The sequence below is a fragment of the Notamacropus eugenii genome, chromosome 4, assembly GCF_028372415.1.
Source record: "Notamacropus eugenii isolate mMacEug1 chromosome 4, mMacEug1.pri_v2, whole genome shotgun sequence".
NCBI lineage: Eukaryota > Metazoa > Chordata > Mammalia > Diprotodontia > Macropodidae > Notamacropus > Notamacropus eugenii.
In genome coordinates, this window is record NC_092875.1 from 6,029,628 (window position 1) to 6,101,716 (window position 72,089).

Below are 72,089 nucleotides of genomic sequence, written 5' to 3' on the forward strand. Positions count from 1 at the left end.
CTGGAGACATAGTTTCGGGGTAATTAACCATCATTTTATTAATTATGGCTAATGAATTGTTAATAAAATGTGGTCCATGGCGTTCTCCAATAAACCGAAGATGCTCTGTGGAGAACATTCAGTACTCAAAAAGTCTTTAGACAGGGTAGCTGGGTGCCACAATGGATAGAGTATTAGCCATGGAGTCAGGAGGACCTAAGTTCAAATATGGCTTCAGTCACTTGACACTTACTATCTACGTGACCTTGGACAAATCACTTAACCCCAATTGCCTCATCAAAGAAAAGCATTTAGAAAAGAAGGTGTGCTTGCGGGGAGAGGGGATCAACTCTGATTGGTTAACAATTAATGATGGAGTGGACATGTTAATGAAGAAATGGGCAAAAAGACTTCGGCTCCTCCGACTGAGAATGTGACCCAATCATGAGACTCAGTTACCTCCAATCATCTGGACAAAAGAATCCATTTCTATTCAGGGTACTGGTGTGCCTCTTTTTAAACTGGTTTAGATTAAATTCTAACAGAGGGTACCAAGGGCATGGGCTTGTTTCCTAAGGGCAAGATCTCACCTACACCGAATTCTGTCTGTAAGGTTTTCTAGTTGGTTGGGGTCTCATCCAAGCATGTCCCAGGAGACTTCTAATCTATCTTCTCTATCAGTAATGTAATTCAGATTCTGGCTGAATAATATAAAGGGATGGGTTTCTGAATGAAGAAATATTAAAGTTTTCCTTAAAAAACCAAAATTAAACCAAATTAAGGTTTTCCTTAATCTTAATAAATAACTTTTTATTCACATAAGAGAAAAATAATAATTTCTTTCAGCAGGAATCAGGCCTCTTTGCTCCTTCCTACAGCTTCTTCCACTCCTTTCATTGTTTTTTATATCCTCCATTATAATGTAAGCTCTGAAGGCAGAGACTGTCTTGTTTGCTTATGTTTGTATCCCCAGGTCTTAGTCCAGATGTTGGCACATAGTGGCAACTTAATAAATATTCTTTCTTTCTTTTTTTCTTTCCTCCTTTCTTTCCTTCTTTCTTTCCTTTCTTTCTTTCCTTCTTTCTTTCTTTCTTTCCTCCTTTCTTTCCTTCTTTCTTTCTTTCCTTCCTTCTTTCTTTCTTTCCCTCTTTCTTTCCTTCTTTCTTTTCTTCCTTCTTTCTCTCTTTCTGTCTCTCTTTCTTTCTCTCTCTCTTTCTTTGTTTCCTTCTTTCTCTCTTTCTCTCTCTTTCTTTCTCTCTCTTTCTTTCCTTCTCTCTCTTTCATTCCTTCTTTCTCTCTCTTTCTTTCTCTCTCTTTCTTTCTTTCCTTCTTTCTCTCTCTGTTTCTCTCTTTCTTTCCTTCTTTCCTTCCTTCCTTCCTTCTTTCTTTCCTTCCTTCTTTCTCTCTTTCTCTCTCTTTCTTTCTCTCTCTTTCTTTCCTTCTTCCTCTCTCTTTCTTTCCTTCTTCCTCTCTCTTTCTTTCCTTCTTTCTCTCTCTTTCTTTCTTTCCTTCTTTCTTTCCTTCCTTCTTTCCTTCTTTCTCTCTCTCTCTTTCTTTCTTTCCTTCCTTCCTTCCTTCCTTCCTTCCTTCCTTCCTTCCTTCCTTCCTTCCTTCCTTCCTTCCTTCCTTCCTTCCTTCCTTCCTTCTTTCTTTCTTTCTTTCTTTCTTTCTCTCTTTCTTTCTCTCTCTTTCTTTCCTTCTTTCTGTCTCTCTCTTTCTTTCTTTCTCTCTTTCTTTCTTTCTTTCTTTCTCTTTTTTATCTATCTGCCTACCAACCTACATAACCAAGGGTTATCACTCATTGTTCTTTAGCTAGTAAACAGATCACACCAGGTATGGTCATATGTGGAAAGGCCACAGGCTGGAGCCATTGATTCAAATACAGAAATGTGAGGATCACCACCATGTTTACTATGTGTAAGGAGCATATTCTGATGGTGTATTTCCAGGAAAATGGTAAAGCGGTTTTAGACTTCTCACTTACTCAGGCTAAACTGCACTTAACCAGGGAAAACTGTCTCCTACACTGATTGTAAGTGGCAGAGTACACAGCGATTTCACAGTCTAACACCTTTCTCTCCCTCCACCCCATTGCAGACCCACTATCCTGATTGGAGATTGACTCAGATACCCACTGTGTTTAGGCTCACTATCAGCCATGCTACACTTTACTGGCCACGTCCAACTTACTTTCCCATTCTGAAAATAGTATCAAATCAGTTCTCTCGTTACTGCTGGACAGATGCCTCAATCTAGTCACTTGTGTCTCTATTGACTATCCCTTTAATTTTTCATACCAAATTATACTTCTATGGCCACCTCATCCCCATATGTGTTTCTCCTCCTATTAGAAGGTAAGTTTCTCAAGGGCAAAGTCTGGTTTTTTTTGGCATTTCTGTCACAAGCATGTAACACAGTGAGCCATACAATTCTTTTTCATACATTTATTAATCTCTCCAATCATTTATTCATACCACTGTGCCTGTACTTTTTTCCTCAGGGCACACGGGATTCCCATGATCAGTGGCTATATTGAGGTAGTCTGGTCTCCGAAACGGTGACTTTAGGCTATCCCAAGTTTGTATTCCTTCTCCTCTTTTGTTGAATGTAATCCCACATCTTCAAATGCTCATTTACCTCTCTGATGTCTTGTGCTTAATGCCCTCTGAGGTACCTTATATACCTGTTATAATAGATACAGGTTCACTTTCCTTCTGAGTGAATGAGCCAGCCTTGTGCACTTCTCCAGGGGGAAATAATGTCTACTAGAAAGAGTATTAGCTTTGGAGTAAAAAAAAAAAACAGAATTGATCTGCTATACATTGTGCAAATACAAGCATCTGCATACTTTTCTGGACATCAGTTTTCTCATTTGTAAAATAAATATGTAAGATCAGATTTTCTTTAAGTTTTCTACAAGTTCTACATTTTTACTCTCCTCATCAAAAGAGCAAATATACATACATACATACACACACACACACACACACACATATATATCTACAGACTCAGTCATTATAGTCTTACTCAAATAGGGAATATGTTCTTGTATGTGTCTTTAATCTAGTCATTTGAGAGTAAGATTCTGTCATAAACCTCTTGGAATAAGGAGCCTCTGAGGCCAGATTTATGTCTGAGACTGATGTTATGATCCTGTCTAAAGAGTGAGGGGAAGAGTAGGAAGGGGAATTTGTGAGCATGGCATATAATACAAGCAGTCTTCAAAATAGATTACACTGAACTCTGAGTGTGAGATCTGGCTTACATTAACCTAATGCAGGGATGTAGATGGGCAGCAATGTCATCAGTCTTACAGGATATGAAGGAAATTGCCATCTCTGAAGGTCTTTTATAAACTCTTGTGACCTGCAAGGAAATTTTTCCATGAGCTTTAATCACTACAGGCCATTTAGTGAGACCAGGATACAGATATCTTTTTTTCTTCTGGAAAGGTACTTCTGTACTCTAGCCTCTGCTTGGAACAAGGGAATAGAAGTTAAAAATATAATTTTGCATTTATGTTTTCCCTTGGACACAGACACTGAGGTGGAGTGCCCCAGGCACTCTGGTCCCCAGAGTTCTTCATCAACCAAGATTTCTCTGTGGAGGCTGGAGAAGGAGGGATTCCTGTCCCTATCTAACATTAAGGGAGCTGGGAGATAGAGTTCAGTCTTAAAGCTAGTGAAACTATAAAAAATAACAGGCTTCCATTGTTCTTGCACCTTGCACCATTGTCCTTGTCTTGGACATAGGTCTGACTACTGTTCCATTGTGATTCCACAGCTGTTGTAGGGAAGCCAAAGCCTGGACATCTACAGAAAGACAGGTCATATCTGATGCTGGACAGTTCCTCATAAGTCCATGACTGAGGCAGCTGACTTTGCTCTGGTCTGAATGTGGCTCTTTGGTTTCCTCAGAGATGGAATTTTGATTAATTTTCATTAATTATTAATGAATGATTTATATTCATTTTGTGAATATGAGGTGCCTCATATTCACAAAAATACTTTGCAATTGCTTTCCTCCCTCCTCACATCTCTGTTGTTGCAACTCCCAGTCGCTGGGCACAGAACAGAGAAGCCCCATTGCTTCCACTAGATTAACCCCATTGCTTCCCAAGATGGGGACCTGGAGATCTTTTTATCCTTGTTCTCATTTGAAGTCAACAGCATCATAGGAGCAGAACTGTTTGAAAGTCCTCCCAACACAGCTTGGGAGCCTTTTCAGTAAGTGTCTCCCTGTCTGTCTGGGCTCATTTTCACTGTGATGATTAAAAACAAGTCCTCCTAGCTGAGCAGAAAGGGAGGGCCATTTACCATGAGATGATGGGTGCTCTCCCCCTCTTCTTATCTCTGAATTTTTTACTTTCTTGTTAGTTTCCTCTCTGTCTGCTTGACTGTCAAAGTTGAACAGAGAACTCTGCTCTCCCCTGTTTACCCCTCTAAGGGCCCATTCCCAGAAATCTCAGTCCTGAGCAAGCTTCGTCTTTTTATCACCCTGCCTTCCCTGCCACCCTGATTTCATGTTAATACTTAAGCAATGAAAGTCATGAATGTCATTAGGTTCTATGTCCCCTGAAATTAGGTTAATATCTGGAAGTATCAGAATTACCTGAGACCTGTGTCTCTTTTCCATCCTTGGGCAGAGTTATTGCTGTTGAGTATACTGAAATTGAGCAATGAGAAAACTCCCCTTTCCACAGGAATGGAAACTCCCACCTTTCCTCTCTACACTTCGTCTATCAGTGGACTTCTCCCTCTTGTAGGTGTGTGAATTTGCCATTTTCCTCTACTCTTCATGGTATAAATTACATGTTCGTGATAAAGCAGTCCAGGCTAGGGAACCCTAACAATACTGACTAAACCAGCCCTGATAGAGCCTGAAACTGAGGGCTCAGGAACTTCAAGTTTATTTGGCAGAGAGAGAGATATTCCCAGGATGCTCCTGTAACAAATACTGAGATTTAGAAATGTCTTTATGGAATGCCTGTTATGACTCAGTGATGTTTGGAGAGTTCTGATTTTCTCCAGATGATATGTGAGGGAGATGGTTGTTGTTTCTCTAGGTCAGCTTTACTGAACTGGGGGAATCCAAGAGAAGTAGGACTGGATTTACTTTCTGGGACTTGGAAAAATTGAAGTGACATTTGGGCTGGTGACTAGGCTTTAGTTTAGTTTAGTTTTGTACTCTGCTCTGTATCAATTCCCTTTGCAGAAACCCTGATTTACATAGCAGGAATTCTGTGTGCAGCAATGCTACACACCTAGAAGTCTCTGTAAGTTTACACTGTAGAAATGGGATTCAGACCAAAATATATCAATAATTGCATAATTTCCCTTTGTGATAGCTGAGGAGGAGCAGGTTAGCCATTTACTGTCTTCTGCTTGTGGAAGATGGATTATGAGATCCATTGAATGGTTCTTCAGCAGGGAAGAATTCGGATCTCTTCTTTACCGTGTTGTACATCTGTTTTACCTTATGCCACTTTTTAATGCATCTCGTTTCTCTTATTTCCCTTGCTACCTTTCTTGCTACTTTTAAATAAGCTCTCTAAATTATTATTCTTAAATTTTAAATCTCTATATTTGAAATCAATATTTATATTTTTTGTCGAAAAGACAAAAATCATTAAATCACTTTAATCTTTATCTTTGTAACACTTTAATATGCTTCTTTTTCTTTATTATTCACCAACTAGGCAGAATTGGTGGTTTGGCTTAGAGAGAAAAGAAGGTTCAATCATCAATTGCTGAAATGTTAAACAAAAATCCTGTTCTAAGTAAAATGCCCTTCTAAGCGCTGTGCAGCGCATGAGCTTCATCTTGAGAACAGCACTCCATGGCAAAGGCAAGGTCTCTAATGCTGTCTTCTCTGGTGATAAGTAAATGGAAACTGAATGTATGTGAAGTAGCCCGACTTTGGGAGTGTGCTATGCTCAACTTCTGCCACCATTAAAACAGGCCCAGATGGTTTGAGAGGTGGCAATCATTGGAGAATATGTACTGGGTATCTTCAAACGTTGCCAAGAATTATACAGGTATTTTTTCTTCACTACTAGCCTCCTGGTTGGAGATCTGGTATTAAGTCCCACTCTTTGAAATGGGTTTGGCTTTCTACTCTTCTCCATCCCTGTATGAGAAAATGAGGAAGTGAGGAGGAAGAGAAGGCTGAGCCAGAACCTCATCTTTCATTGGATTTATCAGACAGAACTTGAGTAAAATACTGGGGGCCTAAACATGCAGTGCCTCCTAGTCCCCACACTTGTGTAAGCTTGTTTGTATAATTTCCTCTTCCTGGAATGACCTCTTCTCCAAATACCTATATATCAAAAGCGTCCTTAGTATTCATGGGTCATGATGACCTCCATGAAGCCTTCCTTTATTTCTTCCAGGGGATGGGGCCTTCCTATGCTCAGTTTTCTTAGATCTTGGTGACATTTGCCCTTAGCTTATCCTCTGCCACCTTGTATTACAGTTATTGATGTACCTATTCTTGCTCCTGCTATTCTCTAGGACTTCTAGGGTCAAGGAACATCCAAGTCTTCTTGTGGAATGAGTGAGTGACTGAACCAGGAAGAGTTATATGAGAACTTAAAGCCAACAACCCTCCCCATCTCAGGAAACACAGGAAGAAAAGAATATGTGAAGAAGACCCATGGGATGTGTATGTGTGTGTATTTTTAATATAAATGGAATGAGCTGAAGAACTGTTGAAGTCTTTTGTTTTGAGTCACATGGCTGGGGAAATTCACTTTTTTTGTGAAAAACTTTCTGTGTGAAGGTGGTGTTAATGTTCCTTCACCCTTCCCTTCAGGTGGTTGCATGGAAATTATCAGCAGTCTCTGGCTCGAGTGTTGGCTGTAGAGTAGATTAACAGGGATCTCAATCTGCTGCCCAACATTTCCCTGAGATTTGACCTCTACAACACTTACCACAGTGGTTAGAGAACCTTGGAGAACTCCCTCTACTGGCTGTGTGGGCAAGACCACTTTATCCCCAACTATAACTTCAGGGAGAAGGACAAGTCTGTGGCTGTCACTGGAGGAGCCACATCAGCTCTCTCTGTCCAGATGGGGACCCTGCTGGAGCTCTTCCACTTGCCACAGGTGAGTGATATTGAACCTAATCTATTCTATGACTCTATCTACCAAAATAATAATAATAAATACTAATATTACCAAAGCAGCAACAACAATGACTAACATTCATGAATACCTGTAAAGTTTAAAGTATACTTTAAGTATATGTTTCTTTTGATCATCACAGCAAACCCATAGGGCAGGTGCTCTTCTTACTCCCACTTACAGAGGATTATAGTGAGACTGAGGAAAGTTAAGTTACTTGTCCAAGATTATGTAACTCATAAATTTCCATGGTAAGATTTAATCTCAAGATTACTTGATAGAAGTTTAACCCTCCATCCACTGCATCATGCACTTTCCTCCATCTCAGGGAAGGTAAACTTCTCCTGGAGCATCACACGGATTGTCAGCTAAGAGTGGAACTAGTGTCGCTTAGCTTTCTCCTCACAACAAGATCTGAGAGGAAACCTGGCAATATTCGCCCATTATACAGATAAGTTTGCTGATGATTGGAGAAGCTGAAATGTTTACTCGGTATTACACATTTCACTGATGAGAGAGTACCAATTAGAACTTGTGTTATCCTGATTGTATTTCCACAATACTTGAATTGTTTCTTTCTAGCTGCTTGCAATATTTTCTCCTTGACCAGGGAACTCTGGAATTTGGCCACAATGTTCCTAGGAGTTTCTCTTTTTGGATCTCTTTCAGGTGGTGATCTGTGGATTCTTTCAATATTAATTTTGCACCCTGGTTCTAGAATATCAGGGCAGTTTTCTTTGATAATTTCATGAAAGATGATGTCTAGGCTCTTTTTTTGATCATGGCTTTCAGGTAGTCCCATAATTTTTAAATTGTCTCTCCTGGATCTATTTTCCAGGTCAGTTGTTTTTCCAATGAGATATTTCACATTATCTTGCATTTTTTCATTCTTTTGGTTTCGTTTTGTGATTTCTTGGTTTCTCATAAAGTCATTAGCCTCCATCTGTTCCATTCTAATTTTGAAGGAACTATTTTCTTCAGTGAGCTTTTGAACCTCTTTTTCCATTTGGCTAATTCTGCTTTTTAAAGCATTCTTCTCTTCATTGGCTTTTTGAATCTCTTTTGCCAGTTGAATTAGCCTATTTTTCAAGGTGTTATTTTCTTCAGGATTTTTTTGGGTCTCCTTTAGTAAGGTATTGACCTGCTTTTCATGATTTTTTTTGCATCTTTCTCATTTCTCTTCCCAGTTTTTCCTCCACCTCTCTTGCTTGATTTTCAAAATCCTTTTTGAGTTCTTCTATGGCCTGAGACCATTGAATATTTATTTTGGATGTCTGGGATACAGAATCCTTGAGGTTTATATCTTTCCCTGATGGTAAGCATTGTTCTTCCTCATCTGAAAGGATGGGAGAACATATCTATTCACCAAGAAAGTAATCTTCTATAGTCTTAGTTTTTTTTTTTTACCTTTTTGGGGCATTTTTCCAACCAGTTACTTGTCTTTTGGGTCCTTTGTCAAGAGTAGGGTATACTCTGGGGATCTCTAAGATCTCAGTTCCTCCAAGGTGGCACAATCAAATGTGTACACTGGTCTGGGAGCAAAAAGAGATTTTGAGGCCCAGAATCTTAGTAGAGTTTCCTCTTCACAACCACCTCGCCTCCAGTTCTGCCAAGCCAGCACGGGGCATGAGATTCAGATAAGCTGCGGGGGCAGGGCCGCCATTCAGTGTGAGATAAAGATCAGCTGCTGCAGGGCCTCTACACAGGGCTGAGATAAGAATCAGCTGCTCAGTGTCCCTAGGGGTTTTAAGATCCCACAATGGTGAGGGCTGCTGTACAGGCTGCTGTGGAAGCTGCTGCCACCTGCCCAATGTCTCCTCTGCTGCCTGAGGCTGGAACTATGGGAAGGCCCTTCTCCCTTCTTAGCCAGCTGAAAAAAACCCTGTCACTGACCTTTGGTGCCTGTGGGTTGAGGGATCTGTGAACCGCTGCTACTCCAACTGGGGATTCTGCCCCTGAGGCCTGCTCGCATCCTCCTCCCAGAGCTGCACAGTGTGGCCAAGGCTGGGCTGGGCTCCGCTCTGCATCCAGCGCAACAGACATTTCCCTTTGGCCTTTCAGGTCACCCAGGGCTGGAAATTTCCTCCACTCTGTTGTTCTCCCCTTCTGCTGCTCTAGAATTTGTTGAAAATCTTTCTTTACAGGTATTTTATGGACTGTGTGAGAAGAGCTAGTACATATACATTTTTCTACTCCACCATCTTGGCTCCACCCTCTATCTCTTTGTTTCTTGATGATGGAGCAGACCTGTATGGAGATGGGCACTCCTCTCAAGCCACCTTGAGAGACATGCTGTGACTCAAACAATAGAAAAAATTTGTTTTATGTGAAAGTCAGGAAACCTACGAGGACAGCCGTTAAAAGCCAGAAATAATTTCAGAGAACTTGTGGAGGAGAACTCATTTTGGTCCAAGGCTATAGAAAAGAGAAGTAGAGAAGGAAGCCAGGCTCAGAACTCAATAAAGCTATCAGAGGGGTCTTTGACTCTTCTCATCAGAAAGGCCAGATAGGTCTCCCTCTGTTAATACCATAGGAAATCTGGGCTCAGAGAAGGGGCTCCATTTGCTTCTAGAGGAGAAGAATGTTTATTATACTTCCATACAAAAGTTCTGAGCTGCAGGTGCCTTTTTAGAGATTCTGAGAAGAGACTAGCTATTTGGAAAGCAGAATACCCCTTCCTATAGGCATAGAAGTGTACCCCAGGAGCTGGCTTAGCTGATGCCCTGCCCTGCTCCAGGTGCCCAGAAAGACTCGGACACTGACTTCCACTGAATCCAGTAGGGACCTGGAGTAATAAATTCTGACGTAAAAAGGGGCTGGAGGAGGTTGATAGAGGGCAGTCTCCCACAGAACTTTGGACAAGAGGCCCAGGGATGAACAGGGCAACAGTGCTACCATAGAGTGGTTACCACTGGGAATACAAAGGGAATTCTGGGTGCCTGGGCTGAAGGTCAAGGGGGGAGTCCTAAGGAGCTCTCTGGTAGAGTCTCCCTGTTACCCCTCTGATTCTTTGTGCAAAGCTGTGTCAAGGCTTTGGAGAGCTATTTCAGGGAAAGCTAGCCCAGGACCGTACGGGTTTAGGGCTTGTACCCCCAGACCAACAGGTCTTACTCTGACCAGCAGTGCCTGTCAGTCTTGGCAGAGCGAACTGTGAGCAATGAATGGAGTGGGAGACGAGATGGTGAATAACTCCGTTTATTCCAGCTAGCTCATGCACTTTTATGGCCTTAATTACATAAGCAGCTCAAGCAAGTTTTAAGCTAGTTTAAGCAAGTTTTTACTCCTACTTTCCAGGAAGTATCTGGTAGTAAACAGGGGCGGAACCCTTCCTCCCAGAGCCATCTTGTCCATGCCTTACCAATCTCCCCTCAGTTTACCTGAGCCATGACTGGTGTACACCGTCCAAGAGGGCTGAGTGTTGGCAATTCCCTTACAAGGATCTACTTTGGATAATATAGCATTCCAGGGATTCAAGCCTTCTGTCCCCTTTTTTCTGTGTCTAAGTGTCTGGGAGACCAGCACCATTTTCTTGGGACTTGTCTTGACTACAGCAGGTTTCTATTACTCTGCTCTTCTGAGGAAAGAAAGTTTCTGCCGTGTGTTTGCCAAGATCCGTTGTGAAAGGGACTCTGCTCTAGAAGCAGCTGTGGCTCTTCAAGTGCCAGAAGATCTCCAGTCTTCTTGGGAGCTGACACACAAGAGAACACCTGGTTGTGGCAGAAGGTCCTATGGGTGGATGATGGCAATCTCCAGGTTTTGTACCCCAGGATGGACACCACAGAGACATAACATATGGGCCTAGGAAGACTGAGGTGAGGAACCAGCAGCTACATGGAGTGCCATGCCTTACACAGGGACACAATCTGGTTTGTATCTAGCCCCGGGGTCGGCACATAAGAGGTACCCTCTACAAGTTTACAAATAGAAGTGGAGAAGTTTGAGAATTATCTGGATGTGACAGACTTGATCAGTTTCTGCCTTCTTGCTCTATTCTCTGCCTCAAACCCAGACCTCCACTTTCTATCATGCAGTGCATCATTCCTTATTATTGAGAATTGTCCATACTTAACTCAGAGACACATCATACTGAAATCATGGTTATATTTATGCTGGCCCCCAAAGTCAACCCACTGCCCCTTATCTTTAGCTCTCACAATGGTAATCAGATTAACATCTTTCCACAGAAGGATAAGCCTATCAAATGACAAATGTCATCAGTCACTGTCTCTGGAACTTTTCAAATCAAAAAGCTCCATTAAGCCTTCACCCTTCCATATCTGTCATCTTCCTTGGGTAAAATGTACTCGTAAGGACAGGGACTATAATATATTGTGTATTACAAACATTTGGCAAGGTGTCTAGCACACAGTATGAACCAAATTTTCATTCATTCATTTATATGTCAAACAGTTTATTCAGACAAAATATCAACAGAATAAAAGAATTCAATTGTTCATAGAGTGTGGAAAAACAAGGGAAAAAATGATAATGAAAATAAGAGCTTGATGGACATTGGATGAAGACCAAGAAAGAAGATAGAGCATAAGTAACAATATTTCAGAAATTAGCAGAGGAAATTAGCAGTTGAAATTCATATGAACTTGAGAAAATGAAGAGTCTGCCCCAACTTCCCAATTAATTATAAAAAACTAACAGATTTTGGTTTGGAGAGGTCTAAGGGGTGTGCGAGTCCCATGATCAAGGCCATAACTGAGTTGAAGCCTGTTCCCATGGGACTTGTGCTTACACAAACCCTAGCAAAAGCTCTCCACGACCTTGGAACCTGATGTTCTTGCAAAAAGTTGCAAGAAGGGCTGGGAAGTCAGGAAGTAGCTTCTGGAACAGGATAAATTTTGTTACTTACTTCAGGTACAAAGACATGGATGAGTCATGGGACAGTGAAGTAATGCCATGAGATAGTGAAGTAATGGGATGAGCTCAGCCTGCAGGTGATTGCAGTTACAGCCATTAAATACACTGACCCTCAGTTGAATAAACGGATTGCTCTCTTGCATTCTCGCCTGCCCAGGTCTTCCACTGCTGGTCGCCCACAGCATTGGTTGAATAAATGAATTAATCCAATGTAAACTTGCAGGGATAATTCCTTGATCACTTTTAAAGAATCGTTGATTCTTTGCATCATCAGATGACAGCATAAGATCCATAAAGAAGAGATCTTGAATTTGAATGAAGAGAGTAAGTCATACCCTATAGAGTGATGGATAAAACAACAAAGTTCCAGTTCAACCATTTAAGTTGTGGTTGAATCCTATGGTGAAGGAACCCTTAATGAGAACTCACACTGCATGTGGGAAATTTCTTCATAACTCCTGCTCTCCCATTTCCCCATTGTCCAAGGGACGACACTGAGAACCTAAACACTCTGAAAATCTGGTGATCTCATATATGACCCAGTATATTGGTAACATCATCCAATAAAATTAGTAGCAACACCTTCAAAACACCACTGTGAAGATCCAACACAAGTATAGGGGTGAAAATTTCCAAAGCAGGCAGAAAGAATGCCACAATATACTAATTAGGGTTAAAATACCACCTAGTCTGACATATAAGACTATACGAAATAAACATGGGTTAATCTTCAGAACTATTACTCCCAGAATTGTGAGGCTATGATCCAGAAAAAAATATTGCCTCTGGAATCCCAATGATTCTTCATTTGTTTCTGAGTATTTTTGTCTGGCTTCCAGAAAATTATGTAACATTTTGGAATAAAATGTAACCCAGCACTGCAGGCCAACATGGAGAAGATCTCCACAATCACCATGGCCTTCCCTTTGGTGGTCTGATAACTGGGGAGGAAAGAGGCCCAGACACTGGAAGACACCAGCATGCTGAATGTGATGAACTTGGCTTCAATGAAGGTATCTGGCAGGTTCTTGGCCAGGAAAGCCACAGTAAAGCTTCCCAGGGCCAGAACATCCATGTAGCCAAGAACACATAAAAATGCAAACGGAGAGCCCTCATTACATCTAAGGATTAAGTGGCCAGATTCAGAGTGTGCATCTGCTTCTGGAAAGCGAGAAGAGGTTTCCAACCAAATGCCACAGAAAACCACTCAAATCCCTAAGCAGATGAGAACAACATAGTTGGACACTCTAGGATGTATGAAAATCTGGATGCTGACCCCTGGCCTTATAAACCTGAAAGCCAGAACCACTATGATGGTTCTGTCTAAAATGGAGGAAACAGCCACTGTGAACCCAACAAACACTGTTTGTTGGAGGAGACACATGGCAGGGGTAGGCTGGCCTATGAAGGGCAAGGAGCAGAGGAAACAGAAGGCAAGGGAGATGAGCAGAGTGTAGCTGAGAGTCTGCTTATTGGCTTTGACTATGAGGGTGTCTTGGAACTTCACAAAGACCCACAGAACCAGAGCTGTCAGTAAAGAGAAGGAAACAGCTACAAAGGCCAAAGTCATTCCCAAAGGATCTTTCACATTCAGGAAGGTCACAAGCTTGGGGAGGCAGCAAGCTCTCTGCTTATTTGGATATTCATCTTCTGGGCACATCATCCACTGATTTGCATCTGCAGGAGACAAACAAGGACTCAAGGTTTGGATTCAAGAATTATTCCCATGACCAGATGTAGAAAAAAGTCATGAGAGCTATAACAAGTCCTTCTGCCTCCATAGGATGCAAAATTCCCTTCCTTCTTTGCTAGATACCACTGGTAGGTAAGGTGGCACCCAAGGGTAGGCTCACTCTCTTTATGTCCATTGTCACTGATTAAGCTTAGATCACATTGATTCTCTGAATTCCCTTTACTTAAGAGATGCTAAATGTTCCTCTTAATCAATTCGCTTAGTACACTAAACTTAGAAACTGGAGTCCTTTAAGAGCAAATGTCAAGATTTTTTCTGCTTCTGCTGGGTTATGCAACAACCACTTTAGATATGGATTGCCTGTATTCATCTTTCCTCATTCTTCCCAGCTCCCAGTTTGCCCCATTTCACAACTATGTATTTGACACATTTTGTGGATACATAGGGTTTGTACATTCATGTTGTCTCCTCTATTTAAATGGAAGCTCCCTGAATGGAGGAATCACTGCCTTTTTATCCTTTTGTCCCCATTACTTATCACCAAAACTGTCACCTACTAAAAGGTTATTGATTGACTGAGTGATAGATAATTTATTAAATATCTGGCAGGTTTCTCAAACAAAAATGCTTTTTAAAAATTTTGTGTGTTTCCTGTTAATCCAAAAGGAATCAATGTCATTCCATGATATATTCAACTGTGAATTCCATAACCCTTTAATACCTAGGATTAATCAGATTGCTTAAAGAGAAATTCCTATTGTGTCATAGATTGAATTTTCCTCTTGTTTTTGGAATCATGAATTGACTATATTCTAACCATCTCCTTCAGATCCTCGAGATCTTCTTGAACTTAACCCTGGAAATCCCCTTCCATTACCCCCTCCCTGTGGCCTTTCAGACCATCCTTGCTATCAGTAGTCCATCTCTTTCCTAGAAATTCCCTTTCTCCTCTTTGCTTCTGCCTCTTTTTTTCTGAGATCTTCTATAACTTTTGTCTCTCAGGTACTAAACAAAACCTTGACTTGCTTCTGTGACATCAGAGGTGAAAATTCAAGCAGACACGCACTGGGGATGACACAAAGTTCTAGAAAGACTTTTAATTTTACTATATATACTGAGTAAGTAAATGACAACTTGAGTAGGGAAGAAAACTGGAAACTAAGAAGGCAAGAATTTAGATTGTGCCTCAGATGCCTACTTGCCATGTGACCCTGGGCAAATCACCTCACTTCGGTCTGTCTTGGTTTTCCTATCAGTGAAGTGAAGATAGTAATCTCACCTACTTCACAGGATTATTGTGAGTTTCAAGGGATATAGCACATATAAAGCACAAAACTGAATCTCTGCATAATTGATAGACTTCATTATTCCTTTTAATACCATCTTCTTCATCACTGAAATATGAAACTTTCCTCATTACATAGGGGAGACCCATGTCTTCCCACATCACGGCAGTAGAAAAGATGAGAGGGTAGTGGAAACTTTGTATACATCCTAGGATATTCTCAGAGAATCAGTCTTTTCTCTATGTTCTTTTCTCTAACGTCTTGTCTTGAATGGCCAAAGTCAAATGTCATGCCACTGAATGAGTCCTGGCAACATCCAGTCCTCTCCTAAGATGTGATGCTATATTGACTCCACTAGTGCTGCGGTCCAGGTGTATATTTACTCATCCTAAGTATGCCCCACTACTTAATCTGCTGAGTCCATTCGTTTTCTGAAGTCACTACATGTGAGGTGTGGTGGAGGTGATAATTAGCTGATCATCAAGTAAAGAATCCTGGGTTCAAGTTCTGCTTCTGATGCATATGCTCTTGTCATACTCTGGAAGTCACTCAACTCTTCAATGGTCCAGGATACCTGAAAACAAGAAAGCTCAGATAAACTGCGGAACTTCATTGGTAGAGGCAGTTCCTAATCTAAGAGTTCCCTTCAGCAATGAAGTCACAAGTACATTCCCAGCCCTATCACTATCTCCTACGATGCTAATAAATAATAAGTTATTAATTTGTATTAATAAATAAATTAATATGTATTATGAAATAATAAATATAAAAAAATTAATAAGTAAATTCAAAAATAAAAGTTCTGTGGCTTTTAGTGTTCTCTAGCAAGTCTGACTCTTGTGTTATTCTATGGGTTCAAGCATCATATAGAAGTTGAACAATGAGGCAGAGAGAGAGGATGCTGGATCATTGGTCAGTAGATATATGTATCTGTTATCAAATGGCCCATATCGACCTTGTAGAGTCACATCATTATTCTTAGGTTCCAAAGTGAAATAAAGCATATTGGAAAGATGATCTTTGAAGACCCTACCAGGTATTGACACTGGTGTTGATATAAGCAGATTTTATTCTGAAACCAGATGCATAAGTTTAAAAAAGATTAAAAGGTATGATTCAATTAACATGACACTCAAAAGAAGAAAACTGCCCTTCTCCCACCTACATCCTAAACAAAAATTATATATTACATTTCAAGTTAGCATTTGGAATATACATCTTCTTAACTCATTCTCCTTGTTGACCATCAATCTTCCTGACTTGATTGCTTTCAAAGTTCCATCCTCCTGGTCAATTTCACTTCCTGCAATGATTCAATATTCAGAGGCATCAGTGGGTCCATTGATTTGTTTGCCTTCCTTTGCTCAACATCATGGCCATCTCTGAGACTCTTGTTCTTGTCCTCCTGCAATTTTAGGAAACCACAGGATGTCTTTCCATTGTACTGAAAGCCTTTGTCACTAACTCCTGCCATGAGCATACAAAGGGGGCACTCTAACTGACCCCTTCTCATCCTCTATTCTCCTCTTAAGATCATCTCATCTTTTCTTACCGTTTATTGTTTACTCTCATTGGTTACATGGCAAAAATCTGTTCAAACCCCCATGTACATTGCAATTGTTTTGGAAGTACTTAAAATTTTAATTCTTTGGAGACTGTTGTACTCCATATCTCTCTACCAGAATATAGCATTGTTTTAGGTATGGCTTTTAAAGAATCTGCCTGCTTTTCTGCTTTGGCAGTCTGTTAACAATCAGTAAAGTGGAATTTTGATTCATATTTCATTGTTAAGTCAATTGCAAAGCAGGACCATTGTCTTGCTGTTGAGTACCCTTAACCATAGCTTCCTTCCCAGATATAGCTATGTAGTCAGACTGATTTTTCTGTGGGCAAAAGTTCACAAGTTGTGAAATCTCATTATGCTTATTCTTGGAATTGTAGACCTGGAGAGACCATGTTGTTTTCTCCTTGACCTGATGTAGAGATTTGCTTATTTGTTAATGGAGAAACTCAATGGGAAAGAAGCACAGTTGAAGCAACGTACAGTGTCCTATCAGAGATCATTTGTGGAATGGATCATGCAAGGCAATAGCTAAGGTAGAGAGTGGGAGAGAAGGAGCGAGACAAAGAAATGGGGAAAGAGAGAAAGAATGAAAGAGAGGGATAGGGGAAGGAGAGGAGAGAGACAGAGAGACACAGAAAGAGAGACAGAGAGACAGAGAGAGAGATCAATGGGCAAAAGGTATAATGAGGACAGACGGATAGTGGCAGAGAGTTAGACAAGAGAGAGGGAGAATGCAAAAGAAAGAGAAACCTGTTGAAAGTAGCCCTAATCCACAAAGACTGACACATTATTTCCCTTATATTACATCAGAAAGACCCCAGGGAAGATTTAGCTGATCCCCTCCCATTTTATTTCTGTAGCTCATGGCATCTTGTGACTGATTTTACCTTGTTTAAGCTAACCCTCAAAGCCCACAAAACTTGGTCTACTCCAGCACAAGTCAAATTTTCTAGGTGTTCTTGGACTCTCATATCACTGTCCCAGGTGTTGTTATGATGGAGGGAGGAATAACACTAAGAAAACATAAGAATCCAGTTGGAGGAAGGGGGGTCAGCCTGGTTCCTATGTATTTGAACATGAAAGCAATTTGTTCTAATGGCCTTTGCAGATTGATCCCAGACCAAAAATTCTTACCTTAAATCATTGAATCCTGACATTTCTCTACCCTCTCAGACATCCATATGGTTTCATTTCTATATACGCGCACACACATACACATGCATACATTTATATTCATATACATGTGGGAAACAAAAGATGGAATTCTGTTTTCACAAGATTAACCCTACCCCCAGCTTTGTAGAATGATAACAGGATGTAAGTCAGAGGTGATTGGTTCTAATCTGAGCAGTGTCCTGGCAGAACCAGGTTTCTGGTCAAGTAAAGGGTCAGAAGCTTGTAATCATGCTTAACAAGCTGTTTAATATTAGTTGACACCCCCCTCAAGGTGGAGCAAGTTAATTTAAATGCACATGCTATGCATGACAAGGTAGGTGGAACATATTAAGGAGAAAAAACATAGAAGAGGTGGTTCAGGAAGTTTTATCTAGTCAGTGGGGTACAACGGGGCAAATTTAAATCAATAACAGGAAATAAATAGCCTTGCATTTGCCTGAGCAAGTGTGCTCTTTTAGGCATATATTCATTCACAAGAAATGTAAAGTAAATGTGAAATAAAATGAGAGCTTTCCTGGCTTCAACAATGAGTATTGTCCTTTCTAGAGAATGTGTACTTCTCGCAACTTGGAAGCTCATTGTGGGATCTAAGTATAGAAAAGGGGAATGGCCACTATGGAGAACAGGAGGTGCCTCATTGATTTTCAACAGTCTGAACACCCACAGGCAAGCATTTCCCTTCTTCAAACTCCTGACTTCCTGAGACCATTTTTGGAGTCACTGTGAACAAGAAACACAGGTAATGTAATTATGTGTGTGTGTGTGTGTGTGTGTGTGTGTGTGTGTGTGTGTGTTCATAGTAACCAGGATACCCTGTGCACAGGTAAAGGTGAGAAAATAGGCTATTGAGTATCACCTTGATGGTTGGATCATCCTACACATCTTCAAGGGGTTCTGGCAAAAGTTAGCAAATTGAAGGTGGGTGGCTAATCTGGGGTCCCATGAAGAAAACAGAAGGGAGAAGTCACCAAGAAGTTGTGAAATAAAAGTTCTCAGGCCAGGAAGGTAGGATGGGTAGCAAGGAGAGAAAGGTACCAACAAGGGAATTAAAAGCAAGCCCTGTTAGCACTCCTTCAAAAGAGTTCCTTAGCTGAGGGTGTGGAAATATCCCAGCATTTCCATGGAGCTGAGGGAGGCAGAGATTTCTCAGGAAGAATATCCTTTTGAAATTGGCCAGAAATCACTCAGAGTAAATTACAACTCTGAGTTTTTTTCTTACCCATTTTAATTCTAATTCTAATTTGGTTTATTTCTTAAAAAAAAAAAAAAGCCAATGAGGGAAACAGAGCCAAGATGTCAGAGTAAAAATAGGGACTTTCTTGAAATCTCCTCCTAAATCTCCTAAATATCTTCAAAAAATGGTTTTAAACAAATTATGGAGCTGCAGAACTGATGGAATGACAGTGTGAAGTAATCTCCAGCCTAAGACATCCTGGAAGGTCAACAAGAAGCATCTATTGCGCTGGGTTAGGAGAAAAGCACATTCCAGTATAAGCCATGCTGGAGTAGATGGGGCCTAAGCAAGCCTGGGGTGGGGGGAGTACTAAATCACTGGCAGCTATGGTTGTTTCCATACTTCTCAAGCAATGTCAAGGACAACAAGGTCAGTGGAAAAAACCTGTAGGATCTATGTGAGAGAGTATCTTGGTTCCAGCCCAAGCCCCAGGGCAGCAGAGGGGGTGGAGAAACTGGCAACAGCTGTAGCAGCAGCAGCTGCTTTTTCTGGAGGTCTAGGCCCACAGATTGGGGGGGGGGAGCAACTGACAGTACACCCCCTACTCCAACTGGAAGCAGAGAATTACCTTCACAAACAGTTCAATAGTCAAGTAACTGGCAGGTGAAGTGAGCAAAAACTAGAAAAAAAAACTCAGACTATAGAATCTTACTTTGGTCACAAAGAAGATCAAGACAAGAAGAAGACAACAAAGTCAATGCTCCTACATCCAAAGCCTCCAAGAAAAATGTGAATAGGACAGAGGCCATGAAAGAACTCAAAAAGAATTTTGAAAATCAAATACAAGAAGGAGAGTAAAAATTGGGAAGAGAAATGAGAGTGATGTAAGAAAATCATGAAAAATGAGTCAACTGTTTCTAAAGGAGACCCCCAAAATGCAGAAGAAAACAATACTTTAAAAAACACAGTTACCCAAATGGCAAAAGAGTTCCAAAACCCAATGAGAAGAAGAATGCCTGAAAAAGCAGAACTGGCCAGATGGAAAAAGAGGGCCAAAATCTCATTGAAGAAAATAATTCTTTAAAAATTAGAATGAAGCAGATCTAAGCTAATGACTTTATAAGAAATCACGATATTATGAAACAAAACCAAAAGAATGAAAAAAATAGAAGACAATGTGAAGTATCTCACTGGAAAAACAACTGACCTGGAAAATAGATCCAGGAGAGACAATTTAAAAATTGTTGGTATACCTGAAAGCTATGTTCAAAAAAAGAGCCTAGACCTCATCTTCAAAGGAATTATCAAGGAAAGCTGCACTGATATTAAAGAACCAGAGGGTAAAATAGATATCAAAAGTATCCACTGACTGCCTCCTGAAAGAGATCCCAAAAGGATAGAAATATTGTAGCGAAATTCCAGAGTTCCCAGGTCAAGGAGAAAATATTGCAAGCAGCCAGAAAGAAACAATTTAAGTATGGTAGAAATATGATCAGAATAACACAAGATCTAGCAGCTTCTATATTAAGGGATCAGAGAGCTTGAAATATGATATTCCAGAGGTCAAAGGAACTAGGATTAAAACCAAGAATCAACTACCCAGCAAAACTGAGTATAATACTTCCAGGGGGAAAGTGCTCATCTAATCAAATAGAGAACTTTCGAGAATTTTTGATGAAAAGACCAGAGCTGTATAGAAAATTTGACTTTCAAATAGAAGAATGAAGAGAAGCATGAAAAGCTAAAGAGAGAGGAAAAATCATAAAAGACTTACTAAAGTTAAACTGTTTACATTCCTACATGGAAAAATATTTGTAACCTTTAAGGGTTTCTCAGTATTAGCGTAGTTAGAGACCTTGAGGTACTAGGTGGCGGAGGTGATTCAGATGTGAAAGAATTCACTTAGCCCTTCTCTTTAGCCAATGGGGAGCTTTATTGATGCAAAAGCATATGGACCTGAGATTTAGCAAGAAGCTAAACAAAGGCACTGATATAGGAAAAAAGCCAGACTTATATAGACAGAAAGCTTTGCAGCCTATAAGAGGAAGATGTAATTTTTAGAGTTTCTAATGGTGGTTGGATATTTTAGAGATAGGATAAGTATAAAGAAGGTGAGGAAGGTAGTTGCTTGCAAATTATAACACAAGATGAGGAAGATGAATGACAGGATAGGGAACACAGAATAAGGGGGACAAAAGCAATTCTTTTGTACAAGTTGCATGGCATTTCAAGATAAGTGGGAAAAGGCATTAGAATCTCCCCCAAGTTACAGGATGGGCTATAGAATGAACCTCAACCTTGCTCAAAGAGCCTGAGAAAGTGATCCTTTCTGACCTTTAGAGGGCACTGTTTGAATCCACATCATACAGATGTATTACCTATGTTGAATTGCTTGCCTTCTCAAAGGGAGTGAGTGGAGAGGGAGGAAGGGAGAGAAGTTGGAACTCAAAATTTTAAAAATGAATGCAAAAAATTGTTTTTACATGCAACTGGGAATAAGACATAGAGACAATGAGGTATGGAAATCTGTCTTGCCCTAAAAGAAAATGGAGGGGAAAGGGATAAGAGAAGTCAGGGAGCAGGGGGTGATAGAAGAGAGGGCAGATTTGGGAAAAGAGAAATCAGAATGCTTGCTGAAATGGGGTGGGGGAGGGGAGGGATGGGGAGAAAATTTGGAAATCAACATCTTCTGGAAGTGAATGTTGAAAACTAAAAAATTAATTAGGAAGAAAAAGTCAGCAAAAAATTAGATCCACGTTCACTTTGTCTTATCAAATGTCATCTGTGTATTTATGAAATGTTTTATGCTTTGTGGTGAGAGATTTAAAAATGCAGCCAGAAAAACACTTTAAGGAATTTTCAAAGTCTGGAAAAAGCAAGAAGAGATTCTTCAGAAGCTGGAAAGTGGAGCTAAATAACAAATAAAAGACCTCCAGCAGTCAGCCTAGAGTGAAAGGCTGGGAGTTTTGAACTTAGGTTTAAGTAGCTCTCAAAGTCCCTCATAAGGTTTGTACTTTATGTTTAAATTAATTCAATGTATCTGATATCATGTAATGTTCGTGAAACTGAAAAAATAAGGGCTTTTCTAAATTTACAAAAAGGCGTGATTACTTTAGGATTTCAGTGGTCTATTTAAAATTCATTGCAGAAAAGCAGGCCAAAATTGGGATGAGGATGATTTTTTTTTATTTATTGCAAATGTAAAGGAAAGTAGAATTAGTCTTGAGTAAAGATTGGGAAACAGAGATAAAAGCTTGAGCAAAAATATGGAAGGAAGAAAAGAAAAAGAAATGATTTGGAGAAAGAGGGGGTGTGGTAGTGGCAAGCCCATGTGCTCTTGTGTTAAATTGATTATGAGGCCTTGGGGGTTTGGGCCTGGACTGACCACAGGAATTCCTTAGGTCTTTTTACCTGGACTAAACCCTTTGACTAATCTAACTCAAATTGTTTGTAATACTTTCCCAGAAGAATGGGAGTAGGGAGTTGGAAGGAAGAAAGCAGCTCTTTATCTGAAGTCTCCAAAGGGGATCAGATTTCAGTTTTCTACAGAAGTAGCAAAAAGGTTATCCAGAGTCAGGGAATATGCAGTCTTTTAAGGAAATATATGAATTTGTGGGTAGTATTTCCTTTTAAAAGGCCAGGAGTATTAGACTTAAATGTATGCATATGTATATATATATGTATATATATATATATAAAATTAAAATGTTTATGTATTGTTATTTGACATGATTATAAAGTGCTTGGCATAGAACAAATGCTATCTAAATGTTAACTGTTTAAGTTAAATATAATTGCTTCATAATTGATAACTTCATGTGAGTTTTCTTAGACATGAAGCTTATGTCAGCGGTGATGAAATGAAAGATTTTCTGTGTAAAGCAATATTGAAACATATACTAAAAATTAAGATCACCAGATTGATAATTAATTGGGTTTGGTTTTGAATTTAAATACTCAGTAAATATTTATAGCATTGTATTTCAAAAATTTCTTTTATTGTATAATTGGGTAAACAATGGTATCACCTGTACTGTAAAAAAAAAGCAATTTCTCTTCTGCTCTATGTGGTTAGATTAAGAATTTTACTGTCAGAGAAAAATGATGATGAATGGGTTGAGAAGCTATTAAATCATTCTATTTGACCATGTGCTATAATTTAAGAAATCATAAACTTCCAAGTTTTGTTTTTATCTAACAGGAAGTTTCAGTTCAAATTGTTTTGCCATCATTTATGAAATTTGTGAGAGTAAGTTATTATGTTAGCTAAGCTATTTGGAGTTATTGTTTAAATTGGTTCTTTACAAAAGTATGTTTGTGAAAGGAAACTTGGTAATTATGACCAGAGAATTTAGGGATTTTGTAGTATTTAGGAATTAGTAATATCAGGATAAACTGTAAGCTGTTTTTAAGAGAGGGAAATAATTTTTATGAAGAAAATATTTTGTATTATTTTTATAAGGCCTACTAAATTTCTATTCATAAGCTAATTTGTTATGGTAATTTCTTAGTATCTGGGTGAGACCCCAATATTTTCTTATGCAGAGATTTCAGAATGGTGAGGTGATTTTAGGGGAGACAAGGAATTTTGTGGGCCAGAATGGGGGGAGCAGTTCTGTGGTATGTGAAAATACAGGAGAGGAGACTTTAACCCTTCCCCCACTCCCTCTACCTTACTCAAGAGGATTGCAAACAGTTCCAGGTCTATTAACCCCTCTCATCCCAGATCAGATTAAGAAGAGAGAGCTTTACCTTCCCCATCTATCTAAAGGAAGGGGGAGGGGCAGCTCGGTGGTGCAGTGGATAGAGCACCAGTGCAGGAGTCAGGAGGACCTGAGTTCAAATTTCACCTCAGACAATTGACAATCACTATCTCTGTGACCTTGGGCAAGTCACTTAACCCTGCCTCATCCTGGGTCATCTCCAGTCATCCTGATGAATTTCTGGTCACTGGGTTCAGATGGCCCTGGAGGAGAAGTGAGGCTGGTGACCTGCACAGCCCTCCCTCACTCAAAACAAAGTCAAGTGCAAGTCATGTCATCATTTCTCTGATGGCATGCTCTTCTTCAGCAACGAAGGGCAAACACACCAAAGGAAGGGGGAGGGGCAGCTGCTACAGTGAGGGCCCCACAGGTAATAATCCTGGGAAAGTCTGGAAGTATTACCCAAGTGTACAAGGTTAGAAAGCAGCCTGCCTCAAAACTTGGGTAAGTCTTCTCTCTTAAAGTTGTAGTCTTAACATGTTATTCTTGAGATGCTGATTCTCTATGTAAAGTATATTCAATAAAATTGAAGTCACCTGATTGGTAATAGGTTTGTTTCAAGTATCAAATTTGTAGTATTTCGTACATGGAGTTCCTAAACAAGAAACTTGGTTGGCTGAGAATTTGCAAGTATATAGAAAAAATCCCCAGTGACTGGCTTTTAGGACAAATTTAAAATTTAAGATGCAAGTCTGGTAAAGTTTTCATTAGTGCATGGGACTGTTAGGAATTGTGTTCTGAGCTCAATAACCCACCATCTGAAGGAGATGCCATTAGCTACTCAGAGAGAATGTGACTGTTGCAGCTGGAGTTTTGTATCTGGGGAAAACATGAAAGGACAATCCTAACTGAGGCCTAGGATGGGATCCTTCTGGCTCAGTTTCCCCACTGTTTTCCTTTAAAAAGGAATATTTCTCACCTGACTTTCCCTAAGTCTAGCTATGAGGTGGTGTGATAGTGCATGTGGAAGACTGTGATGCTTTATTTAGCCAGCTCCTTGCTTTTCTTTTTTATGGTAGGTTTCTGTAATTATGGTAGGTTTCTGTAATCAAAGTGAGTAGTCAGTGAAAAAATATAATATAATGCAAGGATATATATGCAAATATAACATAATGCAAGTATGTGAAATCTTGCTGTTTTCAATCTGAATGGGCAGTCATCCCATATATTAAAGAATAAAACCCCTGGAATAGAACATTTCTTTCCTCAGTGGTATGGGAATAATTAGATAAAGGGAAAAGACATTTGTGAAATAAAGGTACAAGGACAATGTTGAATCATTATCCCATAGACTAAGGCTGGGATACATTTAAGTTGCTGCAATACGATATGTATATCTGTATGGAATAAGGTCCTCAAATGTTGAAAAATGATGTAAGACTAATTGAGTATTGATACAAATGACTGAAGGACCTAGCTATTATTGTATTAGTTACTGAAACTACATCAGAGACATCTTCAGTTTGGGGAAAGAAATTGAAATTCAGTTTTCTTAGAAAGAAGTAACTTGTGGAATACTTTTGGACTGATGGAAAAGTTAACTTTGTTACTATTGTGAAACTGTGGTACTCAAGACCTGGAATGTTTTATGGGAAGAAATGGGAAATTTTATTTTGTGTTTTTATTTAATCAAGAACTCGACCAAGCATAGAAATACATGCAAGCTACTTAAGCCTTCCTTTAAACATGTTCCCGAACCACAGGAGAGCCATATCTGAAATTGTTTATTGGTACTTGCTATTCAGGGCTTTATGGGACTATTCACTTATTCTGGGTTTGACTCCAAGTATAATTATCAAGAAATGCTGTTGACTCACTGATCAATGATACCAGAAACCCGAGGGGTATGAACTGCAGAAAGTGATCTCATGAGGCAATTGAGAGAGCAACTACTTCACATGAGCTGAGGTAGAATTCTGACTCAATTTACCCACTATGACTCCTGGCAGATTTTAAGCCTGGCTCAATACAGTTGGCACTCTATCCAGCTTTCAGACTGGAATTGACATGAAATTTAGGGAAAAGATGTTACTTTACTTTAATTATGTCCTTACTCTTTTATGGCAAATTTCTATAATCAAAAGTTTTGTAAGCACAATAACAAATCTATAAAATAGTAGATTGGTACTGGAACATCTGAAGTTACTATAATATCGAGCGTTTTTGGCCTAGAATTTTAGCCCAAATAAATACTATATATGTGTGTGTGTGTGTGTGTGTGTGTGTGTGTGAGTGTATACATATATACACATATATATATACATATAATCACTTGCGGTTTATTTGGTAAATGCCTCAAAAGAAGCATAACATGACCAGAAGTTAGAATTATTCTATGACTTGATATGTACTGTATTATAATTGAGTACTGAATGTATTCATGTATGCATTGGAGCCTATTATTAATTCCTTAGTGGAATCTCATCTTCTTTTTTGGGAAATGAATAATGGGTTAATATAAAGTATTAAAAAACTGCATTCTAATTTCTTAAACATGACAATTGACCAAGATTCCAAATTTGATTTTATAAAAATAGAGACATAAGGGTTGAATGGTAATTTAAAATTGTGTAAAGATCAGTTTTGTAGAATGGACACAAGAAAGCAGGTGTTACAAGATGACAAGAAGATGCTGAGATGCTGTACTTGAGACAGTTGGAACAGTATCTAGACCAGAAAACTTCATCAGATGATGACACTCCCCCCCTCCACTGCTATATGAGATGAGACTTCTAAATGAACAGTTCATTGATTTACCTTTTCCCTTGGGTCTCTATTTTTGTACTTACAAAGAGGACTGCCCTCTGATTTGTTAATGCTTCAGATGAACCTCTCCCCTTTCCCCTTCCCATATTTACTATGCCTACTTGAAGGGGAAGTGGAAGAGGGGCAAAATTCACATGAGAAAGAGTGTGAGGAAGCATAACCTAGATATAAGAAAAACGTGGAAACAAAATTTGCATAAAAGAAAAGAGGAGGGATTGGGGGAAGCAAAAGAAGGAATTCTGTTTCCAGAGGATTAACACTATCCCCAGCTTTACAAGAGTGATAACAGGATATAAGTCAGAGATGATTGGTTCTAATTAGAGCTGTGACCTAGAAGAGCCAGACTTCTGATCAAGTAAAAGGTCAGAAGCTTATAGTCCTGCTTAACAAACTGTTCAATATCAGCCAGCACACCCCAGAGTGGAGCAACCTAATTTAAATGCACATGCTATGCATGACAAGGGAGGAGGAAATATATCAAGGAGAAGAACATGGAAGAGATGGTTCAGGAAGTTTTATTTAGCCAAGAGGGAACAAGGAAGAAATTTAAATTAGCAACAGGAAATATATAGCCTTGCATTTATCTGAGCAAGTGTGTTCCTTTATGGAGTTACCCATTCACAAGGAATGTAAAATAAATTAAAATAAAATGAAAGCTTTCCTGGCTTCAATAGTGAGTATTGTTCTTTCTAGAGGGAAAATTATTCTCACAACATATACATGTATGTCTTTACATATATATATATACATATATATATGTATATATATCCAATACCTATATCTATATACACATGCTTTAGACAACAATCATTTTATCCAGGAAACGTCTAAATGATTTCACTTAATCCAAGAAATGAGCGAATTTTTTTTCTTTAGATTACATTTTTCATTGAGTATTGAGATCAAAGGCATCATGTTCTGCATAATTTTTTTCAGAATACCCCTCTGGTCTTCCTTGTCTACATATAAACTCTTACTCAGACCATGATGTTCCTCTTAGTTATTTTCTATATCAAGGGCCATGAGAAGTATGGTCCTTACAGAAACTCACCCATCTGAGTGGAGATCTCCCCTTCTGGACACTGGGATCAGTCAAAGTAGCAGGCAGCCTTCCCCTTTAAAGGGGTCTTCCTGAATCCAGAATGACAGCTATCACTACATACTCCAGAGGGAACCTAAGATAGTGACAAGATAGTGGAATACGTATCTTTAATACAGAGCTACTGACATTTGGGGCAGAAAAAGAAGCTTACTTTTTATGTAACCCCTACTTCTATAGTCACTCTCTCAAAGAAGTGGGAGCATAGATAGAAGACTGAGCTTAGACTCAAGATGAACTGAATTAAAATTCATCATCTCATACTAACTGTGTGGTTTTGGGTGAGTCACTTTACCTCTCTCTCAGTTTGCTTAACTTAAAATGAAAATAATAGAAGGACTTGACTTTAAATAAGTATTTACCAGTTAGGAGGATAAAATGATATATTTATAAACCCCATGAGTTGCTTAATCAGGGCCTCTGCTCTTGCCCTCCCTTTTAAGTATCTTTAAGAAGAATAAGGCTCCTGTGGAGAGTGGCAGTTTACTAACATTTTGGAGAAGCTACCAATTGTCATGCCTGGGGAGAGACCAAGTATCTAGAGAAAAGACCGACAGGACCTTTCTTGCAAAATTGCTTAAGGAAGATCTTTTCTTGACAAGGAACATCTTAAGAATGGACTTTAACATCATAAGAGAGATGAATGGTGGGAAAGTTATTCCAGAGTTGAGAAGTCAGCAGTTATACTTTGCTTTTGTCAGTGACAGTTTATGAGCTTTCAACATTGTGCAAGTATTTACGTGTGTATTAATGTTGTTTATTTTCACGGTAATTAATCATGTAGCCAGTGACATTTATCTACAATGAAGTCTGTGGGAAGGTTAAAGGAGAGAGAAAGAGAGAAAGAAACAGAGGGAGAGAAAGTATATTTTTGAGGAATAGTTGTGATGGGGTACCAACCCTGGGAATTCCCCTCCCTACACACACACACACACACACACACACACACACACACACACACACACACACACACAGACACGCACATGCCTCTCTCCTTTAAACTTTCCCACAATGTCAAGTGTCTGATATTCATCTGATGAGAAGAGAAGAATATTCACCTATTCCAGTAATCCTCTCAGTAGGCCTTCAATTATGGCCTATGTCCAATCTCCCAATTCTCTGTTACCTCAGAATAGTCCCTGCTACTTGAGCTTATCTAGACCTCATTCTTCTTTAGCCTGGTGTTCTGGCCCTTTTTTACTTTTCTGGTCACCCAGACTGCTTGGCCACTCCTAGAACCTTCCCACAGTCTTTCAGATTATATGATCCACCTGACTTCCATTGAGGTGCTCAGATTGACAAAAATTGATTGAAATATTAATAAATTAACTTACTCTGTTTCCATTCAGTTAACAACTCTTTCAGGGATGAAGGACCAAAAGAACGAAGTGATAGTTAAAGGTAGAATAAAAGTTAATATAAAAGTCCTCCAAAAAACAGTAATATAGAGTAAACCAAATAGGGCAAAAATTATTCCTTTGTTCAAAGCATAAAGGTAGCATGTAAAATGTCTCTGACGTTTGAACTGAACCAGCCCCACACTATGGCATCCTCACAGAATGTGAAATCTTGAACAAGTGGTGCCTTGGGGATAAACTGCCCTGCTTTCACCAGAGGTTCATTCTCATCAGGAAAGATCACATAGTTCTTAATGGCATATTGAGCCTCTGATCTTCTATGCTCATCCACAAACACCTTGTCACCAGCACTGTTGTTAAATTGAGTGTTCCTTAGGAGGGAGTGCACCTGAAAGTGAAAGAGAAATCCTAATTACTGACTGGTATCTGAGGGAAGGGCACATTATATGAGGGATACTGAACCTGTTTTGTAGTCTTAGGGAGTTTTGTTGTCTTATTTGGAGGTGGGATCAAATCTGGTTTTATCCTGGGACACACAGAAATGAATCTCTGGAAGTCACAGTGCTGCTTACACCTGCCATGTTTATAATTTCAGTTTTACCCTTAACTCCTTACTCTCACCTCTTTTATCTAACCTATCCCCAAAGTCTATTGGTTTCATTTTTACAACGTCTCTCAAATACACTGCCCCTCCTTCTGATACTGGCACAACCTCACAACCTTATTCCTGAACATAGAAATAGCAGTGAGTCTATGGCCACAGGTGAGTCTCTGGCCACAAGTCTCTCCTCATTCTAGTCCATCCTCCATTCTTCCTTGGAAGTCTTTTTTCTAAAGTACAGGAGTGACAATGTCACTTCCATACTCAATAAACTCTAGTGGCTCTCTGTCATCTCTAGGATAAAATACAAAATCTTCTGCATGACATTCACAGCATTCCATGTACTAGACTCTCTCTCTCTCTCTCTCTCTCTCTCTCTCTCTCTCTCTCTCTCTCTCTCACACACACACGCACACACATGCACACACACATGCACGCACACACATATGCACCCCTCTTTCCACTCTTTTTGTACTTTACACCACCCCTCCCCACCTACTCTTTAATATCCTGATATTGGCCTCCTTGGTGTTCCCTGAACAAGACATTCTATCCCTTGACTCCAGGTGATATCTCCTTTGGCTGTCCTCCATTCCTGGAATGGTTCCCCTTCCTCATCTTCCTTTCCTGCTTCTGTGGCTTCCTTCAATTTCCAACTTGTGGTGCTCAACAACTGGAGAGGGGGTCCATTTCATCACTCAGCTTTGTGGTCACATTGGCATCTTTCTAAATAAGAAAATATGATCCTTGTTGTGCTTGGCTTCACATCCAGTCAAAGCACTCACATGTGCCCAGAGGCAGGCCGGATCATACACATCTCCATATATTTGTGTGTTCCTCCTACAATGTAGGAATGAGTGTGCAGAGCCAGGTGAAAGGTCCTCTTGGAAGAACTGAATACAGGAAGTATGAAGGGAACTAAAACTAACCATATAATTGACCAGCAAGTGTGTGTTTACATATAGACACATGTGTACACACATACACACACACATATACACATACACACTTACCTTTAGTTTCATTTTTAGCAAACTGACCAAGGCCATTTAACATGGCTTTTATTTTCTTGATGTTAAAGGATGCTCCTTTTTTTTACAATAAACTCATGACCATCCAAAGATATCAATTTCACATTCAAAGCATTGGGGCCCTCATACCCACCATATGTTTTCTTGTCTCCGTATATTATCTCCTTATGAAATCATAATTTGTTTCCACAGGAAACAAAACACCCTCTTTCAGTTCTGAAGCAACCTCAACTTGGTTTCAGGTCATGCCACATCCCCTGCTAAAAAACTGTCTGTCCACCCCCACTCTACTCCCTGACTACCCCTGCTCCCCACAGGCTCCCAGTATCAACATACTTAAACTGAGGTTTGTCAAAACTGAACACAAGTTATGAATATGGATTTCTGGTCTTATGGAATCAGGAATCTGACTTTGAGACAGGAGCTTCATGATATGTCAACCAACAAATACAGAAAAGGAATTTTCACTATATTTGAAAGTAGCTGAGAAGTAGCCTACCACTGAAGATTTCCAATGAATATGACCTTACTACCTATAAAGGCAGCTCATTCTTCTTCATGTATGATTGATATCTTTATAATTGTTAGGCAACAAGATATCTTTCTTTTATCTAATCAAAATTTACTTTTTTTTGTACCTTCCATCAATTGTTATTGGAACTACCTTCCCAGATAACATGGCACAAATATAATCACTCCTCCCCATGATAGACTTTCAAATACTGAAAAACAGCTACCATCATGCTTTGAGCAATTGCCTCTCATGTCTACAGTTTCTTTTCCAATTCAATCAACCAGTCCTCATATGGCAAAGACTTAAGGCTCTTCACCATCCAAGTACCACCTTCCAGTTTATCAATGATCTTCTTAAATTGTGGGTCCCCAAACCAAACACAATACTCAAGATGACATCTGAGGGCAGAGGACAGAAGTAAATCACATGCTTAATTCTGGAAGCTACACTTTTTAATGCAGCTCAAAATTGCATTAGCTTTTATGGCTTCCAAATCAGTGAGCAGATGCATATTGAGTGAAAGAATGAATGAACATATGAATGAAAAATGTTGATTAAGTGATTACCCTCTTCCAGGAATTGTGCTAAGTATGGAGATAACTAATAAAAAATCTATATCATCTTTACTTCCAATACTCTATATTCATATTGGAAAGAAAAACAACATATATACTAGAGTATTGCCCAGGAAGGAATATTTTGTTCTGAGAAGTCCTTTGGATGGTGAGTGGAGACATGGAGCAATTTATTGTCATGTCCTTTCCAAGAATGGTTTGATTTGATTACTGTATCCTAAACTAGAGGCAGAAAACAATGAGCTGTTAGGGAAGAAAACTATCCCAGAATTGATAGTGTCTGTGAGGGACAAGTAGGATCTAGTTTGGGCTACATATGAAGAAGTATCATCTAGAAATCTCTAATTAGACAATTCTGGTGGGAGGTTAAGGCTAGAGCAAAGAGACATGGAACAAATCTACCTGGAGAGCAGTATATTTTATCTGGATGACTACAATATTGAGTTTGCAATCCACTAAATATCAACTTTTAAAAAGAAAAACTGTTACCAATCCTCATGAACCATTTAGTATTGGAAAAAGTTGCTTTTTTAATCCAAGAAAAGGGTTTAAGAATTATACCGAATGAATTTCAATTTTTTAGTTTCAAAATAACACAATAGAGTAGATGATTTGCTGCCTCTGTCATCCATTGTGCTAGTTTTGCCCCCATTTTTATCTCATTTGCATATTTAATAAGAACACCATCTCTGTCTTTATCAGAGACATGAATAACAATTTTAAACAACAGGGAGCTGAGAACAGATTCCTCAGATGCTCTATGGTTACTTACTGTAACATTAACTTTGCACCATTAAAAACTACATTGTAATTTCAACCAACCTTTAATAGCTGTAGGCTCAGCATATCTACTTCTATTGTTGTATATTATACATCTCCCCATTGTTTCCTTAAGAATAGAAACATACATTTTATTAAAATGCTTCTTAGGTGGCACAGTGGAGACAGTGCTGAGTGCTGAGTCAGGAATACACATGGTCCCAAGTTCAAATCTGGCCTCAGGACTTTACTAGCTGTGTAAGCCTAGGCTCAAGTCATTTAGCCCTGTTTACCTCAATTTCCTGTCAAATCAATGTAAGAAGGAAACAGCAAGCCATTCCAATGTCTTTGCTAAGAAAATTTCAAATAGGATCGCAAAGAGTCAGACACAAACAAACAACTGAATTTTTTACTATTTTTTTCTGAACTTGAGTTTGTTTGTTTGTTTTCTCAACATGGCTTGACTTGAAACTAAGTAGGGCTGATTTTTCATATTTAATATGAGACATACTTTTCAATGTTAGTGGCAATCAAAACCACTGAGACCAACACTTGTATATACTCCTTAGATATAATTTATTTTCATACTTTTCATTTTCATGTTCTATTGCTTTGAATATCATTTGCCTCTGAAAAGATGTTGTTCTTTTGAAATTAAAAAAGATATGCTCATATATCCCTACTCTAGATCATACTTAGATTTTACGGAGTAAATATTTGTGGGGAAAACATTGTCTGCATCAGGACAATTTAATATATGAATCTTCTAGGAATTTTGCTGATATTTACCATTTCTCTGAAACCATTTAACTAGGTTTTGTCTCTGTCTTAACCAGAAGGCAAATGGATAAGTTCATTACCAAGAAATATTTATTTTTAATTTAGTGTATACCCCAGCAATATGTACAATATAATTTCTTTCATCTACAAGAGTAATAACTCTCCAAAAATTGAAATAGATCAATTTTCAGCATGATTTCTTTCGATGAAACAGTGTTGGTTCTTTGTTATTGCTGATTGCCTTTCCAGATACAGACAGTTCTCACTTTCTTGTAAGTGGACTGTCTCTCAGACGTCTACATAAAGCAATTTTGTTGTCATGAAAATTCTCCTGTGGACATGGAAAGTGAGGGAGAGAAGAAGATAGTAAGATGGTCATGTGCCCATGGAAGGAGAGGGTCAGTGTGTGGTTTAAGAAATTGTAGGGGCCAAGGTCAGAGAAGCAAACACAAGAGGAGGAAAACAGGGGACTGTGTCATCATCACAGGGCCCTAGCTATAACAGAGAGGAAGAAGCCTGAAGCAGAAACTTGGGGGAGGGACATAGACACAGATAGAAAAAAGCAAATGACATGTGGGGGTTGGAGACAGACTTGCAGTATCTGAACTCATATGGGATAAGAGAAACATAAAGTCAGACACACAGAAAGAAGCAAAGGCCTCAAGTCAAGCCCTTGAGCAAGAAGTGGTGGTGGTCTCTCTGTAAATTCATTCTTCTGCTTTCACTCGGAGCAGTTATGTCTTTTGTTTGTTTATTTTTTGGAGGAAATAACTTGCTCCAGAAAGGGAATGGAGACTCTGTTCCCACACCATTTTGCGTGTACCAAAAACTTCAAAACCCCTAGAATTCTATCTGAAAATTCCTCAGAAAAAACTCTGACACTTAAGACAGTGTCCTCATTCCAGCTCAACACTGAGAACAGAGGCATAATTTAACATATAGTTAGAAGGCAAGATATAGCCTGGAAAATGACCAAACAACTTGAAAGAACCTCGCTTTGGAACTTAATATATCTAAGGGAAGATCAAAGTACAAACTCAGAAGAAGAAAATGACATCCAATCAGCTACAATCAAAGCCTCAAAGGAAACAAAACATGTGAATTGTATAGAAGCACACCAAGAATTCCTTTAAAAGCCAAAAAAACTGTTTTCAAAATTGAAGTGGTAAAGAAAAAAAATAGGTAAAAAAAAAAGCAACCAGGAAAGAAAGTTAGGAAAAGACAATTACAGCTAATAAAAGAGGAACCATTTATTACATTCTCAAATGTTTTAATTAGAATAGGTGATACATTTTGTCAAAAAGTTTTTTTCTGTATATATTGAGATAATCATATGATTTCTGTTAGTTTTCTTGTTGAGATGACTCAACCAGTATCTCTGATAAAGGTCTTATTTTTAAAATCTATAAAGAGCTGAGTCAAATTTATAAGCATGCAAGTCATTCCCCAATAAGTGGTCAAATGATGTGAACAGGCAGCTTTCAGGTGAATAAATTAAAAACAATGTATAATCATATGAAAAACTGCTCTAAATCACTATTGATTAGAGCAATGCAAATTTATTATCTCTTTTATTCCTCATGGTTTTTCCTTTTCTTCTGATTCTTCTGTTACAACATGACTAATATGGAAATATGTTTAATATGAATGTACATGTATAGCCCATATCAGATTGTATGCTGTCTTGGGGAGAGGGAAGGGGAGAGGTGGGAAATAATTAGAAATAAAAATCTTATAAAAGTGAATGTTGAAAACTAAAACTAAATAAAATGAAGTGGGGAAAGCCTATTTATTAAATACTACACGTTGTGTTAAAAAAAATCAGAATTGGCCAAATGGAACGAAAGGGGGAAAATTTTATTGAATAAAATGATGACTTAAAAATTAGATTTTGGCAAATGAAAGCTAATAACTCCATGAGACATCAAAAAGACCCAACAAAACAAATCAATGAAATAATAGAAGAAAATGTGAAATATCTCATAAGAAAAAAAAAACCCCTAACCTGGAAATTTTATCCATGAGAGATAATTTAAGAATTATTGGACTACCTGAAAGCCATGAACAAAGAAAGAACCTAGACACCATGTTTCAAGGAGATGTAAAGGAAACCTTCCCTGATGTCTTATAATCAGATGGTTAAACAGAAATTGAAAGAAATCACTGGTGGAAGGGAGCTAAGATGGCAGAGGAGACCTGCTCACACTCTACACCCAAATACCTTAAAATACCTATAAAAATTACTCTAAACAAATTACAAAACAGAAGTAACCACAAAATTACAAAGTGAAACAGATTTCCATTGCAAAACAGCCAGGAAGGTCAACAGGAAGGGGCTATCACACTGGGCTGGGAGTAGAGCACAGTCCATTGTGAGCCACTCAGCACAGACAAGACTGAAGCAGGTTCAGGGCACTGAATCATGGGCAACTGCTGCAGTTGCTAGATATCTCAACCCACAAACACCAAAGATACCTTCAAAGGTCAGTGAGAAAGTTCTTTCACCTGAGTGAAAGGTGAATGTGGTTGTAGCAGTAAGTATCCCACCATACTTGGGGGGCCTGCTATCACAGGTTCATGGATCTGCATTCAGAAAAGGAAAACAACTTTCAAGGTGTTAACAATCACTTTAATCAAACACATGTATCATTCCTTTAACCAAGTACATATATCATTCAGTTAGTTCAGGGAGTCAACACTCTGAATTTCAAAGAAAATACATAGAAATCAAAAGATCAGCAGACATGGTTTCCTCTGCCTGAATTCAAAAGACAATTGGACCCCAAGTGTCTGACTATCATTACCAGAGAGGGAAGAGTTCAAAACCTGGGGACCTTTTTAGTAGCTTCCCAGAGTCCCCATCTGGTACTCAAACCTTCTTACCAAAATCTAAGCCCCAAAGTAAAACCTCAACTCAGGGTATTTATACCATTTTAAGAGTCAGAGGACATCACAACCCTTTGACCCAGTGCCTCAATAGAAAAAACAAAAGAGGTACTTGGAACCCTCCTACAAAACAATTCCCCTAATCAAACTTCTCACAATGGGCAGGCCCATCAATGGGTGGGAGAGATCTTTAATCACATTAAAATAATTAACAGTAAAAATACATACACTGTTTCTACTTAAAGAAACTCCTGTTTCTGTACTTTTCTTTTTGTAAAGACTCTTGATTGACAAAGGCAAAAGGTTCAAAAGCTCACTGAAGAAAATAGTTCTTTCAAAATTAGAATGGAACGGATGGAGGCTAATGACTTTATGAGAAACCAAGAAATCTCAAAACAAAACCAAAAGAATGAAAAATGGAGGATAATGTGAAATATCTCATTGGAAAAACAACTGACCTGGAAAATAGATCCAGGAGACAGAGAGCACAGAGTGAATGGAATAGGATGGAATCATATGTTTAAAAAAATGAAATTAAGCAGTGAGAGAGAAATATATTGGGAGGAGAAAGGGAGAAATGGAATGGGGCAAATTATCTCTCATAAAAGAGGCAAGCAAAAGACTTTTTAGTGGAGGGAAAATGAAGGGAGGTGAGAGAAAAACATGAAGTTTACTCTCATCACACTTGACTCAAGGAAGGAATAAAATACACACTCATTTTGGTATGAAAACCTATCTTAAAATACAGGAATGTGGGGGAGAAGGGGATAAGCAGGGTGGGGGGGGATGATGGAAGGGAGGGCAATGGGAGGAGGGAGCAATCTGAAGTCAACACTCTTGGGGAGGGACAGGATCCAAAGTGAGAATAGAAGCAATGGGGGGCAGGATAGGATGGAGGGAAATATAGTTAGTCTTCTACAACACGACTGTTATGGAAGTCATTTGCAAAACTACACAGATATGGCCTATATTGAATTGCTTGCCTTCCCAAAGAGAATGGGTGGGGAGGGAGGGGTGAAGAGAAGTTGGAACTCAAAGTTTTAGGAACAACTGTTGAGTACTGTTCTTGCTACTAGGAAATAAGAAATACAGGTAATGGGGTATAGAAAGTTATCTGGCCCTACAGGACAAAAGAGAAGATGGGGACAAGGGAAGGGAGGGATGATAGAAGAAAGGGCAGATTGGTAATAGGGGCAATCAGAATGCTCAGTGTTTTGGGGTGGGGGGAGGGGAGAAATGGGGAGAAAATTTGGAACCCAAAATTTTGTGAAAATGAATGTTAAAAGTTAAATAAATAAATTTAAAAAAAAAGAACCTTCAGCAAGCATTATATGCAGTGGGGATAAGCTAGATGCATTTCCAGTAAGATCAGGGGTGAAACAAGGATGTCCATTATCACCACTATTATTCAATAGGGTACTAGAAATGTTAGTTGTAGCAATAAGAGAAGAAAAATAAATAGAAGGAATTAGAATAGGCAAAGAAGACACTAAGTTACCACTCTTTGCAGATGATATGATTATATATTTAGAGAATCCCAGAACTTCAATAAAAAGCTACTTGAAATAATAAACTACTGTGGCAAAGTTGCAGGTTACAAAATAAACCCACACAAATTTTCTGTGTTTCTGTTTATCAGTAACAAAGCCCAACAGCAAGAGATAGAAAGAGAAATCCTATTTAAAGCCAGGGTAGACACTATAAAATATTTGGGAGTCTACCTGCCAAAAGAAATCTAGGGATTATATGAACACAACTATGACACTTTTCACACAAATAAAGTTAGATCTACGTAAGTGGGAAAACATTAGTCGCTCATGGGTATGCTGAATCAATGTAACAAAAATGACAATTCTACCTAAATTAATTTACTTATTTGTTTGTCCTAGAGGCCGAAGGGCTACCCGAGCCTTTCTTACCTGTCGTCCAGGTCTTCGGGGATCAGCCGGATAAACGTGTTGAGAAAAGAGACTTTCCAGAGTCGAACAAGGGTTAGGCTTTATTCAGGGTCTTAGTTACATGTGCAGGGTGAATTCTTCCTCAGGAGAGAGGAATCCTCCTCCTCCCAAGGGGGCAAGGATTGTACAGCAAGAGGATGGGAGCGGGAGAGGGGAGGGACCCTCTTCCCTCCAAGGGCCCCTCAGCTCGAAGAGCACCTGCAGGCTTTCCTGACCCTACTTAAGCTCTCCCACCACATAGTTTGCACGTGAATACCGTGCCTCCTCTCAGCCTTTAGCTAGTCAACAACAGGTGTGCTCAGACCATGGGTTAATCTCAAGGGTGGGATGCTCTCCCCAGCAAGTTTCCCACTGAGAAGAGGCGGAAATGCACGAGATAGCCCATGTTTCACGCCTCAATTCCCAGCTGTTCCCTGGGGGGCCTCATGAGAACTCTGAGGTTTAGAAGTCCTCACCTTTACCTGCCTGAGACTGTCCACGTGAAAACTGAGCTTACACCCCCAACACTTATTCAGTGCCATACCAATCAAACTATCAGATAATTATTTTCTAGAGCTGGAAAAAATAATATCAAAATTCATCTGGATGAACAAAATCAAGGGAACTAATGAAAAGAAATGCTAGGAAAGGTGGTCTAGCTCTACCAGATCTGAAATTGTATTATATAGCAGAAATCTCAAAACCACCTCATAGTAGTTAAGAAACAGAAGGATAGACCAGTAGAATAGGTTAGGTACTCAAGACACAGTAGTCAATGACTATAGCAATCTACTGTTTGATAAACCCAAGGAGCCCCGCTTCTGGGATAAGAACTCACTGTTCGACAAAAATTGGTGGGAAAACTGCGTAAAAGTGTGGCAGAAACTAGGGATAGACCAATACCTGACACCTTACACAAGAATAAAGTCCAAATGGGTACATGATCTAGGTATAAAGATTGATACTGTAAATAAATTAGTGGAGTAAGGAATAGTGTATTTATCAGATTTATTGAGAAGGGAAGAACTTTTTAATAAAGAGATAGAAAGAATTATGAAGTACAAAATGGATAATTTTGATTACATTCAACTGAAAAAGTTTTGCACAACCAAACCCAATGCAACCAAGATTAGGAGGGAAGCAGAAACTGGGGAAAGAATTTTTGCAAATAGTGTCTGTGATAAAGGCCTCATTTCTAAAACACATGGAGAACTGAGTCAAGTGTACAGAGTGAACATATTAGTAGAGCCCTCTGCTGAGCTGAAGTCTATCCCTTCATCCGTGTGCCTTGACTATAAGGAGTCTGGTTTCTCTCTCTCCTTGTTTATGTTTTCCTCTAATTAAACTGGGCCTTCTGTCCCAACTTCCCTGGGGTGGTCCCCTGATAAACTCAGACAGTAGAGAAAAGCATGTATGTTATTTGAGTGCATACAGAGCATTATTAGGTCAGGGTGCTTCTTCTGGTTAATTAGTTCAGCCCTGGCCCTTATTGGGATTCAAATGATCTTAACTGATTATCACTTTCAGAAGCATCCTGTGGTTCCACAATACCAAAAGTCTATTCAAAGGGAAACCCACTGGTATTATACCACTACAGGAAACAGTAACCCTTCCCCAGAGAAAATCCTAATCGTTAAATTAAATTTAAGCTCAACTTAACCCTAAACTCCCTCTTCCTGGGGGAAAATCTAATCATTAACTGGAGCTAAGCTTAAACTTTGCTAAACTTTGCTCTCCTGGGGAAAAAAACAAAACCAAAACCAAAAAAACCCCAAAAAACCCTAAATTGAATTCTGAATACCTTAATCCTAATCTTAAACCTAAATATTACCTTGGTTTGTAAGGAATGGGAATCAAGAGTTTGACCTTCATTGACAGTCTTCTGTGAAAAAGCCCCTTGGTGAACATTAACCAGTGTGTTCTTTGAAAATTTTCCAAAAGGCTGTTGTCCAGGATTAGAATTGTCAGTAGGCCTGGTTCAGCTCTCCAAATACTGTGGCAGGTGAAATGATTGAAGGAACAAAGGTCCAAGTTTCCTGTGATATTGATTTGTGAAGCAATGCATGCTAGTTGCCTAACAAATCAGGACCTTTCATCTTCCTTTCCTTTGATATTGAACTACAAATATGGGGGGGGGTGGAGTGGACATGGGAAACAATTAGCCAGGATACAGAATTAGATGATTTCTAATTGGAGGAAAGATTTGGGGCTTCCAAGGAGGAAGGGGCAGAGCAAACAGGTATACTTTTATGGAATCAGAAAAAGAGGTGTCCCTCTAGCCCCAAGTGTCTTTAATTCATCAAAGGAACACAGAAGCAATAACTGATTAGTGTGGGGTCAGTTTCCAGATAAGACATATAGATTGTCTGAGATGGACAATTTTGAGAAAACTCCTTACATCTGTCTTTGGAATTGACTGGGTTTCTGAACAGCACAAAGTAGGTCCCTAGGTAACAGTCTCTAAGCAGCATGTGGAGGTAGACCAGCTTCCCTGACACACAAGGACAGGTTCTAACAATGCAAAAAGTTTTCTCTCAGTTCCCACATTTGAATACAATTTTCTCACAGGATAGAAGTTGGACTGAACCTAAAGCTAAAAAGAAAGGGAACTGAACTAGCTCCAGAACTGAACCATAAGGTCGAGTGAGTGGGGTTCACCCAATTTCCCCTACCACTCCCATGTCTAATCCCCTCAGTTCCTTCAGGTGGGAAGGGCTTTGAGGGCCGGACTCACCCAAATCCTCACTTCTCCCCTACTGGGCACCTGCACTATCAAAGAGCCAAGGCTCATTACTCTTGATTCCCTGACAAAAGTCCACAGGCCTGGGAAAACATAGGAAGAGATAGGGGCCTAGGCCAGGTCTGAAGACAGAACCCCTGTAGGAGGTTAGTGGATCAAGGCCTTGGATGGATGGGTCTGTGTTTGAGCAATGAGGACATCATCTTTAAAAGAGAAGGAGGTAGATGGAGACTGTGCAACTCCGAGAAAACTCTGCCTGGGAGAGAGGCTGAAGGCCCAGGGAAGGTAAAGGACAGACAGAGGGTTGGGTCTCACTTCCTCATGTCTTTCAATACCTTTCAGACTTGGTACTAGCATCAAGTCACTGACTGAAGCAATCAGTCTTATCCTGAGTCTGGAGCCCAGAGATACTTAAAGTGCCTACTGTATTCCTGCCGGAGCCAGAGAATTGGTCAAAGACCTCCTCTGGTTGGTATTTGTCCTTGGAAATGACTAGTACAGGAGCCTGGTCCCATTTCTGTTGGTACTATAGACCCCTCCCAAACCATTTTGAAGCCTCAAGACTTGAGAAATGCCTGAAACATAGATTGATCAATCAAGAGAGACATTTTGGTCCACTCTGAGCTTAACTTACCATAATGTTTTGTGTGCTGTGGCACAATAGATATGCTTTGCTTTGCTTTCTGAGAGAACTCAAACTGTTCTTTCCTGTGTTAGCCACTACAAGACTGGATGAAGCTGACCAGGAGCAGTCTTCTGTTTATGACTGCCTTGAAGGTGCCTTGGACCAGACACTCTTGAATAATGGAGCTTTTCTTATGTTGGTATTTTATGGACATATGCTATGTTATGCTATAGCATGACATATTAATGATGGAAGAAACACAGATATCCTGGATCTATAATTTTCCTTGACACTTTAATACTTATCTTGTATTTACAATCTATCCGATTAAGAAATTCCTTTCTCATATTATGGTCAACACATAAGGAAACTGTAATTTTAGCTGACATAGGCATCCTAAGCCAGGAAGGGGGTGGTGGGGTGAGAGGGAATTACCCTTTTGTTTTGTCCAACTTTGGGTTCCTTGTCTTATGATGAGCCCCCATGCACATCTCCATACCTACGTTCTACAAACTTAGAGAGAAACAAACACTCACATGAAACCTCATTTTGTTTGTCTTTCTAAGAATGAGCTTAGTACCAATGAGCATACGTACTCCTTATCCAGCTGATCTCCTGCACAGGTCAAGTTGACTGTCTGCCTTAGGGTCACAGACATGGAGGGAGCCTGGGTCAACCCATAGGAGGCCAGAGGAGAAAAGATGACACCTTGTCCTGGGACTCAGCAACTTGGCCTTGGGTGGAGAGGAGAGATAAATGAACATATATAATCTGTTTCATTAACAACTTAATTCTGATCTTTTTTCAAGAGACTTTTCCTCAAAAATGTGAGTTCTCTCTCTCTGTCTCTCTCTTTCTCTCTGTCTATCTATCTCTTTGTTCCTCTTTTTTTGGTCTCTGTCTCTCTTTGTTTCTCTGTGTGTGTGTGTGTGTGTGTATGTGTGTATCTATCTCTGTTCTTGTTTTCAGTCTCTGTCCCTCTCTGTTTATGTGTGTGTATATGTGTCTCTCCCCCTACACACACTGCACCCCTCCCACAGGCTTTAATGTAGATCAGTGTCATTGGCTATTTAATTAATTACCAGGAAAATAAACAACATTAATACACATTTAAGGGCTTCACAAATGTTGAAAGCTCATGGGCAGTCAGAAACAATTTTTTCCCCAACCAGATTCAATTTTGTGTGTGGCACATCTAATGGGCAAGTTGCTTACTTTCTGCAGGACACAGTGTCTTCTCAAGGCAGGCTGTTCACTGGACTTGGCTATAGACGCCAAGAGATCTATGACTACAATTTTGTACATGCAAAGCTCACAAGGTCATAACCTTGTTGAACATGTGTCCTTTACTCAATCATCTGAGATCAGGAAAGAATAAAATCTCAGAGACAAAATAAAAGTCAAGAGAAGTGCCATGCATTCATGGTCACATGTTAATGTGGTAGGGAGATAAGGCAAATGAGGCAGTCAATTACTGGCATCTATTCACCCACTAAGAGGTCTAAAGTAGTTCTTGTCTCACTAAACACTGAGAGAGAGAGAGAGAGAGAGAGAGAGAGAGAGAGAGAGAGAGAGAGAGAGAGAGAGAGAGAGAGAGAGAGAGAGAGATGGAGGGAGGGAAGGAGGGAGGGAGGGAGGGGGAGGGGGAGGGGGAGAGGGAGAGGGAGAGGGAAACGGAGAGAGAAAGAATTCATCTGTTTGAAAATTTCCCATGTATGCTCAATTCTATCTCAGCAACAATGAAAAGCATGAAGCAGGCTGATGGAAATCAGTCAGAGAAGAGGTGTCCTGTGTTTTTTGAAGTGGAGAAGGAAGGAGCTACTTCATCACTCACTTTTGAAAATGGGTTCACCAGCCACATGAGTACTGGCAAAAGGCATGTGATACTGCACATGTTCTAAGGGCTGTGCCACCACTGACCAATGCCTCTCCTTATCACAAATGGAAACTTTTTCCTCCTTTACCTAAATGAAGGATGCAGTCCATAATTTCCCTACATTATGTCTCCATTCATGTCTTTATTTTTGCATGCCAGTGAAAGCTCTTCCCATCCTTTAAAGATTAACACAAAAAAATCATTCCTCTAGGAAGCCTCTCTTAAATTCTGCCGGTCATGGGCCTTTACAGTTACTCTATTTGCCGGTCCTTAACTTTGCATGAAAGATGGCATATTGCTGACCTTTTTTCCTGTGAATTGTCCCCTTATCAGACTTGGAAATCTATTGGGAAATAACAGTCTTTTCTAAACATTGTATCTGAGTCTCCTGCAGCACTACATTTTGGTCTTTCCACATATAAAGTACCTATAAAGTTCAGTGAAGTGAACTGTGTTGACACAGGTAAATTGCCTGAATCTCTGGCTCTACAACAAATCTTCTGACCAGTGAAGGAGGGACAGTATATGATCAGGTGTAAAATATAAGGACAGTCTCCTTTCAAGGACAGTGAAATGCCTCAATCCTATCTTTGTCAATTTCTTCCAGATTTGTTCCATCACTCCTCAACGTGTAAGTCAGTCACCAAGAATTTATTAAATGTTTAATATGTGTCTGGTATTGAGTTAATTTCTAGAAATAAATAAAAAGACCACAACAATGTCAACCTAGTCTCTGTCATGATGGAGTTTGAATTCTGAGAAAGATATTAGATAAAAGAGCTGAAAAATGTGTTAGGTTAGGGGAGCAGAAATGTGGAAGGGACCTGGTGGCTAATTCTGGAGCATTCCTCTCCCAAAGCAGAAGTTCCTGGAAGAGCTCATCACTGGGGAAATGAGCCTGTAGGAGTAGAGTTGTGAGGCAGCTGAGGAACAGTGGAATTGCCCCCCAAATTAGAGATGGTATGATGTATGTAGAAGGAAGGAACAAAGAGAAACTTCCCCAAGCTTGGACTTGGGGATAGGATACCCAAATTCCAAACCCAGCCTTGGACACCAAATTGTCATATCTTCCTGGTTGATATCTCTTTCCTTTCTGGTACTTAATTTCCTCCTTTATACAATGGGGAATCGATAGAACTTCTTGTCCATCTCTACCTCTATGATTTGGATGCTTTGGTGATCTCTAAAGTTCCCCCTATCTCTTATGTTCTGTGGTTCTATTCTCTCTCTTTCCTGGGTATCGATGATTCTTTGCATCCTGGCCTTTTCCTAGTGTGTACCCGTGTTCATGTGGCTTTTTCAACACCGTGATACTGTGATGACTCAGTGACCTCCTGGATATAAGTACTCCTTCCAGGAGTAACAACTTCAGTTTCTCTATGATTCCTCAGGTTGTAACTCTTGTCTTTGCATCCTTCCTAAATACCTCAAATGGTGTGTGTGTGTGTGTGTGTGTGTGTGTGTGTGTGTGTGTGTGTGTGTGTGTGTAGGGGGGAGGGCAGTGGGGAGGACTTATCTCTAAATTTCCTGTATATGTACAATTCTTCCAGGGGTAAAGATTACCTCCTTTTCTTGTCATCTCATGCTTTAATTCTGGTCCATATCACCTCTTTAAATCCTCCATGGGGGCCCCCTAAGTATGTGTGTGTGTATGTGGACTTCCTCCATGGCACTCCTTGTCTACCATTGCATCACTAACCCTGTCCACATTTTGGTTTAAGGTAATTCTGGGGAAAAGAGCACTGGTCTTGAGGGGAATTCTGCTAAGGGCCTCTGAAAATCTACAGATCTTATTGAATAACAACCTGGAATCTTGTTAGGCGTTCCTGGAAGACAGCACACTATAGATTTCATTATGGAAAAACTAGAGGGCTTAGTTATAGAAAGGCAGAACTAAGAGGAGCTGATAGGTGAGATGAAAGATTGTTAAGGGCTGCTCAAGCTCTTAGTCAAGCAGTGACTGCACACATCATCAGTCCCATTATAAGCAGGGCTAATGCTGGCATCAACAATGGGGGCATGGAGGTAGAAAAGAAGAGCTATTCTTGTCATAAAATCCCCCAATGGGAACACTTCAGGGTTGCTGACCTTACTTGTAGGATGGCCTTTATTAAACTCAAAGTTTTCCAGGGGAAGTTATTCTTGGCTGTCACTTGTTGCAAGATATAACCAGGGCAATGATCATATTCACAGCATGGAGAACTCAGACTGCAGTCCTGAAAAATATATTCTGAGAGACATAATTTCTGGGTAATCAAAAATCAATTTACCAGTTATGACTACAAAGTAATTAATAAAATGTGGTTAGTGGTTTTCTCTGGTAAACCAAAGATGTCCCACAGAGAACATTCAATTCTTTAAAAGACTTTGGAAAAGAGGTTGTACCTGAGGGTGGAAATCTGATTGGTTAACAATCAGTGATGCAATGGACATATTAATGAAGAGGCAGGTCAAAAGTCTTAAGTTTCTTCTGCTGTGAATATGACCCAGTTATGAGATTCAGTCCCCTCCAACAACCTGGACAAAAGAATCCATTTCTACCCAGACAGCTCTGGCTGATTTTCCCTTTCATTAGCTGGGTCACCCTAAATTCTAATGGAAGTTCCCAAGGGCAGGGGCTTATTTCCTAAGGGCAGGATCTTACCTAGACTGGTTTTAGTTTGTAAGGTTTTCTAGTTGGGTGGGGTCTCATCTAAGATAAAGTAGCAAGCACCCTGATGATTCTCATCTATCTCATCTATCATCAATGTCATTCAGAGGCTGGCTGAATAACCTACAGGGGTTGGCTTCTGAGTGAGGAAGTAGGAAGGGAAAACCTTAATTTTAATTAATAATTGGTTATTAATATAAGAGAAAAATGATCATTTTTTTTCAGTAGTAGTCTGACCTCTCTGCTACTTCCAACAGTCTCCTCCTCACCTTTCTTTAGTTGTTATATTCCCCCATTATAATTTCAGCTCTTTGAAGGCAGAGACTATCTTGTCACTTATATTTGTGTCCCCAGTCCTCAGCACAGACCTTGGCACGTAGTAACATCTTAATAAATATTCTTTCTTTCTACACACCTATCTATCTATCTATCTATCTATCTATCTATCTATCTATCTATCTATCTATCTATCTATCTATCTATCTATCCGTCTGTCTGTCTATCTATCTAGGCTGTCTGCCAACCTACATAGCAAAAGGTTATCATTCATTTTCCTTTAGGCAGTAAAAAGGTTTCTATCCCTGCAAATCACACCAGGTACAGTCATATATGGAAAGTTCACAGGCTGGAACCATTGATTCAAGTATATAAGTGTGAAGATCACTACCATCATTACTATGTTTAATGAACACATTTCTATTGTGCATTTCCATGAAAATGATGAAGTGGAATTTTAGGTTTCTCTCTTACTCAGGCTAAACTCCATTAGACTAAGGAAAACTGTCTACTGCACAGACTGGTGTCCTTAGAAGCTAAGTGTCAAAGGAGGGGGCCATTTCACAGTCTAGAACCTCTCTCCCCACCTCATCTCCACTACAGACCCACTTTCCTGATTTGAGATGGGCTTAGATACTCACTGTGTTTAGGCTCACTACCAGCGATGTTGCACTTTACTGGACATGTACAGCTTATTTTCCAGTTCTGAAAATACAATCATATCAATTCAGCTATTCTGGATAGATACATGTATCAGTAAGCACCCCAACACACAAAGAGGGGCATGCTATCCCAGTTTTTTACATCTGCATTCATAAAAAGAAAGGCAACTTTCAAGAGGTAACAATCACTTTAATCAAACACATATATCATTTGATTAACCAAGTACACATATTATTCATTTAGTTCAGGGGCGTCAGCACCCTGAATTTCAAAGAAAATACAGAGAAATCAAAAGATCAACAGACATGGCTTCCTCTGCCTGAATTCAACAGAGAGTTGAACCCCAACTGTCTGACCACAGTTACCAGAGAGGGAAGCACTGACACCTGGGTTTTCAAAGCCAGGGAGCTCCTTAAAGCAGCTTCCTAGAGTCCTCATCTGGTCAAACAAACACTTCCAGTCAGTAAGCCCCAAAGTAATCAACAGATATGGTTTCTTCTGCCTGATCATAATTCAACAGACAAGTACAACTGTCTGACCATAGTTACCAGAGAGGGAAACACTGACATCTTGGTTTTCACAGTGCAGAGGCTCCTTACAATAGCTTCCCAGAGTTCTCATCTGGCACTCAAACCTTCTTACAAAAACTAAACCCCCAAAATAAAACCTTACCCTCAGAGTATGTGTACACTTTTTAGAGCCAGTGGGCGTAACCCTCTGCCCCAGTGCCTCAACAGAGAAAACAAAAGTTACTTGGAACCCTCCTATAAAATAACTCCCCTAATCAAGCTTCCCATAATGGGCAGGCCCATCAATGGGTGGGAAAGATTTTGTTCAATCAGAGGCACTTTTAGTAAAACAAAAACAGCAAAAGATCCTAATTTGATTGCCATCACAATACATCAATCTAGTTGTCTGTGTCTCTACTGACCATCCCTTTAACTTTTCACACCAAATTATATTTCTTTGCCCCCTCATATGTGTTGTCTCCTCCTATTAGAAGGTAAGCTTCTGAGAGCAATGACATTCTTTTCTTCGGCATTTGTATTATCTGCATGTAACACAGTGAGTCATAAAAATCATTTTTATACATTCATTCGTCTATCCTATCACTCATTCATAACACTGTGTCTCTCTGTTCTTCCTTCCCCAGACCATATGCAATGCCCATGATCAGTGGCTATATTGAGATAGCCTTGTCTCACAACTAGTGACTTCAGGCTCTCTCAAGGTTTGCATTTCTTCTCTTCCTCTACTGAATTTAAGCACAACATCCTAGAATGCTGAGTTACATGTTTTGCGTCTTGAATTTAATGACATCTGAGGTACCTTATAATTTTTGTGATTGCTGAATGTAAAATTCTTGTAAAGGGGATTCATAGACAGATGCAGGTTCACTTGAATTCTGAGTGAATGATCCAGGGTTGAGCACTTCTCTAGGTGGCAGTAGAGTATAATAGAAAAAGTATCAGCTTTGGAGAAAAAAAAAACAGAATTGATCTGCTACATACTTTGTAAAAGCAGGTATTTACTGCACACTTTCCTGGGCATCAATGTCCTCCTCTTTGAAATAAAGTTGTTAAATCAGATTTCCTCCAGGGTCTCTAGGAGCTCTAAATTCTTTACTCCTATCATCAAAAGAGAAAAATGTAGGGGAGCAGAGCCAAGATGGTGGATGAAAGCATGAACTCTTTCAGAAAGTCCTTCAGATACCTCTGAAAATGGATCTGAACAAATTTTAGAGTGGCAGAATCCACTATGAGACAGAGTGTGGCAGATTTCCAGCACAAGACACCCTGGAAGTTTGCCAGGAATGATCTGTTGCGTGGCGCTGGGGGAGTACAGATTGTGTGTGCTACACCAGCACAGACTTGTCCATAGCTGAGGAGGAATGGCCCTGGGGTGACTGAATCACTAGTGGCACTGCTGATTCCCAAACTTCTCAGCATGGGACAGGAGTATGGAGGAACTGAGTGAGAGAGAAGCTCAGAGCCCAGGATAGCAGCAGTAGCTACTCCTGGGGCTATCAGCCCACAGCCTAAATGTTTGAAATCATGTACTAGAACTTCCAGGAGCCAAAATGGCAGAGTAAACTGTAGCTGCTCTCAACCTCCCCTTGTTGACTTTGAAAAACCCAGAGAATACTGACCTAGGAAATATTCTGGAATAGTGGAGCCAGCAGAAGGGGTACAGCAGTCTTTCAGTTCAGGAGGCTAGGGAGACCAACAGGAAGAGTTCCTCTTGCTGTGACTGAATAGGACCAGTGCAGGACTGGAGGTGTCCCAGCAAGCCCCACCTGAGTGGACCAACAGGAGATCCTGATCCCCAGGGGAGTGGAGCTAGTAAACAAGAACACAAGGACCCCATCCATACCTTACCACAACCAGGGTAATTGGACAGATAACAGTGTAGCTGCTGAGTCTGCCTGTGCTCTATCATAGGCATAGGGAGGAGTCCTCCTATTGCCAGACCAACTCTCCACCACACCTGACACCCTGAGTTTCAGTGTAACTCCGGGGAAACTCAGAAAGAAATCACCTGGTTTGGGCCTTGGCACCCACCAGACAGTTTAGTACCAGGTGAACTGCAGCATTATATAGCTTCTAGCTGCAAGAACCAGAGACCACAACACACAAACTCAGTAATGAGGCACCAAGTTCCAAGCACAAGAAAAGTGGGACAGAGCCCCCAGAAGTCTGGAAAAAGGCAGTCACAATGAGCAAGAAGAAAATCAGAAAATCAAATGTCTGTCATATTTAGAGATATCTGAGGTGCTCTGATTTCCAACTGTGTAATGTGTGAAAGTTTGTTTTTTTTGTTTGTTTTTCCAAGAAGGTTGTGAGAGATTCATATTTCTCTTCTGTTTAATAACTAACTACTGTATTAGGACCAAGGTTTTTCTACTTTTTTACTTCCTCATGCAGAAACTAATCAGTGTGGGAAATCTTGCCCAGGTCAAAATCTAATAGGACAATAAAAGCAACTCTTAAGTGTGTGCTAATGGGTGTATTTTGTGGAATGGTTGATTTTCCCTATTACCAAGAAAAATGTATTTTGGAAATTGATATCTCTTTGACCAAGATTTGAGTGACCTAAGTCAGTTACCCCAAGACTTTCATTTTAATAGAGCTCACTCCTGTTATTGTGCTAAACAGTCTGAGTGAATTGCCATCCCTTGGGAAGACCTCCTCACTGAAGGGTATAGAAGCTGTGACTCCAGGACCATTTAGGGTTTGAGGTCTAAGAGAGGTGGCCAGATGACCACTCTTTTATTAAGCTGCTGGCCTTATTAATGAAATGACTAACTTACCCAGAAACTATGTCTCTCAACCTTTTTAAATGTCACAGTTGTGGCAAACCACAAAGGGTCCAGAGCCTTTCACTCTAGATTCTTAACAGGGTGGTCCCCTCCCTTGGGTCCAATGGGGAGAGTTTCTCCACCAGGAGGCTTCTTTGTTGGGACTGTGGCTATGATTTAACTTTCTCTTTTACTACTAAGTGAATTTTGCATTTGTAAGCATATATGTATGTGTCTATCTTTTTTTAGTGTTTGTGCTGCAGCTTTTTAAAAGAATTTTCACTTTCTTAGGGAGTAGATAAGTAAATAAGATGCACCTGCTTGAAAAACAACCCCTGAAGAAAGCTGTATGGGGATGAAAGAGAGAAAACCTGTGCGGGGCACAGAGAACAGTGAGGGACACCTGGGAAATTCAGGGTGTTCTGGGACAGCCAGCTTATGAAACTAATTGCTAGTAAACACTGAAGTACTAACAATATAATCTGAATTTTTTCAGGACTAGGGTTTCAAATAGTGCAACGAGCCAATCCTCTGTGAGAGAGTCTCTAAAGCTACAATCCTTGCTTACAATTTATGGGGCTACGTATAAATCAAGGGGTGTGTGTGTGCGTGCGTGTGTGTGTGTGTGTGTGTGTATGTGTGTGTGTGTGTGTGTGTGTATGTGTGTGTGTGTATGTGTGTGTGTGTGCGTGTGTGTGTGTGAAAGGACTCTTTAAGCAAAGGTGTGTGGTGTGTAAGCCTGCCCAAAGGAGCTATTCTTAGCCTTTTCATGCAGACGTGTCAAATGAATTCTTGCTGTGAGGGAAAGTGAGTAAACTAAGGGAGGTGTTCAAACAAGGACAGAAAGTGGTTTTTAGCCTCAACTTTTCACTTTCTAGGTCACTAAGGCTCTCTTCAGTTTGTCTCTTAGTATGAGGTTTTCTAAGATTAGCTTGTCAAGTAAGGGAAGTGAAAAAAGCAGACTGAGACTCTCCCAGAAGTTGGTTTGGCATGTGGAGTCAAAAAAGGGATCTTTCTCTCTGAGCAAAAAGGCCAGTTTTCTTTTCCTTTGGTGGGTCTTAAACCTGCAGATGCTAACTGATAACACCTCTGACGTTATCATCAGCTCCTAGCTGGTAAAGAACCAGCAGCTGATGCCAGCCATGGCTGAGTTTTAGGAGCAAGCCATCCCTTTAAGTGAGGTTAATTAATGACCCCTTAAAGTCACTTCAGGATGTTTAAATTAAATCTAGAGAACAGTCTTTATGCATCTTCCCCTCAAATATCAGACATGAGGGCAATTTGTTTAAAGCTGCAAAAATATTTTTGTAAGACAAGGATCAGGTCTTTTACATCATAGCCATAAATGCAGTCATTTAGGATTTCAGTGATCTGTCTAAAATGTATATTGACATTGTAAAAGCTGTTTTTTTTAATAAGCAAAGTTGTTGAAGGGTCTGAGAGAAATCCAACTCTCTTGATCCATAAATTATTGAGTATTAATTCTCTCCAAATTGGAAAAGGTGAAGAGAAGGAGGACAGAAAGGAGGGTGAGTGTAATTTTTAATCTGAAAAGCTGTATCAAGTAGGCAGTCCAGCCTTTTGTGATCTGGTAATGGGTTTGGGAGTAGCCAGATCCCCATCTTGTGTTTCAACAGGAGCATAAGCCACTGTATGTCTCATAAAAGATTTTGTAATCACTAAAACATCTTGATGGGTTTTTAAAAAGAATTTGTACCACGATCTTCTTCATATGTTGGTACTAGAAATAGACAGTGTGGGTTTCTCTATCCTTTTGTGAGAATGAGATATTTGGAGTTCTTTGATTTCCTAGAGAACACCTGAATTTTGTGATATGCAGATTAAGGAAGAGAATCCTGTGGGTTGCCATTAACTCCACAGCTTAGGAAAGTAGGGCTTTAATAGGACATTTATTTAATAAGGGTACATGCAGTCTGGGATGTAGATGTATTATAAATTGAAGTTTGGTTGTCTAAGTAATAGGTTTGAAAGATTTCAAAGGAGAAATAAAGTCTGGAGCGAAAATATGAAACCAAAAAATATTTAGGAAGGTTTGAGGACAGACGAGGGGCCATACCCAGCACAGCACTTGGGTAGCAGCAAACCTACGTGCTCCACGACCCTCCTGTCCCTGGAGAGTTGCTCTGGGTGCTCTTGTGCCAGCCCCAGATGGTTTAAGCATATTGAGAAGGTGGGAGGAAGTTGGATTTGTTTTAGGTGGCAAGAGTGAGAAAGAGAATTTGTAACTTGATTTCAAAGTCAGTAGACAAAGTTTTAAAGGGCTCAGAGGAATCAAATGGAGGACACCATTTGCTTTAAACCCCTCTTTTTATATACTGTCACTTTAAGATCTTTGGCAGTAGATTACCTTGAAATATTGAATCTCATTACATAAAATATTTGGAATAAATAGCCCTTCTGTAAAGGATAATACTAAATAACTGAAATTATAAATTGAAGCTCTGTATGAAAATATTTAGAAAATAAATCCAGAGTTTATCCTGGTTTCATTTCAAGTTAAATTTATGATTATAATTATTATCATTATAATATATGAGGAAATTTCTTACCTGTGGTTTTAAGCCACGTTACCCCAGTCGTATGATTTGCAATGTGTACTAAGATAGCGGCTAAGATTCATTTGATAATTTAATGTATTAGGAATATTGCTAGGAGTGTGAATTTTTCCTCAGTTCTTCTGGGTTATGGATTTAACTGTTAAAAGACTGATGTAAAAAATACTAATAACCAGCATTTTAGAACTGAGTTAGGATGTCAACATTATATGATTGTGGGATCTAGTCCCAGTGTTTTTGTGCTTAAAATGTTGTGATTTGACTTAAATTAAGAATTAGAAATTGCAAAGGAAAAGATTTTTAGAAATCAGTCTATAACCAGCTTTACTCTAAGAAAGGTTAGAAAATCATCCAGTTTATCATGTCCACCCACCTTTCAGGATAAATCTGTAGGAGGGTCATATTAAATCTAATTCTACATAAATATTGGACCCGGCAAAGATATTGATTATTGTGATGTGTGATTATTGTATAAAATCATAAATTTTTCCTCATACTGTTCAATTCTTTAATTATTTTCAAGTACCTTTCCGAAAGCTCTTAAGGTTTCTGCCTGGAGAAATTGGCCCCTCTCCTTCAGCATGAAATCAGATTTCTTCGATCCAGCTGTTTGGGCCAAAAGCAACAGGTCAACTGAGCATCTGGGGATATTTTAGCCTACCACATTTTAAGGTAACCTATGATAATGGCTGTGATTTAAAACTTTTTTAGGAATACATACATATATATATATATGTGTGTGTGTGTGTGTGTGTGTGTGTGTGTAGTATATGTATATGTAGCAGTATACATAGCTTGAACTTCCCAGAAGGATGGGAATGGGAAGCTAGAATGCTCATCTTGGCAGCTCTTTTTCTGATAAGTCTCAGATGGAGGCAGGGTATCCTGGCTCTTTAAGGTAGTAGAGTAGAAGTTTATAACTAGCTGGGAATTATTACCACATGTCTTTTAAAAAAAATGAAAATATGAATGCATATCTCTCAAACCTTTTCAAACATCACAAATTTCTGTTGAGCTCAAAGAGACACCGAGAATTGGAACTGGACCTGTGTCCCAAAACTTCATTATATTTTACAGACCCTGCTCTTTCCCAGGCTGAGACTGGAATTGTCTTGGCTCTGCTCCTGTTGCATACTGAGGATGAAATTTAGCAGGAACACCTTTTCTAGAAAAGCAGCCTGAAATATAAGCCCCTGTGAGTGTATACTTTGAGGCATGATGGAGGAGTCCAGACTTAAACACTCACACACACACATGGAAATATTCTTTTACTAGGAGCTTCACTGTTAGACAGCTGATGAATTAAAGGGTAGCAGGGAATTGTGGGGTGTATGGGAAATTAATAATGGAAAAGGTCAATGGTCCATATCAGGTAGTCATTCTGACCTCTTCCTCCAGATCTGTCTGTCTGCATGTCTTGCATCTCTGTCTTTCACTCTTAAGGACCTTCTGTATTCTTCTGTTTCACTTTGTGCTTTTCCTTCTTCTCAGTAATTATTTCTCTATTAATTGAGCAAAATAATTAAAGAAATTATATTCCATAGAGAGAGAAAGACCTAAATTCCAATCCTAAGATACTGGATTTGTGATAACTGGGCAAAACACTCAACCTATCTGTTCCTCAACTTCTCCATTTGTAAAATGAGAATAATAATAGCCCCTACTTCCCAAGGTTGCTGTGAGGATCCAATGGGATTACACACACATGGAAAGTTCTTTTCAAATCTTCAAACACTACAGGAATGCTGGCTCTTACATTATTAATCACGTATATTTTTCAAAGGCTTTAAAGTGTTCACTTTCCTTTTTATTTCCTTTATATTCTCCACCTGACGCTTGAAGAGGATTGGCTTTTGGGAGTGGGGGGAAGTGCTCCTGGCCTGTATGTAGCTTTAGACCAAGATGCTGCTGGGAAGCACATTTGCTGTTTGTCTTTATGTGGCCTTTGACTGATTTTGCTTTGAAAAGTGGTCCTTGCTGGAGACAAGAAATCCATCTGCAGTGCCTCAGTTTAACTGCAAGGGATGTAAGTGATATAGAAAAGATATGAATCCATTTAACAGGCATGTATTAGGCACCAACTGTCCTGGGGCCTCGAGCATCAGACTCTCCCTTTGGAAAGAATGTAGGAGACAGAAGATAAACAGACTCCAGCCAAAATGAATGCCAGGTGTTTATGGCATGGAGGCCGCCAGCTGTGGGAAGGGACAGCAAAGGCTGTGTGAGGGGCTGGGCCTTTTTCATAGGAGACAGATGAGAAAAAGGTATGGGAAGAAGGGGTGGAGCATCTTGAACTCTCAGGGATCTGGCAGGCCACTTCCATGAAGGAAAAGAGCTGCTTCCTGCTGGTAAAGCCAGTCTGGATGTGAACACAAGAGTGAAGGGACAGAGTGAGGGATTATCTTCTCCTCAGCTGCTGCCTCCCAGAAAACTGGGCTAGTTTTGTTTAACAGTGGGAACTCCAGAGGAACATTCCCAAATTGTCCATCTATTGGAGAATATGGGCAAGATTAGGAGAACTCTTTGCTGTGGGTTTTCTGGCAAAAGATTGGTTACAAGTGACAGCCTTTTAGTTGACTTGGGCTTCCTTATCTTCATCCTCAACAGGGAAGAAAAAGAGTTGGAGAAGGAGGAGAGATGGCTTTCCCAAGAGCCTGGCCTTGAAATGAAGACACTTTGGCAAGGCCTGACTACAACTGCTATTTGTACAAATGTGGCAGGCTTCCTATTTCCCAACCTGATCCTTGTTGATACAGTTCCCTCTGTCTAGAGATGCTGATAATTATATGAATAAATAACTCACTTGTATAGAAATGTCTACTGTTTGCCAAGCAATTTGATAAATTCTTTCCAATTATCATCTCATTTGGTCCTCACAACCATTTTGGGAAAGCAGTACAATTATTTATCCCCATTTTACAGATAACAAAACTGAGGGGAAAAGAGGTTAAATGATCTGCCCAGAGTCACACCAATAAGAATCTGAGGCTGAATTTGACTTAAGTATCCCTGACTCCTAGCCAGTAGCCATATCTCCTGTGTCACCTAATAGCCTGCTCTCTTCTTATCCTTGTTCATGTGGTCCTTAATATAAGAGGGAAGGAAACTATCATTTATGAAATGGGTACTATGTATCAGGCATTTTACTAAACACTTTTGAAATATTACCTTATTTGATCTACCCAACATCCCTGGCAGGTAAACAGTATTTTACAGTGAAGAAACTGAGGCAGACAGAGGTTAAAAGGACTTGCTTAGTGTCTAATCCTGAATTTGAACTCTACAGTCCAAGTCCAGTCATGTATACATTTAGACAGTCTGCAAGATCTGATTCAACCTTTACTTCGCATTTTCAGTGTCTATCACCATTCTTGGCATGTGCTATATATTTAATAAATGCTTGTTAAATTACTAATGACCATCTTTCAATAGATGTGACAAAATCCAGGGAGCATAGTCTAATGGCTTCATTTGAAATGAACCTTACCCCTACCCCCTGAATAATCATTCCTGCATCTTTTTTCACCATGTAGGTAAACAGATTGCAAGTTACTTTGTATTCAGAGTAGTTTTTGTAATTCTTGTGTTTTATACTGTATCATAGACCTTTCTGGGAACAAGGACTATCTGAACACTTCTATTTTCTAGTACACCAGATAGATTTTTATCACATCATTTACATATTTGCTCAATATTATTAATTTGATAAACTAGTGTGACAAGCACAATCAAATTAGAAGCTTAAAGAAAACCATCCTAACCATCATAGGAATCACACAAGGGGAGCAGTACAGGATTGAGGGAGCCTGTTTTTAATAATCAGCTTGGGGTAGCAAGTTTTCTCTGTGGATAGAGGGAGAAGCCTCAAGTCAGGAAAACATGTGCTCAAATCTAGCCTCAGAAACTCCCTGTGTGACCCTGACCAATATCTGACTCCCTCAGTTTCCATTGTGAAATGGGGATGTCTCTCAGGATTGTTGAGAGGATCAAATGACGTTAAGAATTGTCAAGCTCTGAGCACAGTGACTGACATGACATAAATGTTAATGATAGTTATTGTTGCTACTGTTATTGCTGTTATAAACCCAAAATGAGCAGGAGTCCTTGCATTTTACCCTCACATGACTGAGAAACATTTTCTTCTGAAATGAATTCTCTTTTCGGGCTTTGTTAGTCATTTCTGATTCTCTCCCCCTCAGATGGCTGCATAAAAACTATCATAAGGTTTACTGTGGAGGAGATCAACAAGGACCCTGCTCTGCTGCCCAATATTTCTCTGGGATTCCAGATCTACAATGCCTACTACAGTGATGAGAGGACCTTGGAGAGCTCCCTGAGGTGGTCGACATGAGGGGGCCAGCTCATCCCTAACTACAGCTGCAGAGGACAGGACAAGTCTGTGCCTGTCATGGGAGGAGCCACATCAGCTCTGTCTGTGCAGATGGGGACCCTGCTTGAGTTCTATAAGTTCCCACAGGTGGGTGATAAACTACATACAGATTGTACACAAATAATAACTCTGTGGAGGAGTGAGGTGGGCAGGACTAAACATTCACAGAATGCCTTCTTTGGGCCAAGCACTGTGCTAAACATTCAGTCTTCTCTCACTTGATCCCCCCAACAAGCTTCTATGGCAGGCTCTGTTATTATCCCCAATTTAGCAACAACGAAATTAGGGGACTTGCCCATGACCATATAACCAGTAAGTCTCTAAGGACAGATTTGAATCCATTTCTTCCTAATTCCAGATTCAATCCTCTATTCAGTGTATCCAAAATCTGCTGCATATGTGATTAAAGAGACTAAGATGAATTAGTCATACAAATAGCAGAGATGTCGACATGGGTGAGAATTTCAAAAAGTCCATTTGATTTGATGATTAAGTGATCATAGGTGAATTTGGAGGGAATAATTTCAACCAAAGAGTATAGGTGCTATATTGCAGAAGGTTCAGAAGAAAGTGAGAGGAGAGGAACAGGAGATGTTTAATATAGATGAATTTGGCAAGGAATTAGTCATGAAGTGGAGGCAAGGTATAGGACAATAGCTACCAAATTGTTAGGATCCACTCTCTGTAGGATGAGGGAAAGGGACACGGACATATTTTTAAGCAGCTGGGAAACAATCAGGGATGGGGGAGATTACAGATTATTGAGAGAGTGGCAATGAAAAGGGGGCAAACTGGTGAAGATGGAATGGGGTAAGATCAATGCTGTATTCAGAGAAGTTTGCATCTACAACGAGAGAGGCTATCTCTTCACATAATAGGGAGATGCAGGAGATAGTGAGGGAAGTCATATAATGATTTTACTTGAGGAAAAAATGGAAGACTCATTTTTTAAGTTTGTTTTGTGGGAAATATGAGGCAAGGTTATCACTTCAGAGAATGGGTGGAAGGAATACTGTAAGATTGGAAGAAGTATAATAGTAATAACAATAGCTAGCATTTATATAGCATTTTAAGGTTTCCATGGTTCTATTCACGTATGAAGTACCTGGCACTTAATAAGCATTATGTAAGTGTTGGCTCTTATTTTACTACATGTATTATCTCATTGGTTCCTCACGGCAAGCCTGGATGACAAGTATTAATATTATATGCCTTTTTATAAAAAAAGAAACTAAGCTATACAAAGGATGTACCCAAGATTTGAACTCAGGTCTTCCCGATTACAGGGCCAGTGCTCTATTTCCTGTGCCACCTACCTGCTAGCAGATGAGAATTTTTCATATATTCCCTATTATAACTCAGATAGGGATTCAATGACTAAGAGTAAAAGAATCATCTTGCTGCAATGAGTTGCTTTTTCACTCGAGTTAAGTAGGTTAATAAGAATTAGTAGTGTAGTGGATGCACAAAGCCCAGTTTCCTGATTTTCTTCCATTTCCGTTCATGAGTATACAAACAGAAATAGAAGTGGTAAATTGTGGGGTCTCCATGCCACTGGAGACTAATCCAAAGTTCAGGCTGTCAGGGCAAAGTCAGCGATAGGAAAAAGGGTCCAGTAGATGGAGTGTTGAAGACAATACTGAGGTGAATTGATTCACCTATGAGATGAAATCGAGCAGCGAGGAGAGTATCCAAAGTGGGGCCGATGGCCTGGAAAGATAATCCTCAGATCATTGGTTTCTTTTTGAAAATGACATTTGGACAAGTCCCGGGGGCGGAGCCAAGATGGCGGAGTAGAAAGACGCACATACACATAGCTCTGAACCCACAACCCATAGAACAACTACAAAGAAGTAACTCACGGCGAATTCTGCACCCAGAGGCCACAGAACATTGGAGCGAGGGAGATTTCTGTTCCGGAGAGACCTGCAAACCTCTCGCAAAAGGTCCTTCACGCTGCGGACTGGGTGCCGGAACTGGGAGCTGAGTACAGCCCTGCCACGGCCGCGGCACCGAGAGGAACAGATCCGAGTGGGCTTCAGGGACGGGATCTCCAGCGGCCGCACAAGTCCCTCCACCCACAGGTGACGGGGGTCGGTGAGAGAGTCTCTTTGGCGGGTCCAGGGGGGAGTGGGGTGCCCCCATGGCTCGGGCCCCCTCGGGAGACAGAAGCTGAGGGGCGGCAGCAGACCAGGGCTCCCCAAGCAGGCAGGAGCCTGGATCCATTGTTGAAGGTCTGTGCATAAACTCCCTGAGGGAACTGAGCCTGAGAGGGGGCCCTGCCCAGACCTGACCACCTGAACTTAATCTCACACTGAATAGCAGCCCTGCCCCTGCCCAAAGCCCTGAGGCTGGGAGGCAGCATTTGAGTCTCAGACACCAAGCACTCTCTGGGAGGATCCGGAGGCAAGGTGAGTGTGAGGAGAATATTCAGAGGTCAAGTCACTGGCTGGGAAAATGCCCAGAAAAGGGAAAAGAAATAAGACTATAGAAGGTTACTTTCTTGGTGAACAGGCATTTCCTCCCTTCCTTTCTGATGAGGAAGAACAATGCTTACCATCAGGCAAAGACACAGAAATCAAGGCTTCTGTGTCCCAGCCCACCCAGTGGGCTCAGGCCATGGAAGAGCTCAAAAAGAATTTTGAAAATCAAGTTAGAGAGGTGGAGGAAAAGCTGGGAAGAGAAATGAGAGACATGAAGTCAAAGCATGAACAGCAGGTCAGCTCCCTGCTAAAGGAGACCCAAAAAAATGTTGAAGAAAATAACACCTTGAAAACTAGCCTAACTCAATTGGCAAAAGAGGTTGAAAAAGCCAATGAGGAGAAGAATGCTTTCAAAAGCAGAATTAGCCAAATGGAAAAGGAGATTCAAAAGCTCACTGAAGAAAATAGTTCTTTCAAAATTAGAATGGCACAAATGGAGGCTAAGGACTTTATGAGAAAGCAAGAAATCACAGAACAAAGCCAGAAGAATGGAAAAATGGAAGATAATGTGAAATATCTCATTGGAAAAACAACTGACCTGGAAAATAGATCCAGGAGAGACAATTTAAAAATTATGGGACTACCTGAAAGCCATGATCAAAAGAAGAGCCTAGACATCATCTTTCATGAAATTATCAAGGAAAACTGCCCTGAGATTCTAGAAGCAGAGGGCAAAATAAATATTCAAGGAATCCACAGAACACCACCTGAAAGAGATCCCAAAAGAGAAACTCCTAGGAACATTGTGGCCAAATTCCAGAGTTCCCAGGTCAAGGAGAAAATATTGCAAGCAGCTAGAAAGAAACAATTCAAGTATTGTGGAAATACAATCAGGATAACACAAGATCTAGCAGCTTCTACATTAAGGGATCGAAGGGCATAGAATAGGATATTCCAGAAGTCAAAGGAACTAGGACTAAAACCAAGAATCACCTACCCAGCAAAACTGAGTTTAATACTTCAGGGGAAAAATTGGTCTTTCAATGAAATAGAGGATTTTCAAGCATTCTTGATGAAAAGACCAGAGCTGAAAAGAAAATTTGACTTCCAAACACAAGAATGAAGAGAACCATGAAAAGGTAAACAGCAAGGAGAAGTCATAAGGGACTTACTAAAGTTGAACTGTTTACATTCCTACATGGAAAGACAATATTTGTAACTCTTGAAACATTTCAGTATCTGGGTACTGGGTGGGATTACACACACACACACATGCACACATGCACACATACATAGAGACAGAGTGCACAGAGTGAATTGAAGAGGATGGGATCATATCTTGAAAAAAAAATGAAATCAAGCAGTGAGAGAGAAAGATATTGGGAGGAGAAAGGGAGAAATTGAATGGGGCAAATTATCTCTCATAAAAGAGGCAAGCAAAAGACTCATTAGTGGAGGGATAAAGAGGGGAGGTGAGAGAAAAACATGAAGTCTACTCTCATCACATTCCACTAAAGGAAAGAATAAAATGCACACTCATTTTGGTATGAAAACCTATCTTACAATACAGGAAAGTGGGGGATAAGGGAATAAGCAGGGTGGGGGGGATGATAGAAGGGAGGGCATGGGGAGGAGAGTGCAATTTGAGGTCGACACTCATGGGGAGGGATAGGATCAAAAGAGAATAGAAGTAATGGGGGACAGGATAGGATGGAGGGAAATCTAGTTAGTCCTATACAACACAACTATTATGGAAGTCATTTGCAAAACTACACAGATTTGGCCTATACTGAATTGCTTGCCTTCCAAAGGGAAGGGGTGGAGAGGGAGGGAGGTAAAGGAGCTGGAACTCAAAGTGTTAGGATCAACTGTCGAGTAATGTTCTTGCCACTAGGAAATAAGAAATACAGGTAAAGGGGTATAGAAAGCTATCTGGCCCTACAGGACAAACGAGAAGACGGAGACAAGGGCAGAGAGGGATGATAGAAGAGAGGGCAGATTGGTGATAGGGGCAATTAGAATGCTTGGTGTTTGGGGGGGGAAGGAATAAAAGGGGAGAATTTGTAACCCAAAATTTTGTGAAAATGAATGTTAAAAGTCAAATAAAAAAAAAAGAAAAAAAAAGAAAATGACATTTGGCTTTTAAAATACTAATTAAGTACTTGAAGTACACTCCAGATGAAGTTTGATTCATGCGGACGCTGATAATTTTCCCTAATCCTGGGTGCTCTGTTTCTCTTTGAAGACTAGGATTTCTTGAGCTTTTCTGGCTGCTCTAACACACTGGTGATGAACACTGAGTCTGCAGTTCACTAAAAGTCAATTTTCCCCTATGAAATGGTCCCTACTTAGCCCCTCTCTGTCTTATAGTTATGATGTTAACTTGTTTACAGCCAAGTGTTAGATTTTAACATTGTTCTCTGTTATTTCATCTACTTGCTTGAACCCAATGTTCTTGTAAATTAAATCCTTTTTGGACATCTCCTTACTCTGCCACCCATGTTGGAGCTACCACTCTCAGCTTTTTGTCATTTGCCAATTTAGCAAATGCACCGTCATCTGGCTTTACCTAAATTACTGACAATTAGCTTATAATGCCAGTAACAAAGAACAACTTTCTAGCAGATTTTGGATACATTGAATAGATGACTGAATCTAGAATTACGAAGAAATGAATTCAAATCTGTCCTTAGAAACTTACTGGTTAGATGGCCACGGGCAAATCACCTAATTTCATTGTTCTTAAGTTGGGGATAATAACAGAGCCTGCCACAGAAGATTGTTGGGACGATCAAGTGAGAAAGACTTAGAAGCATGCTTAGCACAGTGCTTGGTATTGTAGTAAAGACTTTCTTCCAAAGTATTTTAGTTTTGGTTCTGTCATTTCAGTTATATCCAACTGTGACCCCATTTGAGATTTTCTTGTCAAAGACATGAAAGTGATTTGTTATTGCTTTGAAAGCTCATTTTACAAATAAGGAAACTGAGGCAAATTGGGTTAAGGGACTAGCCCATAATAGTAAGTGTCTGACGGCAGATATTAATTTAAGAAAATGAGCATTCCTGATTCCAGACCTGGCACTCTATCTACAGTAACGGCACCTAGCTGCTGAAGATAGACACATACACCATACACACACATATTTGTATATACATGTGTATATACATATAAATAGGGAAGCAAATATAGATAAGGCATTAACACAGTAGAAAAGAACATATGGACTTTGGAACCTTAGGCATCAGCATATAAAATAAATTGTTTCTGATAGAGAAAAAAATAAGTTTATGTGTTATGTATGTTTCTGAATTACATGGCATACCAGTGTAGAATTGTGCATTCCAGGAGCAGGTCAGTCAAGTGGTATTTGAATCCAGGGGCAAAGGACTCCAGAGAGGTAATTGTTAGTAAGGGGGAAGGAGAAGATTCCACATGATGACCTCTTGAACTATGAAAGGTTAGATGAACTGGAGTTCCTATCATCATTAGAAGCACTGTACACTGGATTCAGTGGCAGTGCCTCTGTTAAGCAGTCCCAGATTCTCACTTCTCCAGTGGGAGATGAAAGACTCACTAATGAGAATTGATACACACAAAGAAAGGAAGCTTGAGGACTCTATTTTGTTCAGTGATTTTTTTTCAGTAGTTTCTGACTCTTCCTGACCCCACTGAGGTTTTCTTGGGAATGATCCTGGAGTGGTTTATCATTTCCTTCTCCAGCTCATTTTACAGATGAGGAAACTGAGAGCAGAAAGGGTAAGTTACTCACATAGCTAGTAAATGTCTAAGACCAGTTTGAACTCAGAAAAATGAGTCTTCCTGACTTCAGGACCAGTGATCTATCCACTACACCAACTAGCTGCCCTTCAGCTTTGCAGGGACACTAATCCTTGGAGACCAGCAGAGAGTCACACTGAAAAGGAACTTCATGAGGACTCCTAAAGAAAGAAAAAGACCTCCAGGAATGTAGACATGTTCACATATGTTCTCTAAGTTTGAGTCAATTAACTTCAGAGACTTTGTAGTGTAAGTGAAGAGTGTGCCCATGGTTAGGAGAAATGTTTTTGTAATACTTATCCTTGTTATACTAGCTTAGTAAATACATTTTCTGAAAACTAAGTAAGTTTAGCTAATAATCAGTGGGGACATGTCATTTGGGACTCATGACTCAAATAAGTAGACATCCCATTACCTCCTGCCCCTGTCCATCATTCTTAGGAGATGAGAAAACAGTAGTTTGTAGCATCCAGCCTTTGTAGAACCAATTAGACATTTACCAAGGGGTGTACTTTTCATACATGATCCAGTGTTCTCTAGTAATCATATGATGGTTTCTGATTTTGTTCCTTTTAGAATTTCCTACAGTCAATGTGTAATGCCATTTAGTGGTAGCTGAGGGAAATGGTCAGCATGGCCAGTACTCCATGTGATATATGACTAGATACAATTTAACTGATGAATTGCTTGTCAGGTGTAATCACTGCACAATGAGTCATGTCCATCTCAACCTGTTTGCTTACTATTTGGTATTTGTAGATAAATGTTCTTAATAAAAATCTATTAAACAATATTTGAAGCATCATAACAGCATTTGTGTAGGGCACAGGAATTTAAAATATCAAAGCAAATATACATATTTCAGCATCAAAGAGGAAAGCATTAGATTGTGTATTTTTAAACACATAGCTTATATATAAAAAAGGAGAAGGTGTCCTAATTTTGGCCTCAAAAACATATGTAACAAGGACAACACACATGATTTCAGGGTTTGTATTTTCATAAAAATATTGCAACCAGAACATCCAGAACCTAACAGTGTTAGTGCAATAACCAGTTTTGTGTCAAGAGCATACATATCTTAGTCCATTTGGGAAGAAGGGAGAAGGCCTTCTAGCTGAATCAGTCACACCTGAAGAATCAGAGAACTCTTTTTTTTTTATCAGGCAAGTATCTGAGTGAGAGGGACAAAAATGGAAATTTTGCTTGATTAAAATTCCCCTATAGCAAGGAGGATATCCCAGAATTCCTTGCATTTATTCCCATAGAAAAAGAAGAGCTTTGTGGAAGTTTGTAATTTCCCACAATTCTATCCTTGCTACTGGATTCATAGAATTCAACTTTCACCATATTTCCCTATTGTCCAGCTCAGTTTTGATCATTTTGATCCCATCCTGAATGATAAGGCCCAGTTTTCTTCTCTCTACCAGGTGGCTCCCAGGGATTTCTCCTTACTCCAAGGTGTGGTCCAGTTACTGGTATATTTTAAATGAACCTGGGTAGGTCTGGTGACCACAGATGATCTCAGAGGAGAAGAATTCCTTCAAGAAGTGACAGCAAGATGGGAAAATATGATGTCTATGCATCCTTCACAGAGAAGATCCCTGTCAGTGAGAGATGCTATGAAGAATCAGAAGTGAATTTCATGCCCAGGATCATGGGATCTTCATCCAAAGTAGTTGTGATTCATGGTGATACCAATTCATTATTGCCTCTGAGACATTCACAAATGCCATTGGTCCCAGTATCTAAGTTGTGGATCACCACTTCTCACTGGGATATAACCATGATACCCAACTTTGTTGATGGTTGCAATTTCAACGGAGCTCTCACATTTACATACCTCACCAATGAGATTTCTCAGGACAGTGAACCCTCATAATGACCTAGAGGACATTGTGCTTAAGAATTCTGACTGTCAGTTTTCTGGTGCCAGGATGAATATGAAAAACTGCAGCTAGAGTAGTGTGCACCAAACACTACCTTGGAGGATTTGCTTATATTCCTTTTTTAAATGACCATGTCTGGCCTGACTTACACCATCAACAATGCTGTATATGCTGAGGCTTGGGCCTTTCATGAAAAGCTTTTGAAGAATCAGAGACTGCCTCTGAGGAAGCTGGAGAAAGCTGGGTGCCTCATCCTTGTCAGGTAAGACTCCCTTAAGAACTGATGCTCTCCATTACTGATTCAGGATATTTTGAATGAAACACACAGAAGAGCCTTCTCCCACAGAATCTTTGAGCTCCACAAGTGAACTGACCAGGGCATCATACAGTGGAGCTTTCACAAAACTGAGATTCTGGAAAATATATCTATCTCAATTTATCTTATGCTAGGTTTAACTCTTGGGGACTTTATGGCCACTTTCAATATATATCTAGCTTTAGTCAACTAGAACACTGGATTTTTTCACATCCAGCATTACTTAGTTGTTACAATTGCTTCACCCATCTTATCTTTTTAAGATGACTTTTTGAACACCTGAAACGTTTTATTTTTTTTTATCTCTATTACATTTCATTTTATTATGCTAACTTCAATTTCTCCCTTTTACTTCCAGGATCAAAGTGAACATTTGTGATTTGCATTCAAAGAGCTTCAGCATCTGCATTACCCCATCATTTTCTATTTTTTTACATGTTACACCCATTATCATGGACTTTGAGACCCAGTGACACTGGACTCTTTAGAGATTCTCAGAAATGCTACATCTCTCTACTACAAGCATTTACACTGACTATCCTGTATGCGTGACATTCTCTCCTTCCTTCTCTACATCTCTGTCCTCCCTAGCTTCTTTCATATCCAGACTAGAATTCAGCTTTCTGTGGGAAGACTTTTCTAATCTCCTAATGCTACTGACTTGTGTCTTATGAGTGTCTCCATTTCCCCCGTCTGTGTCTTGTACATGGTTGTTTACGTGTTGTCACCCCAAAGTTGGAAGCTCCTTAGGAGAAAGGACTGGCTCTGTGTGTGTAAATCCATATTTAACAGAACATCTGATGCACAGTAAGTGCCTAATCAATGCTTGTTGACTGTTGGATCAGTGACAGATTTGAACTCTCCTCTAATCCTCTACAGGCATTTTTGGATCTTGACTCTCCTGTAATAACCTGGGATATTTCCCAGGGTTCTGTCCTCACTTTCTTCTCTCATATTGCGCTTCACTTGGTGATCTCAATAGCTCCTCTGGTTTCAATGACCATTTCTATGTCAAAGATTCTTGAATTTTCTTAACCCACCGAAAATTCTCTGTAGACCTCCCATCTTACAGCTTTAGGTGTTTATTTGACAACTTGAACTTGGTGTCCTGTATATGTCTTAAACTCAACATGATCAAAACTGAGCTTATTATCATTCCCCAAAACACTTCCCTTTCTGAATATCCTCTACAAGGCAGAATTCAAACGGTGTCACTAAACACTTCAAGAATACTGGCATCATGGCCCTAGACATAATGGACACAAACTCAAAGGGCAATGCTCATGTGATACACTGGTTTCCAAGCCAACTTTCACCTTCAGAACTGCCATTCCTTGATGTTCATCCCCCGCAGAGTACTGACAAATCTGTGACCTATTTTGTAAATGAATTGGCCAACATAACAGACTGTGGCTGCTGCTTCTCCAGGGATGTGGTGGTTTTGTTGACTAGATCATGTAGTTGGACTCTCTTGGTCTTGGACCTTGATGCCAGGAGAATTCTTCCTCATCTCCATCTCCTTCCTTTCAACTAGTGGAGAAATAATTGTGCAAAATGTGTGTTTAAATTCGGGTGACTAGATTCTTTTAGTTCAGTTACCAAGAAAAAAATCATCAGTGAACCTACTCATTTTACTCTTAATCTTGATTGCAAACCATTGATACCTTTGTTTAATAATTCGTTAAGGAAAACTGTTTCATATAAGCAGTATAGAAGTACTTACTAGTATTTGCTTATCAAGTCCAGGGATTTTTAATGCAAGATAGTGACAAAAATACCAACTGCGTGCAGACAATCTTCTAGGTCAAGATGGTAGCAGAAACTACATTTCTAATTGTCTCTGTCCTAATAGGTTACTTTTTAAACTCATGTTTGCATTTGAACACATCATAAAGCACTAGAATTGTTGCCTACAGCTTAGTATGACTAGAATTCAGAGAAGGAGAAATTATGTATTTTAAAAGTGTTACTGCATGGCAAATGAAAAATATTTCCTAAAGAATATGAGATATTTCATATTTCATATGTAATCTGGCCTTACTGTCAAAAACATTAAATTCCCTGCTATGTTTTTTTGTCACATTAGGCACATTTTCACACATTTTCAATCACTGTGTTCTTATATACCCAGAATTCTTGGATATTGCCCATCTTGTTTAATTTAAGAGATTTTAATAGTTTACATCATATTCAAAACTATAATTATTTCCAAAATTGATATAGCTTATTTTTGAAATTCCAGTGAAGATCCTACATTATATCATTTGCAGTACATCAGATTGTATTATAATTAAAATATTTTGCAGGAATATCTGTTTATGTTTCAATACTCACTGAATATCCAAATTATCTTAAACATTTTTGATTGTGGGTTTGAGTGTGTGTTTCTTGTACAGAAATCAGTGAATGAGCATCATGGGGAGAGCAGAATCACTGAATATTAACCATGATAAAAGATGTTATTTATAGGCAGTTAATTTCAGCTCAGAATATAGCTTGGTATAGTGGATAGGGAGCTGGCCTCCAAATCAAGGAGACTCAGGTTTAAGATCCACCTTGCACTGATGGTAGCTGTGTGGCTTGGGAAAGTCATAATCTGTCAGCGCTCTGAGCTACTCTCTAAGCAAAGACAGTGTCAACCTTCAGTGGTAGAGGGGAATTTCCTTACCTGAAATTCTCTACCAATAAAATCAGGTCCAGTACCTATTCTTTATCCCCTAAATAGCTCATGGTAGGGGATAGACTGATCCCACTTAGAGTGGATACATTCTGTCCTGTTAAGCTTGAACTTTATGATCCTATCAAAGTAGTCATATTACAAATTTTAAAAAAAATAGTTCTAAGATAAGAAGTTCAACTGCTTCCAGAAATTTCTGTCTGGAAACATGTAAGAAATAATAGACACTTAATAGAGTCTAGTTAATAGTCACAAATTGTTTAATTTACATCTATATACTGTGATCTGAGCTAAATTATTCACATTCACTTTTGAAGCTGGAATTGAATATTTCACTGCTTTTTAATCATTAGAGGGTCAGTTGATTAGGAATTTTATTTGACGTGTAAATTTAGTTTAATTTTAGATCACACAACTTTTTAACTTGTGACAAAATTAAACTGATTTATAAAGAATCCAAGGGTTTGTTAATTCGAACAAATAAAGATTTACATAATTTGTATGGTGAAAAGAGCAATGTAATGGAAGTTGGGATACCAGCCAAAGATTTTTTAGGGGCCACTCAGTTGCATGATGGTTTCTTGACTTGGTAGTGTATTTGGTAATGAATTTTTAAGCTCACTATGTCCCTTGTAACTTTCCATTCTTATTATGGTGATGTCCCTCCCTCCCAACCTATGGACCCCATAGCTTTGTTTCTTCAGTAAACAAGCCATTAGGTTCATGTGTAAATGTCACGCTATGTGTATGTGAATTCAAATTTGTGGTAGTAACTGAATTATTTTTATTTTGCTCACTTGAAAGTGGCATAGAGTGGACCTCATTAGTGAAACTTCATATAGTCAGTTCGCTGTTGCTTCTTCATAATCAAACATTAAGTTTTGAATGGTCCTTCCTAGAAATATTAAAGTGTAAAATCCTTAGAACGTTTTTACTCACTGTTTTCCACTTTCAACTGCATGTGTAACAGTTAACTCATCCTGTTATCTTCAGACGCTACATTGTAAAGGAATGCTGTTCTCATGCTGTCACAAAATGGTTTGTGATTTCTGTTCAGTTTAGCAGCTCATTGCTATGCATTGGTAACAAACTGGACAGCTTCATTCCCTGCCTCTTGTGTTTGCCTCTAAATGAAAGCAAAAAAGATAAGGTGTATACTTTTAGGTTCTTACTTTGGTCTCCAATCATGTACTTCTCCTTCCCCTAAAGCACAAACCCTTCTTAACTGAGAAATATTAAAATGTGCCTAAAAATAGAACCACATATTACCCTATTATAAACAAAAGTTTTATACATTTATCAAAAATAATATTTATCAGGATTTTTTATAGGGACAAGAAAGCTGCAAGTACATCTGAATTAGATTGTTTTTTCCTGCTGAAAACCTTCCCATTTGAGGACAACTCATCCTAATCTGTGAAATTGTGCTACACTTGACTTAAACATTTATATTCTGAAGACCTCTCTTCAGGGTATAAGATCTAAGTTATAATTATTTAGAGAAACTTGTGTGGATGAAATGGTTAAGATAACCAAGAAAAATTTAAATGTAGATAACTTTTTATTCAATAAAGATCTCTGAAAACCTTTTAGAAAAGAATGTTGATACCTAGAATTTGGTATTTAAGCTGGAAAATGTCTATTGGACTATGGTCACATGAATGCATATTTTTCCTTATATTAAGTGATGATCAATTGATAGAGGGGAGGAAAGATTAGCCTGGTGAAGGAAACAATCAAAGGAGTGGGACATGATAGGATTCTTCTGGAAATTGAAAGATTTTCATGTACAAAAGATTTTAAACTTGTCCTGTTTTACTCAAGAGAAAAGAAACAGGGACACATAATAGGAGATGCCAATAAGCATATGTGTATGAGGTCAGGACAAATACTTCTCCTGTTGTAGCTATCCAAAAGAGTAATGGCCTGAGGGTAGTGAGATGTATCTGATTGCAGGGCTTCCACCCAAAACTTAACAATGTTTATTGAACTGTATGTACTTAAGAAATGTTGACTAACTGACTCGTTCAAGCAGAGGCTAAGAGATAAATTTTCAGGTATTTTGCAGTGCGAATTATTTTAGATGTGAGTTAGAAAAGTCACTGAGGGCTGTTATTTCTACAGAAGTATATACACACATACATACAGAAAAAAATATATATACATACACATGCACACACATATATATCTGTGTGTAGGAGTGTGTTTGTACACATATATGTGTATGTAGACACACGCGCACATACACACACACACACACACACACACTCCACACTCACTGGTCAATGATATGGCCAGTTTTAGTTTCCCTCATGCTTCCTATATTCAATTCCTCCAAGGGGACCATTCATCTGGTTCTATATACTCAGTCCTACACTGTAGGAGGAACACAGAAATATATGGATGGGTATGTGCCTCAAGCCTTTCTCTGGGCAGTGGTGATCACCTTGACTAGATGAATTCAACATGAGGATTATCTTTTTCCACTAGAAAAATGCCAATGCGACCTCAAGGATTGTGACAGAATGGGCCCCCTCTCCAGTTTTTGAGCACCATAAGTGAAACTTTGTTCTGGGGAATGACAGTGTGCAATCACTCAGTTCACAAGTATGTCATAAGTGCTTACTATGTGCTAGGCACTGTCCTAAGCACTGCGGATACAAAGAGAGTCATTACTCTTGAAGAACTAACAATCTAATGATGGTGGCAGCAAGAAAACAAAAGAAGCCAAATATGCTGTATATTGAATAAAGAGGGAATAAGACAAGGAAGCCACTGCAATTAGGATGGTTTGGGGAAGGCTTTTGTAAGCAGATGGGATTTTAGTTGGGACCTGAAGGGAAGCCACAGCAGCAGAAATGGAGATGAGGAAGGAGAATATTTTAGGAATGGAGGACAGCGAGAGGGAATGTCAGTTGGAGTCAAGAGATGCAATGTCTTGTTCATGAAAGCATAAGGAGGCCAACATCAGTGTATCAGAGAGTAGGTGGAGAGGGGTGTGTAAAGTACAAAAAGAGTGGACAGGTATGCAGTGAGGAAGGGGGCTCTAATATATGGAATTCTGTGAAGGCCACACAGATTTGTCTTTTATGCTGGAGATGACAGAGAGCCACTAGAGTTTATTGAGTATGCGATTATTAGGAGTGACAGGGTCACACCTGCACTTTAGAAAAATTACTTTCAAGGCAGAATGGAAGATGTGCCAGAATGAGAAGAAACTTGCGATCAGAGACCCACTTGTGGCCATAGACTCCCTGCTGTTATAGTAGTTGCATTATGAGGATGTGAGGTTGTGGTGGTATCAGAAGAGAAGAATGGGGGTTGTATTTGACAGATGTTGCAAAAATAAAATCAATAGACTAGATAAGGTTAGATTAGATAAAGGGGGTGAGAGAGATAGTGAGGAATTGAGGGTAAAACTGAAATTTTGAACATGGAAGATGTAAGCAACACTATGGTTTTCAGAAGTTCATTTCTTTGTGTCTGAGTAGAAAGTCAGATTTGATCCCTCCTGAAAATAAGAATACAAATCTCAGTAAGACTACAAAGCAAGCTCAATACCCTACATATAAGGGAAACTTTCCCTCAGGTATCACCCAGTGATAAGGATTTCTCTTCCCTTTTAGCTGCACTCCTTCTTAAAGGACACTCAATTTAAGAACAGTGCTGGTGACCAGGTGTTTGTGAATGAGAACAGTAGATCAGAGACTCATTATGCCATTAGGAACTAAGTGACCTTTCCTGAAGAGAATGAAGCTCTGATGAAACTGGGGCAGTTTGTCCCCAAGGCACCACTTGGTCAAGATTTCACAAATTGTGCAGATGCCATAGTGTGGAGCTTTTTCAGTTCAAAGATCAAAGACATTTTAAATGTTACCTTTATACTTCTAATCAAAAGAATAATTCTGGCCTTACTTGGTTTACTCTGCACTCCAGATAGGGGTAGCTGGGTGGCAAAGTAGTAGAGTTCCAGTCC

The 72,089-nt window shown here is 39.6% G+C and overlaps 1 long non-coding RNA gene across 3 annotated transcripts; it reads right to left on the reverse strand.

The window, feature by feature from the left end:
• Window positions 1–11,496: 11,496 nt before the first annotated feature.
• LOC140502834 (uncharacterized) lies at window positions 11,497–49,003 on the reverse strand. 3 transcript variants are annotated; one of them, XR_011966583.1, is made up of 7 exons: window positions 48,916–49,003; window positions 46,745–46,808; window positions 41,898–42,035; window positions 28,830–29,241; window positions 27,448–27,571; window positions 16,181–16,358; window positions 11,497–15,527 (listed from the first exon to the last, which is right to left on the reverse strand). It is a non-coding gene; the product is annotated as an uncharacterized lncRNA (long non-coding RNA). The 3 variants fall into 3 exon arrangements; XR_011966582.1 differs by having other exon boundaries at window positions 16,144–16,358; XR_011966581.1 differs by lacking the exon at window positions 11,497–15,527 and having other exon boundaries at window positions 16,003–16,358.
• Window positions 49,004–72,089: the final 23,086 nt, after the last annotated feature.